The sequence below is a fragment of the Carettochelys insculpta genome, chromosome 2 (genome assembly GCF_033958435.1).
Source record: "Carettochelys insculpta isolate YL-2023 chromosome 2, ASM3395843v1, whole genome shotgun sequence".
In the NCBI taxonomy this organism is placed as follows: Eukaryota; Metazoa; Chordata; order Testudines; family Carettochelyidae; genus Carettochelys; species Carettochelys insculpta.
In genome coordinates, this window is record NC_134138.1 from 77,692,944 (window position 1) to 77,765,032 (window position 72,089).

The following is a 72,089-nucleotide window of genomic DNA, read 5'->3' on the forward strand; positions in this document are numbered from 1 at the left end:
TTAATTTTTGCACCACCCCTGTGTCCCATGCTCTTGTTGATGGGTGGTAGGGGGTGGATATGTGTGGGTTATGCTGAGGGGTGTATGTGCAGGGGGGCCTGCATGGGGTGCTATGGGTGGGGTCAATGTAGGCCATGTGCAAAGGTCTTCTGGAGGGTCTCTGAAAAGCAGATCCTGTCCTGGTGGGCCTGGTGGCTTGGGGTGGGGTCTGGCTGTTCAAAGCAGGGGCCAGACTTGGCCTTCCACCATGGGGAGAATGCCTCAGCCTTGCCCTCCACAATGTTGTGGAATATGTAGCAAGTGTTCTGCTGGCCAACCTCCAGGTGAGGGAGGAGGCACTGACACCTGCCCTTCAGGAGCCTGAAGGCCTGCACCACCACATGGCAGGCCTGGTTCAGACGCACTTTGAACAGCTCCGGGGTGATGTTTGGGGGGCGAGTATAGGGCTGCATTAACCAAGGCTGCAGGAGCTAGGCATCATCCACCACCATGCAGAGAAGCATGGTGATGTCCCTGACCTGGTGCTCCCATGGTTGGACACAAGTCCAAATCTCTGTTCGATGGCAGAAGCTGGAATTCCAGAACACCTGGGCATCATGTGTCCAGCCTCCCAGACCACATAAATATCCCAGAAGTGTCCCCTCGTGTCCACCAGCAGCTGGGACACTACTGAGTGGTAGCCCTTGTGCTTTATGTAGGTGCTGGCTCTGTGTTCCAGTGCAACGCATGGGAATGTGCATCCCATCCAAGGCACCAAAGCAATTCAGGAATCTGAGTGCTGTGAATCCCAAGACCACTGCATCCACATTCCACACACAGGTAACCCTGTGCAGCAGCATGGCATTGATGGCACACACGATCTGCATGGGAGGGACAGTGAGCTCTCTCATGAGAGCATGATGGGTTGTGCCTGGCTCCTTCCCCATGCCCACTCCCAGGACTTGCACCCCAGTGCCCCCAGCTTCCAAGGATCCCCCTTGCCTGGGTGCCCCTCCTTTTGGCAGGTGCATGCCCTTACCATGCCTTACCTTCATGGTGACAGCTCCAATGGTGGCCTTGCTGACCCTGAATTGGTGCCCCACTGACTGGTTACTGTCCAGAGTGGCCAGCTTCCAGACGGTGATGACTACCCAGTTTTCGAGATGGAAGTGTGTGCTGCATGTGGGTGTCTCAGGGCCAGAATGAGCCAGCGGCAGAGTTCTTCGAAGGTCTGCTTGCTTATGCAGAAATTCTGCATCCACCTGGCATCATTCCAAAGCCCCAGCACCAGCCACTCCCACCACTCTGTGCTGCTGGGGTGGCTCCTGAGACAGCGGGACACTTGGGGGGGCAGGGAAAGGATCCCAGCTTGAGGGCTTCCAGAGCCCTGGTGGTGGGGGTGGATTGCCCTCAGGAGGAGGTGGACAGTGGCCACAAGCACTGTGACCACGGCATCTGAGCCTGATGTCAAGGATGGCCAGCTTGACGAGGAGGAGCTGCTGCTGGGCGTCCATGGTGACTGGCTTCCAGGCACTGTCAGGCTCCGTGGGACTTGTCACAGCTCTGCAGGCCTCAGTGTGTTCAGGACGAGGGTGCTTGAGAGAGCCCTTTTAGGGAGCATCTGGCTGAGGGGCCCAGAAGGACTTGCCTGCCATGCAACCCACATCCACGGTGCTTCCTGCCTCATTCTTCCAAAAGAGCACCTGAAGTTGTGTGGACATTCTCGTTCCAAAGAGTGGGCTGGTCTTTTGAAAGAGTGGATCACAATCTCAATATACTTTTTGTGTGGAGACATGCGCTTTGAAAAAGTGATCTTTCAAAGGGAAGGTTTCGAAAGAACACTTTTTGAAAGGGCACTGTAGCGTAGATGTAGCTCCAGTTTGAAGAACGTAAGGTTCATTCAATGTACTTTTGTAATGCATGTCCCATGAGTAAATAAGATTTGATTGACATTTTGTTGTTGAATATTGTTTTTGCCTCTGAAAAATGTGCCTTCTACTAGGTGCCAATTGGATTCTCACTCGTACAGAGAGTTTCAAGAACTTCCATCTGAAAATCAGTTTTATGTTACCTTAAGGTTGAATTGTTTGCTTCTAAAATTAAACTTGATCCTGCCAGCATGCCTTTCACTGTCGGCTGTGCTAATTATTTTGTTATTGAGTGTAATCATGAGATTGAAAATGAGACAAATGAGAACAGCCTTCGGGTATCATGAAAATAGCTTGTAGATGAAATTTCCTAAAACTCCCAGTTTGATTGTGGATCCAACTAGCATAATAAATATTAAAAAATACATGTTGCATATAGTCCTTTTCATTAAATCAATGTATATAGCAATAGCCTTTTAACTATTCAAATAAACAGGCATGTGAATTATGTTATCTCAATCTTTCCAGATGTTTATTTTCAGACATCTGAAAGTTCAAGTTTTAGTTCAATGCTTCAGGCTGCATCTACACTATGAGATAAATACAAATTTATTAATATCAATGTTATAATTATTGAATTTATAAGTTCAAATTTGACCATCCTCACCTCCCCATGTGCTCCTCACAAAGTCGACTTATTGCTGCCACACTCAATTTGGCAAACATCAACTGTCGTAGTAGTGCAGTTTGGGAACCTGTACCACAGTTCCCTCATCCCCAGAGCATTCTGGGCATGCTTGCTGGTCTTTGACATCATCTCCCCACATTGCATTTTCATTATACCCCTCTTGTCCTAAGCAAGCATCCATTTTTCCTATTGAAAGGAAGGAAAAGTAGGGAATTCACACAGATGGCAAAAAACGTTTACAGAAATGTCTTTCTTCTGTAGCTGAATTCTCAACTGGCCATCCACTGAGTGTTCTCTCTCCTGTGATTGCATCTGACTCCTGGAGATATGCCAATCCCTGAAAATCATACAGGGACCCTGAATGTAGTCTCAAAATTAGGAGAAAGACGATAGAAAAGTCTAGGAAAAAGGATTTTTGGCTTTATTGAAAATAATATAGGGACCCCAAAAAGCATGAAAGAACAGAAGATAGGAAAGTTTCTTTTTTCCAGAAGACAGATGCTGATGGGGAAGGAGTCTTTGGCTTTCTGATGCATTATAAGGCTTCTATGCAATGACTGTGTTCTCAGCTGGCCACCCACTGAGTGTCCCACCTCCCATCATTGCATCTGATCCGTGAAGTTAATACAGGGGCCTGAATTGTATTCTAAACACAAACAAGAATCTCAACTAGACCCTCCATCCTCGTATTTCAGAGAAGGTCAAAGCATGAAGTCAGAAAGCAGATATTAGCCAAAAGATTTTATAATGGAAATATAAAAACAGAAGGCGTCTGCAATGGACACCAAGCTCCCAAAAATATTTTTGGTGGAGTGTGGGGGAGTGCTGTGGTCTGTGGCTGCTGAAGTAGCTGAAGTCCCACCCCCGACTATCTTAGCCTCCAGGAGAGACTTTGCCCTGGTGGCAGCAAGCCCCAGTAGTCCCATGCTTTGGGCATGGGGTGAGGGGATTCAATGGGGGGCGGGGCTAGTTGAAGTGGTCCTCCCCAAGTATCTTACCTGTTGGGGGAGACTTCCCCCTGGTGACAGCAAGCCACGCTAGGGGCATAACTAGGAGGCCTGTTGAAGTGGTCCTCCCCAAGTATCTTAGCTGCAGTGGAAGACTTCCCCATGGCAGCAGCAAGCCCCCAAATATCTTTCCCACCCTTAGAGCCCTTAATGGGTGCAGTCTGTGACATGTTGCTGCCTGGCAGATTGATCAGCATGGAATGGCAGGCACAGTCTTTTACTGAGTTGGGGGCTACCCACATGACGTGGCTGAGCACGGGTAAGACCAAAACTGTGCGGTGCCTACTGGGGAGTGAGGGGAGTTCACACACAAATGTAAACCACTGAGAAGAAGTTTCTCAGTGTCTTGTGCAAGCACAACTCCCACGACAGCCTTGTTGCCACACTGTGGCCGTGTCTACATGTGCCCCAAACTTCGAAATGGCCATGCAAATGGCCATTTTGAAGTTTACTAATGAAGCGCTGAAATGCATATTCAGCGCTTCATTAGCATGCGGGCGGCAGCGGCGCTTCGAAATTGACGAGCCTTGCCGCCACGCTCATGGGAATAAGGGGACTTCGAAGAAGGTGGCGTCCTTTCGAAAAGGAGCCCCGTCTGGACGCGCCGCGCGGCGGCAAGGCTCATCAATTTCGAAGCGCCGCTGCCGCCCGCATGCTAATGAAGCGCTGAATATGCATTTCAGCGCTTCATTAGTAAACTTCAAAATGGCCATTTGCATGGCCATTTCGAAGTTTGGGGCACGTGTAGACACAGCCTGTGTGGCAGGGCAGTGGCTGGCTCTATGCAGTGCAGACAAAAAATAACAAGAGTAGAGGGAGAACCACAAACTCCCTGCAGGGGCTATTTGTCATGTGTGGATGCACTCCCAGTGCTAATAGCAAAGAAAGAAGGACATTTCTCAGGTTATCATACAAACGTGAGCCCACAGCAACAGGCTTGCTGCTCCTACTCTGAAATTCATGGTCTTCCTGTTACTGGAGGGCAGCGGCCAGACTGGAGCACTGCGGGGTATTGTGGGTTACATATGGGACACCTCTGAAAGCTGATAAATTAGATTTTAACATGTGGCCCCTCCACACTGGCATTTAATCAAACTTCTGAATTCGAGCTTGATGCCATATCCATCAGGTAACTAAGATACTGTAATCTTAGTATTAGTACACCCCAAAGAGAGCTAATGGTATTTACAGTGAAGACAGTCACGTGGTAATATCGAGCTAAGTGCCTTAAATTTGAATTTATCTCATAGTGTAGACGCAGCCTTAGATCCATTTCTGTTTTGAGTTTGCACAAGTATCATGCCTTAATTTATTCTAAATCCTACAATTTATAGTAAAGCCTTCATAGTTTCTGTATAAGTGGATCATTAATGCATATGTTTTATTAATTCACTAATAACTTTTTATTTATCATTTATTAAATACAGGACGTATATATTCTATTGTTCTGTGTTTAAAATAATGTAATTGCTGGGACTCTGTTTTTTTTGTAATGGACTCTAGGGAACTTTGTGGTGCATTGGAGCGTAGGAGCACTATTCCCTGAAATTTCCCAGCAAATCTCCAATATGCTGCCTGTGTTAGCAGACAGTGGAATGAGCTGTCTTAGATTTGCTCTGCCAGTTTTATGTCATCTAGGATTTCACTTTTGCCAGGTAATCTTTAGCTGAAACATCATCCTGGGTTGCAAAAATGTGATTGCCTATGACAAAGTCGTGGCTAATGGAAAGATCTGAGAAATAAAAGGACATAATCAGAACTTAGTAGCAGAAATGATCAGCTATCTAATGACTTTCTGTGTGATAGGCATGGAGGGAAAAGAAAAGTTGGTTTTGACTGAAGATTACTATTACATACTCATTCATCCACTTCCCAGCACTGCTGCGGAAAAGTCAGGGACCATGGACTTACCAGCCACTTGTATCCTGCTATACAAACTCAGAGATATGCTATTCTATTTTAGCTATGCTCTAATTACATTTAGTATGTTTACTCCATCCTGTTCTTTTTGATTGTAGTACACACACACACACACACATATATATATATGTTTGAAAAATATGCAATGTGTATATATATATATATATATTCATATTTATATTTATATATTTAGTGCAGTTAAGGCATATTTTGTTCATTATATAACAAACATGGGGGGTATATGTATCTTTTTAAAGCAAATTTCTGCAGGTGGACTCATTTGAGTGGAGCAAGAATTCATCATAGAAGCATATGGTCTTTCTCCTATCTCAGGAGTTACTTCAAACTTTGGAGATCTGCAGAGCAGCTCAAGACAGAATTAAGACCTTTATTTCCTTGTCTCTTTTCTTGGCATAGCGTCTGCCTAAAGAGAGAGATGATTCATTTTTTTCTTATTTGTGGTTCTTATTTTTTTCTTCTTAATTCTCTTAGGGGAAAAAAGAATATTTTGGCCACCGAACAATCACAGTATATAGGATAACAATTCAAAAGGAAACATTAAAGCTGTCATCTTTTTCCTCTATAAACTCATCTACGTTGACACACTCAGTCTCCACTGGGAAGGTTGGAAATTGGCTTCATTCATCCAAGTGCTAATCACTGTATTGAACACATCACTTCACTTTCCAGACTAAGCCATGATATGTTCAACTTTGTTTTTTGCAACTATTAACTTTTCACAACCACAGCTAACACCATTGAAAATGTACATTCTAACATTAATTTATTTCTATTCCATCTATGTCTGTTCCTATGTTATATTTTTGTTAATTTAAACTGTTAGAAGGCACAATATCTATATCAAGATCACTGCTTTCTCCAACATAGAAAAGTATGGGTGTGTCCCTATTTAACTGACACAAATTTGTCTCCTATGACCTACTCAGTACCAATTTATTTTATAAAGCTTTTGCCCTATTCACTAAAATGTATCACTGTTTCTATAAATATGGAGAGCCCCAAAAGCAAATTAAGCTTTTATAGAATAGAAGAATGCCACGTAGTAACACTCAAATCTGTATTGTTAGTGTCCTAAATTAGTTGGGTAGTTGTGACTTTCTTAGCTTTAGCTTATTTGTTCCAAATATATGTCAAATGTTTTCCTCAAATAGGTAACAGTAAAACTTTTTGGAGAAATTGCCCAACATGTAACAAGGTTCTCTTTTTTTCATATTTTCTTGTGCAGGTAGAAACTTTAACCAGGTTCATGATTCAAATATGAATAGGAATCCAAGCTCTATTGATATATCCTCCTTTGTCAATAAAATATTAAATATAATTTTCAGGGTAGTGCTGATTGAGGTGATTCCTGGAGACATGAGAGCTTCTGAGCATAGGCTTATGACCACATGCAAAAACTGTGTAAACTGGGAAGTGGCATCATCTGGTACTCTTCACTCCCCAAATGAGAAGACTACTGGGAACATCTGAGGAACAAAGACAGAACTGCAGGGAGTCCTGGAACCAGGCGAAGGGGAGTTTTGGCCCGTGAAAGGAACATGCAGGGATTCCAAGCTAAAGCAAGTGCAACTTTTCCCTTGAAAATTTGCAGCCTGCTTGTATCTTCTGTCTGGTTATGAATAGCAGATTCTCACCCCATCTATCTAGTATATTAAGTTTAGTTTGTGTTTCCTTTTTCTATTCAGTCTTCATTAATCTGTGTGCTACCACCTGTAATCTCTTAAAATCTATTTTTGTTGTAAAACTTACTTTTTGCTTTATCTAGACCAATGAGCTGGAATCATAATTCAAAGGCAAGAGGCTGTTGCATATTCCTATCTGCATTGAGGAAGAGGGGTGAATTTTATGAACTTAAGTAGTACAATACCCCGTGCAGTGAAAGACAATATCATTTGGGATTTGCTCTCCGGAAGTGGGGCAGGCCCCAGGAACTGGTAGTTGTCCTAGGTGTAGCCTTCAGGGGCCAGTCAGAGACCAGATCTATACTACAGAGTTTTGTTGACGAAACTTGTGAAGCGTTCACATTACAGATGTATGATGTCAACAGTAAATCAACGGAATATGGCACTTTTGTCGACAGCATTCTGCCATTCCTCCATGAGGCAGAAAGCCTCTCTCGATATATTCCGTCAAAAGAAAGTCGATGTGGATCTCTGGGGGGGGCCTCAGAAAAGTCCTCCATGGTGCAGGCCAGCTGCCCTGGGGGGTGACTCACAGTCCCTAGAAATCACAGCTCTATTCTCCCTGACTCCGTTCATTCTTAAAGTTTCAGGGAAGCCCAGAAAACCTGTGGCAGGAAGCTGAGAAAGGGAACGTGGTAGAGATAGCCTAAGGAAAGCATATCCCCTAATACTTGTTCATCGAAACTAGCCTTGGGAGACTGTGTCTGTTGCACTAGAAGATGTACAAAGGAATATACAACTTAGCAAATTAGATCAGACCAACTCTCTGTGCAACCCATTAGCTTGTACCAACAAATAGCCAGTATAAGATTCTTCATAGAAAGTTGCAAGCAAGGTTGCAATAAAAAATCCTGTGCATGAGTAATATTTCTTCCTAACTCCACCAATGGAAGGTTGGCTGATGTCATGCATAATGTGGAGTTACAGTGTGATAGGGCATTCCATATTATCCCTGAGAATATGCTTATGTATAGAACTGGAATATGCTTTGTGAGATACTGCATATAAAGAATCATTGGAAAGGTTTTGATTTACTGAATGTTTTTCCTAGTTTATGCATGTATCATTCCCATATCAGAAATTGAGAATGTGATTGTAGATTTGTTATCAGTGTGCTCATGTTGGGGAAAAGAAAGACTAGTTATCAGTCCATCACTTACAACAATGAAGAAGTCAAATACAGAACTCATGGTCCATTACCAAAAGACGATAAACTGTGCAAGAACTCAGTTTTTCTGTGAACATGAGGGTCAACGTGTAAAAAATGGTTACTGGCTCTGAAGCCACTTGCAACCACATCACCTGAGGGAGCCTATCTTGATTTCTGTAATTTTCTGTAAGAAATTGGGGTATGTGGGTGTCAGACTTTGAGTGAAAGACATTGTCCATATGCAAATCCTATTTAAGAGCATGGAGTGACGTAATTCTGGTCATCAGTTCTTCCCTACGGCCCAGCCAAAAAGACTGCCAAAAGGAACTGGGGGGAAGAAACTGGGCCCACACTGGAGGAATGTCTGGCATGTGAAGAAGACTATTAAAATAATATTTAGGATGAGATATTACATGTAACTAGTTTCTTTCATGTATCAAGCTTAGCTTGCATGTTTTGTTTTGTTTTGCTTAGTAACCTATTATGTTCTTTGTGCTGTCTTTTATGACCAGTTAAGTCCTACCTTTTATGCTTAAGGAAATCACTTTTGTTTATAACAAACCCAGCGTAAATAATTGTTACCTGGGGAGGCAAGGAGTCTGTACATATTTCTCATTACCTTGAGAAAGAGGGTTAATTTAATGAGCTTATACTATATAGCTCTATATGCAGCATAAGATGGGTTATTTAGGGTTCAGTTCCCATTCAGATGGTGCAGTTAGGTGTCGAAGCAAGTCACTTCAGCTGAGCCATCCCAGAGCTGACCTGACCTCAGAATCTGTATTATGCTGCGGAGTGGTGTGTATATGCTCTGGAGGAGGCTTGAGGGCCTAGCTCAACAAGAGAGTTAAAGAGCACACAAATAAGCAGGATGATAGGCCCAGGGGTAGCTTCTTCTGACATTGATGTTGCCCTTTACCAAATGGTGATGGAAGTTCAAGGCCTAGAAGATTGATGTACCAATGAAGTAGAAATCCTGACAAGGAGTCAGGATACATTAAGATACCTTAATCATTGACATATGTACACCAGACCTCGAACACAAGCAATCACAAGCAGTAGTCACATGGTCCCCAGAAATGTCAGCCAACGTACTAGGTCCTAAGAAATTTCTTTGTCCCAAAAACGTAACAGGAAGCAAACTTGCCTATCTGCCACAGTTCCTCTCCTATGTCTGCATCTACACTGTGAGATAAATTCTAATTTAATTCCCTTAGCTTGATTTTACCACATGACTGTCTTTACTGTAAACACCATTAGTGCAATTTAGGGTGCATTAATCTCCATTAGTTTGAGTAAAGGCAAGTGTGGAAGAGCCACTTCTTAAAAGTGAATTTATGAGCTTCCAGAGGTGTCCCGTATGTAACCCATAATGACCCTCTCAGTGCTTCGCTCTGGCCAGCGCTCTCTAGTAACAGGCAAACCTGAATTTCCAAGCGGGAGCAGCTAGCCTTTAGCTTTGGGCTCATGTTAGTATGACAGCCTGAGAAATGTCTTTCTTTTTATGCTCTTAGCACTGTGAGCACATCTACCCATTCAAATAGCCCCTTCAGGGAGTTCATGGCTGTCTGTACACTTATAATTCTTTTCTGCATTGCCTGACGCCAGTCTGTGTCCCGCTGTTTGGTGCTGACTATGCTGCCAGTCGCGTATTTAGGGCTCCAAGGGCAGGAAAGATATTCTGGGCTTTGCTGTTGCCATGGGGCAGTCTCTTGCAGTGGCTATGGTACTGGGGGCTTTGCTGCTGCCATGGGAAAATCTCCCTTGGCAATTAAGATACTGGGGGTTTTGCTGCTGAAGTAGGGAAATCTCCCCTGGTGACTAAGATACTGAGGGCTCTGCTGCAGACATGGGGAAGGACCACTTTAACTGGCCTACCACCCACTGCACTCCGCCGCCCCCCTTTGGCCACACTGGGACTTGCTGCCATTGGTGAAAAGTCTCCCCCAGAGGCTAAGAAATGTGGGGTTTTGCTGCTGCTGTGGGGGAGGACCACCTCAACTGGTCCCCACCCGCTTCACCCATAGTGGGCATTGCTGCTGCTGGAGAATAGTCCCATGTTGGCAATATAATGCGGGGCAAAAACAATTTTTTTTTTCCTAGACTTTTCTATCCTCTTATTACTCACTTTAAAAAAAAATCCAGGCCTCTACATTATTTTCAGGAATCACGTGCATGCAATGAGGGGAGTGCGATACTCAGTGGATGGCCAGTTGAGAACACAGTTGTTGCATGGAAGCCTTACAGTGCACTGGAAAGCCAAAGACTCCCCCACAGTACCAATATAGTGAAGGGGGAAACCAAAAATTCTTTTTTCCTGCACTTTGCTATCCTCTTTCTTCTCACTTTAAAAAACAGTCCAGGGCCCTGCATTATTTTCAGGGATCACATGCATGCTATGATGGGAAGTCAGACAAGTGGGTGGCCAGTTGAGAATACAGTTGCTGCACCCATGTTGGCAATGTAATGTGGGAGGAAACCAAAATTTTTTTCCCAAGACTTTTCTTCTAACTTTGAGGCTTCCTGCATTATTTCCAGGGATCGGCATATTTTCAGGTATTGGGAGCGGAATGAGGAAAATGCAGCGTGGGAAGATGATGTCAAAGACCAGCTAGCAAACCCAAAATGCTACAGGGCTCAGGGAACTGTGGGATAGCTTCCCACAATGCACTACTGCAACAGTCTATGTTAGCTAATTTGTGTGCGGCAGCAATGACTCGACTTTGCAGGGAGCACATGGGAAGTTAGGATGGTCAAAATCGAACTTATAAATTCCAGAATTAGAAAAGTGATATAAATAAATCCAAATTTATCTCGTAGTGTAGATGCAGCCTGAGTCTGCACAGCCAAAGCTAACAAAAGGTGTCACTTCTTCAAGCCTGCTCATGTGATAAGGAGGAAAAAAGCCCTGCGTAATAACACCATCTCATGACTTCTGTCATAACGTTATTGTTATATTTACTATTGTAACGCTGAGGTTCTTTTCTTCATTCAACTGTCTAATCATATTTTGATTCATTAATCTCATAGCCTTAATTCTACAGTTTGAGTAGCCTAAGGATCACCACTGCAACAATATTTATATTTAGATGGGTAACCTTAAAAACAGGAAATGCTAGGATTAGGGTGTGAAATTCTTCTCGATCAGTAAATGAATTCAGTCTGGTCATTCTCATGTCATTTTGTATTTGCTTTCCACAAAGGATAAAACAGACAATTGTTAGCATATAAATGTTGGAATTTGAAAGGTGAATTTGAAATTTGTTGCTCAAGTATTTACAGAAACTGGATTTTGAGTTTGCATATTGAAATATTTGTGCCAAAAGCACTCATAGGATTGATCAACCCTCAGTGAAGAGATATATCACCATATAGTTTGTCTGATAATCAAAAGTAACCAATGTAGTTTAGGAACCTAGTTATATAGGAATTGCCATCCTAATTTGGAACATTTATCCATCTCATCCAGTATTGTGCCTCCAACTGTGGAAAGAATTGGTGGATTTAGAGGATGATACAGTATAAGCATACTTGATCAACCCCCCGCCCCCGCAAAAATACCAGAAAAAAATGAAAAGCATACATGTAGGGAAATCACAGTCTTAGAAGTTAAACATGTGAGTTAAATTGTTGGTTGTCACCAACACTAAGCAAACAATTCAGTTACCCAGGTGGTGCATTTTCCTTAAATATATCTCTGTGGATGAGTCTACATTACAAAAATAACTTCAAGGTTGAGCATCTACACACATCTTACTTCGAAGTTAAACTTAGAAGTGAGGCACTACTCCATTCCCGGGAATGGAGTAAGGACTTCAAAGCTGGGCTCCATACTTTGAAGTTAACTGAAGTAAGGAAAAATGTGTGTAGACTCTCTGTTGGCTGCTTTGAAGTATCAGTGAGGTAGCCATGTTAGTCTGTATCTTTGAGAACAAGAAGTCCTGTGGCACCTTACAGGCTAACAGATATTTTGGACCATAAGCTTTCGTGGGCAAAGACTTGCTTTGTCATATGCATGAGTGTGGGGGGGGGTGTTCCAGAGGAGTATTTAAGGAAGGGGGTCCCAGGAAAAGGCAGGGCCAGAATGGACAACGTCTATTCAGTTAGGGTGGAAATTGTCCATTATCAGTAGTATACATCAAGAGAGTAGTATACATCAAGTCAGATCAGTCAGTGGGGATGTGGTCCATTGTCAGATTCTAATGTGGAGTTAACTTTGAAGTTAGTTCCTAGTGTAGACACAAAGTATATATTTTGTAGGGTGGCTTTAGCATGTAAAAAAAAAAAAGTTGCATTTATCCAATACCACTACCCCATTTTTTAACTTTGCCACAGATACTACAACAGTGTTTATGCATTTAATACCTTTATTCTAAAAAGAAGACCAGTTAATGCCATGTTTGAGACTCGTATTGCTCATTGCAAAAATTTGTTTTTGCTGTTACTTGTACAAGAATGAAATCCACACAACAGACCAACAAGCATTTAAAGGAGATGGATCACTGGAGCTGCTGTAAGTAACACAGCTTGAAATGTCTGTGGTATAAATCCCTGATTTTTATTTAAAAATGACCTAAATTGAAGTGCAATTCTGTAGCTAGAGTCATGCAGCTATGTATCTTTACTGTTATCTTTGTATAGGAGAAGCTATATGACAAGGTTAATCTTTACATAGATCACTGTGATAAAATATTAGAGTCTAATAAACATTTAGAAAACATTAGGTACCTAGCTTTAGGTGCCTGAACATGTATATCATCCTGCATAGATGCCGTCTGCCAAATTTTTATAATCGCAGACTGAAACATGAATCACAAAATGGGGGAAAACAACACGAAGTGAGACAAAGTGGATATATACTAGTCTCAATATGCAGCACTAATCTGCAATTTTTCCTTCAAAAGCACAGTCATTTAAAACATTTTTCCAAATAATTATGTCTTCAAGATTGCAAAATGGAAATTTATTACTTTTATTGAAAAAAGGAGATTTTGTTTGCATTAGACTAGAAGATACAGAATATTATTTATTTGATATGGTAAACAAAGCCATCTAGTATCAGAAATTACTGGTTCTACTGAGCATCATGTTTTTGAAAACTAGTATCTCAAGATGACCTCTGATTATTAAACGAATGACACTGCATTATTACCTTGACAATTTTTCCTATAGAACTGTTAGTCATATTGAATTATTCGATAGATTGAAAATGTTATATGCTGAATTTATTGTCCTTACATAGCATTCATTTCTCTATAACACTAAAACAGATATATCTCAATTATGTAACAAAAACGTTTGCTATTTTTCTGTGCTCAACTTCTTATGCATGTGTTGGCATAAGTGTTAATAGGACTACGAGGAGAACACAATTTCCAAGCCATATCCTCATCTTGTACTTTTTCTACAATGAGAACTACAATATTCAGCCTTTTCCCTTTGCGCACACACTAAAATTCTCATTCAGGCCCTTGTGAGATCAAACATCTACGTTTTTCCAGTTAGCTAACTCACCATTTAATATACATTCAAAATACTGTTGTTAAGATTCTGTTCCTGTCACTATAGCCGTGCCATTTCCCTTTCAGAGGCCTCTCACCTGGCCTTCTGTGTCTTCGTATCCACTAGTTGCAAGCCTCTTGTTCTTGAATAAAATGTTCAGAAAAGTGTAAATATTCCTCCTGTTCTCTTCATGCTACCACTGTTCTTTTTCAGTTTTTCCATAAATTTTTTCATGCCTTCTTCCCTGCCATCACTTATGCATGAACTACCCTCATTAAACTGAGCTGTAGAGCATCAACAGATCTATAATTGGCCCAATTTTCAGAAGGTTGAATGGATTTAAGACTTCAGGTTTGAAAATGTTGGACTCTTGCCATATGTGACAGATCTGTAAGTTACAGGGTCTGCTGCAGTTAGAATGTCTAGGCTATCCTTTACACAAAGAGAAAAAATAGGCTAGCTTGGCTCTTTGACTGAAGAGATCTCTTCTAAAAAAGGAAGTTGAACTTTCTGAGTAAAACCGTTATTGGCAACTTTGGACACTGGCAAATATCCTTTAACATTCCCTTGAGGTTATGATGTCATGAAAGAACAGTCAAAATACATTTTTAGTGTTCCATTACTCCTTCTGTGCCCCTCCTCATAGCTATCTGATACCTACTCAAGTCAGGAATCATACCTTAATTCATTCAGTGTCTTCTACTGTCAGCACAAAGGAGCATCTGACATCAGTGCCTGAAAAATGTCCGTTGTATCCCCCTATTTTTTCCATAATTGCAGGAGGAGGGATCACCTTTCAAAATGTACAGTTAGTGGGAAGTTTAGGGCAGACTGGAAGCTATAAAAACTGAGATGGACCTATTTGTTGATCTTTCCAGGAGGGATGCACACAAGCTCCCCTGCCCTCCTTCCCACCGAGCTGCTGATCTACTCCATGTCCCAAAGCAGCTAGGAAAGCATTTATTCACAGGAACAATTGGCTTATGGTGTCAATTTGGATGAAAGAGACCAAAATGATCATGATCTGATGAGGAGCTATTTAAACTCCTACAATGGGTTGTGTGTCATGAAGAACGCACTCTGCTTTTCTCAGATTAGTTAGTAGCCATGGTTGGGACTTGAGGGGTATTGATGCCTCAACATTAATTGGAGGATGAAAAGGAAAGCAAAATGCACAGGGGAATAAGCTTTTTAGTGTCAGTTAGGTGAAAGAACATCAGAGTTTACAATGCATATTCTCTTTCTTATGAGGTGTAGTGCAGGCAGAGTGAGAACATTAAAGCTATAAATGTTTTACAAAATATGTATGGGGTTTGTATCACTTGGAGAAGAAAAAAGTTTAATGAAAATACCTCAGTAATGGTTTTATTTAAAATGCACCACTTTTGCCAAAAGTTTGTGCTCATTATGTCAACATTTACTTTTAATTTTCATCTGTAGGATATTTATGTATCCATATCCAGCTGGCTTGAGTAACTGCCATGAATATTTTCCAGGATATGTAAAGATAGGCTTGTCTACCCTTGATTGGTGACAGTAGAAAAACAAATGATAATGTTTTACTTGCTTGTCAAAAAAATTACCTGTCTAGGACGAGTGGGCGAGCCAAATTTTCCAAAGCTGTCATTGACATGTTTTTCGCTTTTGAGAGCTTTTTTCTTCAGATGTAGATTTCTCTGAAGTCACTAGAAATATTACATATCTCATACCAATCTCCAGTTAAAACACAATTTGTAAACACAGCAGGAATTAAATGAATTTTAACCAAAACAGAACATAGGTAAGTGAGAATGAGATCCAAACAACCTTGGTATAATGATGTGTTACTAGTTAAATCAAATTAGAAACTGAATGCTTTGCCAGGCATGCTCTGTAGTTGACCTTTAAAGGAGAGCTGAGTCTATTTTGTCCAGTCTAGCAGTCTGAAAATCCATAATGTTGTAAGTGCTCTCTTCACCATGAGCAAAGTTTGAAATGTATTTGATCGTGTTTTTCATAAACACATTTTGCTAAAAGTCACTTTGCGATATGAACAGTGCAGAATGTTGACATGGCTGACTAAATAAGTTGCCATTCTGCTGAAGTAGTAGCTTAATAGCCAATAAGAAAATGTATTAAAAGTAAACTTATTTGGACCAAATGTTCCCCTTCTTAGACTTTTAATGTATATTCTTAGCGTGTTACTAACTCTGCACAGAGACACCCCTCCAACCAGAAGTCCTGGGTTTTATTTCAGTTCTTGAAGGGTAATGGGGACTCATGTATACATCTGGGTTCTATGTAAGAACATACTGGGTGAGACCAGAAGTCCATCTAGTCCAGTATCCTATATTCTGACAGTAGCAAATGTCAGGTGCTTCACAGGGAATGAACACAGCAAGTAATCATTGCAGGCTTGTCTACACTTGCCCCCAGCTTCAAAGGGGGCACAGTAATCAGGGCAACAGGAGATTACTAAAGAAGTGCTGTGATGAATACGCAGCACGCAGGTTAATTTTCCCCCAAAGCATAAAACTTCACACTGCCAGCGTGCATGTAGCTGCAGGCACTTCTCAGTGCTCATGCTACTTTGAAGTCCCTTTACTCCTCAAAAACGTGGTAGTGCCCATGGCTACACACATGCCAGTGCTTCGAAGTTCCCTCAGGGGAAAATTAGCCTAGTGAAGTGCTACATAGTCACTGCAGCCCTTCATTAGTAATCTCCCTTTGCCCTGACTACCCGGCCCCCTTTGAAGTTGGGGGCAAGCGGAGACCCAGCCTGAGTGATTTGCCCCAACACCTATTGCCAGCTTCTGCCAAACAGAAGTGAGGTACATACAGAACATGGTGTAGAATCGCTGCCCAAACTGGATAACAGCCATTGAGGGACATATTCTCCATGAAATGACCTAGTTATTTCTTAAACTCTGTGGCTATGTCTACACTAGCCAAAAACTTCAAAATGGCTATGCAAATGGCCATTTCGAAGTATACTAATAAAGCGCTGAAATACATATTCAGCACCTCATTAGCATGCAGGCAGCTGCAGCACTTCAAAATTGCGCAGCTCGTCCAGATGGTGTTTTTTTTCGAAAGGACCCCAGAAACTTCAAAATCCCCTTATTCCTATGAGCAGATGGGAATAAGGGGACTTTGAAGTAGCCGGGGTCCTTTCGAAAAGGAGCCCCATCTGGATGGGCCGCGTGGACTGTCCTCATGCTAATGAGGCGCTGAATATGTATTTCAGCGCTTCATTAGTAAACTTCAAAATGGCCATTTGCATGGCCATTTTGAGGTTTTTGGCTAGCGTAGACACGGCCTGTTAGTCCCAACCTTCACAACATCCTCTGACAAAATGTTCCACAAATTGACTGTGAAGAAATACTTTATTTTTCAAAAATGCTGCCTGTTAATGTCAAGTGACTCTTTGTTCTTGTGTTATTTGAAACAGTACATAGCACTTTCTTATTCAATTTTTCCACACTATTCATGATTTTGTAGACCTGTCATATCTCCCCATTTATCTTCTCTTTTCCTAACTGAAATGTCCAAGTCATTTTAATCTCTCTTCATACAGAATGCATTCAGTATGCTTAACCTTTTCTGGTGCTCTTCTCTGTACCTTTTGCAAACCCAAGATTTTTTGTTTGAGATGTAGTGATCAAATCTGCACACAATATTCAAAGTGTAGGAACAAAATGGAGATATATAGCAGTAATATGATCTTTTCTGTCTTACCTATCCCTTTCCTAATGAGTTCCACTGTAATGTTAGTTTTTTGTCTGCCACTGGATATGGAGCAGATCCTTAGTGTCATCTAAGGACAGCCCTTTTGCACTTTAATCTCACTGCCTCTGTTCATAAAGAAACAGCTTGCCTCGAAGGCTGTACTCCCCCTTAGCTTCTGAATGATCTCATATCACATTCAGGCTACATTGCATTTAAGAGCGCTGTCTGGTACTAGGGTGAGTACACCTGGGTGCAAAGTTTAGGAAGGAGCTAGAGCCCTTCCTGCCCCACCCAATATGGTGCCTTTGCCTGATCAGGATCAAAGCCTGGATCAAGGCCCCACTGAGCCAAGTGCTGTGGAAATGCCTAAGATGATACTATTCTTGTGTGAAGACCTTGTAGTTTGACCAGCAACATAGGAGGGAGAAAAGAGGAATACAATCAAATATAAAAAGGAAAGGGACCTAGGGATTATGGTGGATGAAAGGCTGGATGTGAGTAAACAGTGCGCCCTTGTAGCCAAGAAGGCTAATGGCATTTTGGGGTGCATTAGGAGGAGCATTTCAAGCAGATCTAGAGAGGTTGTTGCTCCCTCCATTAGGCACTGGTGAGGCCACATCTGGAATATTGTGTCCAGTTTTGGGCTCCCCAGTATGAAAAGGATATGGATGTGCTGGAACAGGTTCAGTGGAGGGCAACAAAAATGATTAAGGGGCTGGAGCACTTGACCTATGAGGAGAGGCTGAGGGATTTGGGCTTGTTTAGTTTACAGAAGAGAAGACTGAGGGATGATTTAATAACAACCTTCAACTTCCTGAAGGGGAGCGCTAAAGAGGATGGAGAGAAACTCTTCTCAGAGTTGTCAGATGGCAGAACAAGGAACAATGGTCTAAAGTTAAAAAGGGAGAGGAGTAGGTTGGATATTAGGAAAAACTACTTCACCAGGAGGGTGGTGAAACTTTGCAATACTCTGCCTAGAGCGGTTGTGGTTTTTAAGTCCTGGCTTGACAAGGTCCTGGCTGGGATAACTTAATTGGGGTTGATCCTGCTTGAAACAGGGGGCTGGACAAGATGACCTCCTGAGGTCCCTTCCAGCTCCATGATTCTATGACAACACTTCTCTCTCTCTCTCTCTCTCTGTCTCACTCACTTTTTTTGAAACATTCACTGCCTTTTATGCAGAGGGTTATTTCCAGAAACAATATTTTTAGAAGTAGGATGTTGTGTAGGTAATTCAGGAAGTCTGAGTAGTCTCAGTGAAGGAAAAGAAAAGAAAAGAAAAGAAAAGAAAAGAAAAGAAAACATAGAACCTATGATTTCTATGGCGGTTAGATCAAGGAACTGGGCATTCAGGACTCCTGATTTGCATTGTTAAGGTAAACCATGTAAATCTCAACTACGCCATTCTCCTATAGGTAAAATCCCTATAATAATACGTATATCTCTTGCAGGTGAAAGAACTTAAGTAATGTTTGTGAAGTCAGAAGATGCTATAGGTGTATTATATTGATCTTGGTTGTAGTGTACTGTATCACACTAATGTGAATCATGCAAAGGATATACAAATTAATCTATGTGCCCTTTATTATGATGGAATGTACCTGTAGTCACAGAATAAATGTATGGGAAAACAAGTCAGTAATTGTCAGCTGTTTCTTAATTGATGAAATGTTTCCCATGATGCAGAGAGAAATTAGGAAGTCAACAAGGGTAAACAGAAACAATCTGTTAAAGTGAACATTAATCAAAAAGCAATGTTAGGTTTCCTCTGAATTCTGAGAGAGATCAAAAGGAAACAACAGCAACCTGGCACTCCCCCAACCAACTAGATACACACAAAATTACTTCCTCTGTTTGGTTTTAATTCAGAACTTTTTAGAAGAAATATTCTGTTAATATATTATTGAGAGGCTTCTGAGATCCATAATCTGGAGTTAAGAGCAGTAATTAATCTTTCACCACTCCATGTTGTTAAAGATGTACTAATTGTGATCATTTATAGGAAACGGTGACTTTAGAAATAAATAACAACAACAATGGTCAACATGTATGGAGCACCACATCCTCTTTCTTAACAGCAGTGTGTCAGAGCGGTAATCCAGCAATCATTTCTATCACTGTTTCAGAAATAGTAAGATTACTATTTATTGTGAATAAATCAGATTCCCCTGTGGCTTAATATTTTGAGAAAATGGACGATATGCTTGCTATCTTTTAAGTATTTTCTAACTCCTTTAACCCTCAGACCATGGCTACATGAGAGGGGGCAAAGCTCACCGAGCATCCACATGGCAAACATGCTTTGCTGGGAGTTTTCTGACAGAAGCGGGAACATCTGCCGACAGCGTTACATCTTTCCTCATTGAGGTATAATGCCTCTGTCACCAGTATACTGTCAACAAAAGTTTGGGTGCTTTTGGGCCCCTTCTGTTGACAGAAGGGTCCTCCTTGGCACCAGCGTCAGGGAGCCAGGAGGCACTCTCCCCACCTCAGACATGGTTCTGTGGCCTCAGACTCCAAGTATGATTCAAGTGGCAGGCAGCCCCAGAAGCCCCAGGCAAGAAGCTGGAGGCCTGGCTCCAGCTATGCTGCATGCCGCCAGCAGCACACCCTGGCAGCCACACCCAGATGCCATTCAGAATGGCTCAGGCTGCCCAAGACCCTCCTGGTTCCTCCCAGCCCAGAGGAGAGGGCTACCACAAGGCACTGCAGGGCACCAGGAAGCCCACCCCACCCTGGTCCAGCCCTGAGATCCAGGACCTGCTCTTGCTCTGGGCTGATGAGCCAGTCCTGCTGGACCCAACTGTCAAGTGCTGCAACACGCCATGATATGCCTACATTACCGCAGCTCTGGCGGAGCATGGCCACCCTGCCTGCCCCCTCAAGAAGGTGTGGGTGAAGGTGAAAGAACTCCACCAGGGCTACATGCATGCCCAGGACACACGGCAGAGGTCAGGGGGCAGGCATGGCCAGCTGGCCCTCCTGCTGGGAGCTGGATCATCTTCTCAGAGGCAACAATGGGCCCCATAGTAGTGCCACCATGGACACTGGGGAGGAGGGTCCCCTGATGGAGAGAGTATCCCTGGTCCCTGGAATGCTGCTGGAGCCGGTCCAGGACCCACCCTCCAAATGCGAGTCCAGCCAAGGCACCCTCACATTAGCCCTGGAGTTGGGCCCCTCCAGTGTCACAACATTGGCACAGGCATCTCTGAACCTCTTTGCAGGACCATCCGGTGAGTACAACATGGGTTGCCCACCCCCAGGCAGCAGGAGGTGCAGGTGGGGCATGCCACAGGGCTCACTAGGATGGCTCAGGCAGGTGCCCATGCTGGGGGTCCAACATGTGCACCTGTGCCCATGGCAGTGCATCCCCCCCAAACCCAGCAGGCAGCCCCTGGACATGACCGCCGGGCTGCTGCTGGCCCCATGGGGAGCCTGAAGAACCCCTGGATACCAGTGCAGGGGGGGTGGGGGGATATCTGGTCCCTGCCAAGGCTGGGAGCAGGACAGTCATACAGCCAATGGCCAGACCCCAGGCAATGCACAGCACCCTCTTGTTGGAACAGGGGTGCAAACCGCATGAGCATGAGTGGAGGAAGGGAGTCATGGCTGCACCTCGGCTGCTTGCCACACACGGCAGGACCCCTCCATGGCCAGCCTATTGGGTTAGGTGGGCAGTGGTCGGGCCAGTCCTCATGACAACACATGCTACCCGCTCAGCAGGGCCCATGGTGCAGGGGGACCAGATGTGCACACCCAAGACAGCTCCGTCCCACAACCCGAGGTGGGGGCTACTGTTCACAGGAGATGTGGGGTGGGCCAAGGGGCATGCTGAATGAAGGACTCTCTCGCTCCCTCCACAGCATCCACCATCTGAGGGTCAAGGTGCCTGTGCCCAGAGGAGATGCTGACACCTGGAGGAGGATGATGTATGGGTGTACACAGACACCCTGCAGCTGCAAAATGACACTGCCAAGCAGCAGCTGTGGCAGGAGGACTAGTGGCACCATTACTGGATGTGGGCCTCTGATGAGTGGCTGGCCCAGATGTACCAGCTGCTAGACCTGGTGGGTGCCTGGCTGGCCTTGACCACCCTGCCTGTGGACCCCACCGCTCCGCTCCATGGCACAGCTGGTGCTCCCCCTCCCGCGCCTGCCCATGGTCCCCCGACCCCATGACCCATGTCCTCCTCCCAGCATTGCAGTAGGCAATGGATATGGCTGGCACCTGTCCACCACGATCTCCCTGCCCCCTGGTCAGGCTGGACCCCACAGCACCACCCGACCTTCCTACCTCCCCATGTTCCCAGCCCCAACCCAGCTCTGAGGAGGAGTCTGCACATGGGGTGGGAGGGGATCCAACATGGCGTGTGGCTCTCCACCCCTGATTAAGGCCCCCCTCCCAGTTCAGGTGCCCCATCCCCACCTCCAGTGTATGTAGTCAGACAGGTTGACACTTGTTGTTTGACCACAGTTTAGTTTTGCACACTTTCAATTTTTTTAAGTAAAAGGGTTTTTTTATTCACCCTCCCCATGTCCATCCTTGTTGGGTGGGGGTCTGGGAGTGGTGGTAGAATGGAGAGGTGTTAGGGGTTAAGGGTGTGGTCCGGAAAGGCCCCTGGGGTGCCCTGGGGAGGGTTATTGGGAGATGCAGGCGAAGCTCTCCCGCGGGTCCTCCAGGATGCGCACCCCCTGTCTGTGTGCTTGCTGGTTGGGAGCCGCCCTGTGCTGTTCTGCTGCCCAGCCCTGGAGGAAGTCCTCCTCCTTGCACTCCACCAGATTGTGGAGGGTGCAACAGGTGTCCACAATGTCAGGGACTTTCTGTTCCCCCTCATCCAGCCACTTTAGGAGGCAGTGGAACATCCCCTTCAAGTGCCTGAAGGCGAGCTCCATGGGGTTCCATGCCCGGGTGCGGTGAGCATTGAAATGGTCCTTGTGGGGTCCAGGTGCCCAGTGTAGGGCCTCATCGGCTATGGGAGGAGTGGGTAGGCTGCATCCCCGCAATACAGAGAGGCCTGCATGTCCCCCATGGCCAGCTGCCATTGGGGATGCAGGTTCCCCACTTCCATTCTCCGGAACAGGCTGGAGCTCTGCAAGACCCTGGTGTCATGTGTGCAGCCCAACCACACAATGTAGATGTCAAGGTATTGCCCTCAATGGTCCACTAGGACCTGCATGACCATGGAGTTGTAGCCCTTTCTGTTAACAAAGTGTGCAGTGCTGTGTTCTGGGGTCTGAATGGGGATGCGGGTCCTGTGCAGCTCCCTGTAACAATTGGAGAACCCATGGTGATCAAAGCCATCTGTGAGGGCATCCATGCCAGCGATGCAGACAATCTTCCAGAGCAGGATTGCATTTATGGCATGCACTACCTGAAAGGGGAGGAGACCGGAGATGCCCATGAGTGACTGGGTGGGGATGGGTGCCCTGTGCCACAGCAAGATCCACAGACCTCCCCACTTCCACTCTTTCTCCCCCTTTTTCCCCCCGTGCAGTATGTGCAGTCCAAAGGTGCCTTACCTGAAAAAATACAGCTGTGACAGTCAACTTTCCGACAAGAAATTTGTGGCTCATGTACTGGTAACCCTCAGGGGGTGGCCTCTTCCACAGAGCAACAGAGACCTGATTCTCAAGTGTGAGGGTGGGCTGCATGTTGGTGTCCTGTCTGTGGAGAGCAGGGGTGAGCCGGGTACACAGCTCGAGGAAGCTGAGTTGAGTTGTTTCACTGAATTCAAGTAAAAATACTAGAGAGTCTTGCATGCAGTTAATTACGTCCACAAGCCTTTGTTTGCAGACTCGAGCATTCGGTCGTCAGAACAAAATGGATGACGCTTGCCAGTATCAGTTAACCAGTAGTGGCTGCCACGAGCAGGGGCGTGATCCAGCCCCACAGGGTCGCCAGTTACAAGGTGTGGGCGGGGGGAAGAGAAGGAGAGGAAGATCTATCTATCTAGTGCCAACAGTTATAAAGCTAGATACAGCAGGAGAGGACATTCTGATTCAGCCCTGGGTGGGGCCACTCCAGCTTAGCTGAATCAGTGCCCATCTGCAGTGGCTGAGGGGCTGGGGCAGTTGGACAGACATTATGTCAGGTAGAGCTGCTGGCAGGGCAGCTCCAGCCTGGCTGGAGCAGCCTGGCTCCCTGGTGCACCACAGGACTTTTTACGTTCTTAGTCAGAACTTGCAAAATTAAACAATGCATGTACAAGTCTCACTCTGTCCCAGCATCAATAGGTGCTGTAATAAAGACTTGGAATAAACAAATGTTTGAATACAATTCTTATTTATGTACTCATATGGGCTGTTTCTACACAGGGCACTTCCTTCGGAAGTGGCATGCTAATACATGGAGCACAATATGCTAATTCGGCACGGATGCAAATTCCCCACGCCTCTTTAGCATAATGTCACGTGATTTGGAGTCCGGAAGACTGTTCTTCTGGATTACAAAATGCTGTGTAGAAGCATGGCCGTTGGGGGTGGTTTCCGGAAGGCAGCCCAAGAAGGTTGAAACGCCTACTAATTATGGGTGGAGGGCTGCAGGACAATGAGGAGCAGTTGGCAGGAAGTTGGCCTGGGTGGATTGGGGCAGGCTGACTCCACTTCAGGCCAGCTGAAAGCCTTTAAAAGCCTCTCCAGTTAGAGGGGGTGAAGAGAAGGAGAGGAAGATCTATCTATCTAGTACCAACAATTTTAAAGCTAGATACAGCAGGAGAGGACATCCAGGAGTGGTTGGGCTCCCTTCCCCAGAAACCAACTACAAGCTCAACCCCCTGGGAAAGGGTGAAGGGTGCTGGCCCAAACAGTGGCATGGGAAAAAAGAGGCCCTTGCCACAGAACCTATATCTATCTTATCTGTTTAGAAGGTAAGCTTTGGGAGGGAAATAACTGTTGCCTTCCTCTGTGCATCTAGAGGGCCCAGCACAATGGTGTGTGAGTCTTGTTGAGGGTCTCTCAGATCTATGGCAATAAAAATAAATAATAAAGCAAAACTAAAGAAATCAAGTGAACAGATGAGGCTGGAAAATCTTTAGCTGAAAGCCTGAGCATTTCAGACAGCTATGAACACATGAAATCAGGAGAGTTATGATAGAAAGATTTTGGCAACCTGAACTAGAGAAGATGTCTCTAAACACCTCCTGTAAAAGATTAGTGCAACAGAGTATTCAGACATAACACATTTATCTTGTCAGGAAGGGCCTGGAGCCACCAGACTCACGAAGTCTAACATATGAACACCAGTTTTTCTGCCCACTGTCCTAACAAGGTCAGCTTATTATTAAGGGCAAATTAAATTTACACTTTAAAAACAGAAAAGCCTTGTACTGCTCTCACTTGCCCCTTATTTGCTCATGAAATTTGAACAAAGCGTGTATCTTAATCTGATTACTGTGGTGGAACTGTGTTTCAAAAGGATAGGGGTGCACGATGGGAACCTGTGTATGGACTACGTAATCTTCTCCCACTAAAATGTTACACCATGGCTGCTGGTGCACCCTCAACAGTCCGCATTATTTTGTTTGCTCTTCCTAGGTTTTATAGGTGGCATTTATTACTATACTGTCTGAGTACTCCAGCAACATGTGTGGATTTAGCTTCAGATGCCTTTTAATGATCCTCTCCATTTCACAGGGACCTGAAGCAGTGCGATTAAGTGACTCTTTCAGGGTAGCACAGCAAGTTTACGGCATATCCAGAAACAGAACTTGTATCCCCCGAGTATCAGTCTGTTGTCTTAACCTCACTAGGGCATCCCCTGGCCTGTGGAGGAGACTATTCTGGGGCTAGATTCAGAAGCAGCAATTCTTCCCCTCCAACTCAGGTACAGGTAGCACCTATGTGCAGGCAGGCCTGCAGACTGGGGAGGACAGGTAAGGGAGCAGTTGCCCCTGAGTCCAGTGTTTCAAAGGCGCCTTGAGCTCCAGCTGCCTGTGCTGCTACTTTGGTGTCCAGAGAACCTGGCCCTTTGAAATGTTGTCATAGCATTGCTCCAGCTGCATACAGTCAGGGTGGGCCAGCAGCCCAGTCTAGGAAGCTCTGAGAGACAACTTCTCTTTGCCTTGCCCCTTCTGCTCTTGCCACGTCCTTTCCAGGGCACGGAGCCGTTCTCATTCCCACCTCACTCTGGGGCCCACTGCAGCTGTTGGTAGCACTGTGTGCAGAGCTTCTTGGAATATAAGTTGTCCATCCCATTGTGATCCTCTCAAATCTTGTCCCCTTCTTTCTATATTGGATATACACTTGTTACAGGGTCAAACCTCTCCTGCTGTATTGAAGGGGCAGGCACTATTTATCGTAAGCTCCTGAAGGAAGGTCAGGATAGCCTCTATGCCTGTGCTTATGGTAGACCCCAGTCAAAATATTCAATGTTGGACACCAACAGTGGATGTTTTTAATAAGAGTTTAGCATTGGCCTTACTTGCCTCCCATTGAAGTCAATGGTGAAATTCCCATTGGCCATTTCTACACAGGCCACTTCCTTTGGAAATGGCATGCTAATACAGGGAACAAAAGATGCTAATGAGGCACAGATGCAAATTCTCCATGCTTCATTAGCATAATATCACATGATTTAGAGTTGGAAAACCGTTCTTCTGGACTTCAAAATGCCGTGTAGAAGTGTGGCCCTGTGGGGGCTTCCGGAGGGAAGTCCTCCTTCCAGAAACCCCTTCGTCCCAAAAATTTTTGGGACGAAGGGGCCTCAGGAAGAAGGAATCCCTTCCAAAAGTCCCCTGGCGGCTACGCTTCTACACAGCATTTTGGAGTCCAGAAGAATGGTCTTCCGGACTCCAAATCACGTGATGCTATGCTAATGAGGCGTGGGGAATTTGCATCCATGCCTCATTAGCATCTTTCCCTCCCTGTATTAGCATGCCACTTCCTAAGGAGGTGACCTGTATAGAGATGGCCATTGACTTTAATGGAAAAGAAGTTAGCCTTATATTGAATACTTTTGAAAATTTCACCTTTCATTTATAGTCAGCTATATAATTGTCCTGATTTTGGAAGGGGCTGTGTTTCCATATCTTCTGTGAAATTACTTGCACTGAAAATCGGTCTACTTTTATACAGGTACCTACAAAGTTTCTTTTTTTCTGTTAAAAGTATCCTGGTTCATAAATATTGGTTAACTTTCAAAAAATATGTGCAGAAATATGTACCACTTTATTTGCCGCTTGGACTGGAAGTTCCCATGGTAGATCACATCCACAAAAGTGCTGAAGACTTTGGCTCCAATTTCATTATATCTGAGCTGTTCTTGGATAGGACAATGGGGTGGTTTTGGAAACTGGTGGCTATCAGGCAAGCCTGCAGCCTTGCAGTGCCCCTGGGCAAGGTTTGTGTGTGTGTGTGTGTAGTTGGGGACAGCTCCATGGTCTCAGAAGAGGTGGGCAGCTGGCCCTCAGCACAGTCTAGACCACGCCACCTCCCCCTACCCTCCACACTGTCTGGAACATGCTGCCTGGAGCCTCCCGCCTCCATTGCCATATGCTGGGAGGAAGGAGATGACAGCTGGCATAAGGGACAACACCTTACCCCCTGCCAGCTGTATGCAAATGGAAAGTTCCTCTTCACGGAGGTAATTCTCATCTATCTAAGTTCAGCCATTGTAAAGTCAATTTGTACTACTGAACTACATTTCAGAGAAATTGGCCTTTCAGACCCATTGACTTTCGTGGGCACTGAGGTCACTCAGGATGTCACAGGTGCATCTCTGGACATTTCAGGTTTGGGCCCCCTTTAGACTTCTGGTACTACTGACCTTGCAGAAAAGCAAGAACTGTTTAACCTGATCACAAAAAGATCTATCTACTGACTGCCAAAGCAAAAACAATGAATAAGCTTCAGAATATTTGAGCGTTATCTATCACTTATATAAAACCCACACTGCACTGAAAATACTTTAATCAAATAAACACCTTCATTTTGAAGTCACACCTAACCTCGTCTGGCTACTGGGGATTCACTTTATTAGAAAGGGTTAAAACTGGGCGAAGGCTTAACAGGTAATCTAGTGTGGAAAATGTAATGCTCAGTGTATTGGCAGCTGATAGTATCCAGCTAAGTACTAAACCTGGAAACAATGAAATGTCACTGGCTTTAGAGGAAACAGTTGTAAGGTTTATAATTTGGAAAGAGGCACCAAAACAGAGAGCAGCTTTTAACGATAAAATCAGAACTGAAGCCAGCACAGCACACAGAAAGCCTTCCTAGCTGACGCTGTGGCCCTTGGAGTCAGTGAAGTAAAATATGGTCCCGTTGGTCTCGCTCTAAGGTTTTTGCCCATCCATGGGCAGAATAAATTGTGTATGCACCAAGGCATGTGCAGATGGACTCCGACAGTAGAAACCCATGCTGCCCATGATGGCTGGCTATGGGTGCTCTGATAAGCAGCTGGACAGCATCTGAATCTCTCCCTTCTTATAGGGAACACTGGCCACTGTTCCTCTTACAACTGAGAGACCCCAGGCTTGGAGCAGTGTTGAAAAGCCCACCCCCCTCCAGAAGTGCTAGGACCCATGGCATGCTTCATTCCTCTAGCCCTGTGGCCACTCGAGCAGAGACTGCAAAGGGGAACCAGCAAGAGAGTGATGCGAGCAGAGCAGCTGCAGGAAGCAGCTCAGATGGGGACCAATGGACACAAATGATGTCAGCAGAGTACTTTTTATTATTTTTACTGTCTCCTCTGTGCTGTTCTGCTGTTTGCTCTCATGCCAGGGCTGCCCTATGACAGAAATTTTATTTTTAATAAATTTCTTTTTTTACCTTGTTCTTATGAATTCGAATTTGTGTCCACAAAACTTCTTGAAATTTGATCCATCATTTTTCCACGTTGAGTTTCCATGTCCCCATTTACCTATGCAAGTTCAACAACATGAGCAATGCATTGTGGGTACTTATCCTACAGTGTCTTAGCCCTGGTCGCTTGTGGGTGTTTCATGTTAGAATCCCAGAATGCAAAGCACTGTCCCAGAATTCAGAGAACCCAGTAATGGAATTCAGCCCTCCCTCAAATCCACCCAGGTTCCCTGTGACATGTCCTCTGCAGACATTGGTGTAGCGGCAGGCAGCTGCGCTATCAGCCCAGTCCGCCACCAGCTGGTTCTGCTAGCCATGTGTTCAGACCTTTATATTTGCAGGCCTGGGTGCTGCAGAATTGAAATTCTAATTCTAATTCAACCAAAAATTTGCGGTCGTCCTGTGACCCTCTTCCTCTGCACCTGGATGGAGAGCAATGGAGAAGAAAGCGGCCACAGGTGGAGTGTCACGACATAGCTTTGTGGGATACATACAGGTCACTTCTGGAGGCTAATAAATTCGAGCTAATAAATGGTGCTTCCACACTAGACTTTATTTGAAATTTTAAATTCAAAATTGAAGCTATACCCATCCCATAATATCGACATTTTGTTATCTGTATTAGGACTCAGTAAATTGAGCTAATGGTATTTACAGTGAAGACAGTGATGTTTTAACATCAAGCTAACTCCTTTAAATTCAATTTTATCTCATAGCGTAGATGCAGCCTTACTCCCTACTGCTCATTACACCTTGTCTCTAACTCCTCCTTCCCCCTTCTTTACTCTGTATTTCCATCTGGTTAAATCTGTTACTCACACAGCTCCGTGAAAGGGCTCCAGTAATAACAAAGGACATACTCATGCCACTAGTACAGTACTTCATCCATCACATTATTTATACTCCTTTTGTTCTCTCTCCCTTTCCCTCCCCTTTGCCTGTCTTGTCCATTTAGCGTATAACCTCTTCAGTGCAAAGACTCTGTCTCATTATATGGTTATGTGAGGTTGTACTTGCCCCCAGCATGGCAATAATAAATGCAGCTTCTAAAAGTCACAGTAGCAGCAGGGTTACATTTGTACAGTATTAAACTGAACATTTGCACAAGTATATTTTGGAGTAAGGAGTTTAAGATGTGCAGTGTGCATGTGTGTTCCAAATTCCACCCTACACCCAGTCCTCACAGCTGATTTGCTTTGGCCCTAAATTTTCCTATATTTTGCCCCCTGGAAACACAATTCTAAGGTTTTGTTCTTATCTTTAAGCCTTAATGGCTGTATTTCCACAAACCTGAAAGTTTTCTGTTAGTCTATGACGCATGCTACTTAGAAGTCAATGATTTTAAACAGCTGCACACTTACTGAGTAGGAAAAGTAATTCTGTTTTCAACTTCAGTTTCTGTAAGCCAGACTCTTAATAGCTGATGGTTCTCCTTCAATCTGTGTGTGGCGGAAGTCCAGAAACAAATTACAACATAATATGGTAGCTACAAGCTTAGAGAAAACAATGTTAGTGCACTGGCAGCTGTGGTCAAAGCTGTGTGTAGTTCTCTGAGAGGTAAAAGTCCCCAGCTGGCAATCAAAAGTTTCATGGAGCAGGATTGAAAGGCTGGGTTAGTAGTGGTCTCCAACCAAACAATAATCTGCAGCAGAACTCTAAATCTGTCACTGGCAGAGTGTGCTTATGGTTAAGAAGTAGCTATACTGGGACTTAACCCATTTTCCACCACAAATTAACAAAAAAATTCTAAAAGTCCAGAAAGCCTTTATTTGCTGATATAAACAAAATGTCCATGCAAATAAGTTGTTTAACCTGTTGCTTGTAGGTATGCATACTGATTAAGGAATATATATCTTCTCTATCTTCGTTTTCACTTCAGCAGCGACGCAGTTTGTTATTGTTGAGGAGATCAAGCACACAAGCTCGTATTTGTTCAGCCACCAAAGAAAGCATGTCAGCGGGTCACAGTGTTGGTTTACAAGAAAGGCTGTTTTCTTTTTATGCATTGGATAATGTTCTTGAAGGCAAACAATAGCTTTTCCTGCCTTAAAGCCTCTTATGGTAAGTCAAAAACATGACTGTAGGTGCCAGAAATTTGTAACGATACCTACCGGACCATTTTGATTTGGATATCTATAGATACCAAGATGAAAAGGGACCATTGCGACAATCTAGTTTGATTTCCTGCACAACACAAGCTACAGACGTAATTCCCAGAGCATACTTTCTAGAAAACAACTTCCAGTAAAATTGTTGCTGATGGAGAATCCGGCACTACTTGTGATAAATTATTCCAATGGTTAATTACTGTCACTGTTAGAAATTTGTGTCATATTTACTGTCTAGGTGTATCCAGCTCCAACGAGACCACATTTTACCTTTCTCTGGTAGCCTGGGGAGCACATTAGCAAATATTGGTTCCCCTGGTAGATATTTGCAGATGGTAATCAAGTCACCACTTAACTTTGTTTTTGTTAAGGTAAATAGGCTGAACTCTGAGTCTGTCTCTAAAAGGCAGGTTTTCTAACCCGTTAGTCATTCTTATGGCTCTTCTCTGAACCCAATCCAGTTTATCACACTTCTTGTATTGTGAGCATTAGAACTGAACATCCTATTTCAGTACTGGTCACACCAGTGCCAAATATAGAGGGAACATAACCTCTCTTATCCTACTCAGTATTCCTGTTGGTGCATCCCAGGGTCTTGTCAGCTATTTTGGCCACAGCATCAGCCTGGAAACTCATGTTCAGTTTACTATACACCAATACCTCCCATTTTTTCAATATCACTTTTTACAGCAGAGACTCCCATTCTGTGGGTAGGACCTATATTGCCAGCTGTATACATTTACATTTAGCTGTATTAAAACACATTCCAGCAGATTATATTCAGTTAAGGGAATAGGGACCCCAGTGGTTTAAAGATGTAAATTGCATTGCACTCTACCCTAGTCTGGCTAACTGTGAAGGATTTACCCTTGGGGAGGGGCGGGCACTCTTTCCAGTATCACCCTAATGTAGGAGTTACATGGGTAAAAGGCACTCATCAACCTTAACTGGGGACAAAGCAGGTTACACTGGTTTTTTTTTTCTTTTTAATGTACTTTTGCTTACTTGTTTCCCTTAATCCAAACTTGCTCCCTAGTTTCCTTTGACTTTTATGTTTTAACACATATGTGATGTAAACTTCTTTCAAACATTTGTTCAATAAAATTATTTAACCTGTTTTGGATACCATAGCCATAGGGCCTCTGTATTTCTAAAATCAAACCTCCAGGAATCTTTAGTGGAAACATTTTTTTTTTAATTTAGAGATGGAAGAGAGCTTGCAAAATCCACAAAGGCTTCCTAGCACAAAGTTTGCACCACTTGTGCTGAAAAAACTATCTACATGGAGTAACAAAGCAGTTGAAAATGAGGCTGAGCTTTGTCTATACCACCTTCAACCTCCCCACTTTCCATCCCTTCCCCTGCTTGCTTCCCACAGCTCTATAGTTGGGTCAACAGCCAATTCTATCCACTCTTTGGGAGGCAGTGGCCACCAAGTACTGCGACAACCTTTCTGGAAAAAGACTGCAGTGATGACTGTGGATTTTGAATTTTTCCTATTAAAGTATGCTTTAAAAATTACATAGTGGGAGAGAAACAAACAGTCGTAAAGTTTAAGTTTTAGTAGGCTTTTTCCTTAAATTTTATTGATAATCATAAGATGACATTAGGGGTCTTTGCATTCTTCAGTGTGTATGGAAGAATCATCAGTAGATGTTTGCCTGTATCTAGAAAACGGTAATGACAGTTACAGTAAGAGAAGGAACCAGTATAATAATTCCTGAAGGAAAGCCAGGTGGATCTTGCACTCAGCCAATGTTTGACCCCTCTTACTGGGACTGTGGGATCTGTACATGATGCCCTGAGCCTGTATGTTCTTTTTGGAAATTATGATGTTCTTCGTTTCCGGGACAGAGCCCCATGCTTCTTCAGAAGCCTGAGGAGGAGGAGGAGGAGGAGGCAAAAGAAGAAAGAGATTCGACAGTATTGCCAGCCTCAACATTGAAATCATCGTCCTGAGATAAGGCCATTGTACTAGCCTCATCTTCTCTGCTTGATGGTTACACGTAGACCTATTAAGGAAGGTTTGTGATACTCTCCAGATTTATTTGCAGGAGATACAAAAGACTCGTCATAAGCCCTTGGACATTCTGTGGAGTGAAAGACGTGGAGTTTTGGGCAACTCTTTAATTAGGACATCATAAACCTTGGAAAGGTCATCTGCCACATGCCAGTCACTTGTTCTTTTAAGAGGACTGAACAAAAATATCACATGCCACCCAAAGTAGCAGAATTTTTATTTTACAAGATCCACTCTGTTAAATAAAGGTGTTAAACATCTAGATCTATTGGGCAGGAAAGTTTTCACTTCAGTCAGGCTTTCTGTATAGCCAGTTGCCAAACATTAATCTTATTATACATATTGGTCATTTGCTGTAAATCAGAGGAATAGATGTACAAACACCCGCAAATGTTCAGATTACAGTTCCTGACTCTGACTGAGAAGGGTATACTGATCACCGGATCATCCCTCCAAGTCTCTGTGGACGCAGCCGAAACAGCTGTTTCAAGGGCAATGGCTATTGTCATGCATTGAGCATTCTGACTTCATTCCTCATGAGTCTCCAGGGAAGTATAATCAACAGTGTATAACATGGGAACAGCATGTTCAGGGGGAAAACAGATGAACCTCTATACACTGATTGGATGATTCAAGGGCAACACTTTGCTAACTGATGATATACATACTAGCACCAAGAAGGAAGTACTGCAAACCTCGGACATACAAGCCTCAGCCAGTGCCTCAACCCTTCTAACACCAAAGGTCATATGAATCCCCATGGTATTGACAAGCTGAAGCAGGGTACACACAATGTTTCTCCTTCTTCCAATGTCATCCTCCTGCTGTGAAATAGTTTGATGATACTTTCAAGAGCTACAAATGACTCCAAATGCATCTTCCATTCTTAATGAGCTTGCCAACCCAATTTGGGAGTCAACTGGCCCACTTCACCCAAATTTGAAGGGTGATAATACTAGACAGCTGAATTCCTGACATCATACACTGTAGCTGTACAAGAGTGTTCCTCTGTCTTACCTTACAAAAATAAAATACACCCTTCCTGTCTCTCTTCAGGGACCATTCTGAGGAGAGAATGGTCATGGAAGAGGTGAACTCCCTCCTCTTTCAGGGATCTATAGCACAGGTCCTCCTCAACATTCTAATACCTTTTTCATTTCAAAGAGCAAGGGAGGATGGCAACACATCATAGCCCACAGGCAGCTCCAGGTCTTTATCTTAAACTGAGGCTCATAATGATCACACTGGCATCAATAATTTCCTCACTGAACAGAGACAACTGGGTTCACAACATTTAATTTGAAGGATGTCTATATCCACCAAGATAGCCACTTCTCACACAGAAGGTTCCTGAGGTTCATTGTGGATGGGCACCACTACCAGTACAGGACACTATCCTTTGGCCTCATAGGTACCTGTCATACTACCACGTGAATCTGGAGCACCACAGGTCATCAGTTTACTCCTATTTGCTATTGCTAGTAGCACCTTTAAGCTGCGTCTACACGTGCACGCTACTTCGAAGTAGCGGCACCAACTTCGACGTTAGGCGGCGAGACGTCGAAGTCGCTAACCTCATGAGGAGATAGGAATAGCGCCCTACTTCGACGTTGAATGTCAAAGTAGGGACCGTGTAGACGATCCGCGTCCCGCAACGTCGAAATTGCTGGGTCCTCCATGGCGGCCATCAGCTGGGGGGTTGAGAGATGCTCTCTCTCCAGCCCCTGCGGGGCTCTATGGTCACCGTGGGCAGCAGCCCTTAGCCCAGGGCTTCTGGCTGCTTCTGCGGCAGCTGGGGATCTATGCTGCAGGCACAGGGTCTGCAACCAGTTGTCAGCTCTGTGGATCTTGTGTTGTTTAGTGCAACTGTGTCTGGGAGGGGCCCTTTAAGGGAGCGGCTGGCTGTTGAGTCCGCCCTGTGACCCTGTCTGCAGCTGTGCCTGGCATCCCTATTTCGATGTGTGCTACTTTGACGTGTAGACGTTCCCTCGCTGCGCCTATTTCGATGTTGGGCTGAGCAACGTCGAAGTTGAACATCGACGTTGCCGGCCCTGGAGGACGTGTAGACGTTATTCATCGAAATAGACTATTTCGATGTTGGCTGCACGTGTAGATGTAGCCTTAGGTCTGCTTCTGCATCTCTGGTATTGAACTAAGGCCGGGGCTACACTACAGGGAAAAATTGATTTAAGATATGCAACTCTAGCTATGTGAATTTCATAGCTGGAGTTGATGTATCTTAAATCGATTTTTTTCTGCCATCCCCACAGCAAGAGGTTGATGGGGGAACTTTCCCATCAACTTCCCTTACTGTTTATGACTGCAAGGCACAAGAGGATCGATGGCAGAGCCCTGATGATTTGATTTAGGGTGGCCCCATTAGGTATGTTAAATTGAACCTTGGAAGATCAACTGCCATCCATCGATCTTCTGATAAATGTAGACGTACCCTTAGAAAATGCATGTTCAGGGTAGTTCAGGTTATATTTAACAATAGGATGGAAGAGTGCACTAGAAAATACTACATTGCCATGTGGAAATGATTTTCAATTTGGTCTTACAGTTATCAGAAAACCCCAGAGGATTCTGACATTTTAGGATACCTTCTCTCCTTAAATAACAGGTGTGTTTCAATTCCCTGCAGAGCTATTTGGTATCAATCAGCACCTGTCATGGACAAGTGCTGAATCACTTAATGATTACCTGTTGTGTTCATTTCCTCTGCAGAGCCTGGCATTGGCCACCATAGGAAGAAAGAACACTAGGTTATTAGACCTTTGAGCTGAGCTAGTACGGCCATTCTTATGTTCTTATGATAACTATTTTACCTTCACCCATTCTGTAACAGTAATTTTTTGAAAGTCTAGTTAGAACCTTTTCTTCTGGGCATGGGTGGACTATAGCGTGAGCCATGAATTTTTGGTGTCTTAGCACTAACAAGACATTACCTTGAACCCTTGTGTTGTTGGTCCTTATCTCTTTTATCCATGAAAGCTACCTTTTTAGTTGTCTTCACCATAGTGAACTGGGTGGGGAACTGGGAGTACTCAGGGAAGATCCACATAAATAGTCTTTCACAATGATAAGATTGTTTTGAGGCTACATCCTAAACTTAACTTCCATACTGAACTTGGACTGCCATTTAAATCAGATAATCCACCTACCTCCATTTCCCCCAAAACCATGCTACTCGTGAAACCAGATGGCTTCACTCCACAGATATCTGTAGAAGTGCGGCATGCAACTTACGCGGAACAAAACCATGTAGAAGATCACCCGCACTGTTTACATCATTCGCGTAATGGTTGAGAGGGGAAACACTGTCCTCCAAGAGACCTTACGCATGGATTTTGGAGTGGATTCTGCAGAGTCAGAAGTTGAGAAGCACCCTTCAACCACAAGTTGTGGGACTTCACTTCACTGAAGCACACCCCACTTCTGTTGTCACCACTCAGGACATTCCCGTTATTGAAATCTGTTAAGCAATTACCTGGTGCTCAGTGTACAACTTATCAATGTGGATGCTTCTCTTAGCACAATTATGCTTCTGAAGGTGGTGGTGTATTGCCCACAGATGGGCTTATACTTGGACCTCTGGAGCTTAGTGCATGAGCCTCTGTGGTTTGAGGTAAAAACCAGCTGCTACTCTGCTATGGCTGTAAAGGACACTCATTCTTTCTCTCTGTAAGGAGTCTTAAGTGCCACTACACGGAATAGTGAACCACACCTAAGAGGCATGTGGGTTACAGTGTCTTTCTCAGTGTAGTCAGACTGTCCTTAGTATTACAGAGGTCCTCACAACCTTCTTCTCAAGAAGCACTGCTTGTCAGTCATCTGCAATGGAATACATACAGGGACTAGCTCTCAAAGAAGAAAGAGGAGTTACTTACCCTATACAGTAGCTAGAGTTCCTTGAAATGCACGGTCAATATCTATATGCCACTATCTGTTCTCCTACCCCCCTGCTTCAGATCCTAATCCTTTTACAGCAGAAAAGGAGCTGGAAATAGGTTGTCTGCAATGTCCCTTAGGCCTTTGGCTCAGAGCATGAGGAGATGGGTGCCGGAGTGGACTTAAAGACGCTGCTAGCAATACACTTCCATTTTTGGGCTCACGGAGCTCACATGCACTCATATAGGGTATGCGTACATGCACATAGGATCGACAGATCACAAATAAGTGCAGTTAATATACAAAATAAGAACTCTCTTTTTGCTGATTCTTTGTCCTTAATGGGAATGTTACTTTGTTTGGCCACTTGTTACACATTCTTTTCTTCATGTTTAGCCCAAGTTATTATGAAAGCAATGATTAATTTAAATGAGTTTCATTAAACAGAATAATAGGGTCAGCAGGGGTTCTGCTGAGGTACAGAGAGTGATGGCTTGCGGCCACTACTTTGCTGGTTGGCATCAGCTTTATTTCTTTTGTATCAGTGGGTTCTTAGGCTGGCACTGTGAACAGCAGGGAAAAGTATTCTTAACATATTTTGATTTTCTGTTCCAGGGATTGTTTGGGTATTTTCACTATTTTCAGCCAAAACAATTGGTTATTGTTCTATCCAATTGCTTCACAAAGCCCAGCAAAAATGAGCTAGCTGTATTTATGGTCTTGCTGTATTCATGGTCTCTCCACAGATATATTCCCTTCAATCAAATAGGAAGAGTCAAGCCAGAAACCTTCAGAGACCTCACACAATTAGAGAGATTGTAAGTGCTGGTTTTACAATTTTTTTTTCCAGTTCTTTGACCTTTCTTTGTTGTCTTCATTCAAAATCAGGGAATGTGGTCACCCTAGCTGTATGTATATGGCAGCTCTGCTAATTTGTTAATATTCTGCAAAGGATTTGTATTATCAGGTTTTACAATATACAATACAGAGCCACAGTTTCTATAAAATATTAATATCTAATTCAGTAAATAACTGTCAATTATTAAGGGATGTCTTTTGTTCCTCAGATTTCTGCATAACAATAAATTGTGTAAGATCGCAGCTGGAAGTTTTTCTCATCTGGATTCACTAAAGAGGCTGTGAGTTTTGGAAAACAATATTGTAAATAGCAATATTGTTGTTCTACTTCAAAACTGCATGAACTGTGAAGAAGAGTTTTAATTAGGCTAGTTAAATGAAGATAGCAACTTTATGAAAAATTGTGGTTAGCATGGTCTTGACCATAGGACAGGGAAAGTGACATAATGTACTGTGTTTGTTCTAATGGCTCATAAGAAGTGAAATGTGAATAGAAATTAGAAGAGATTCCATAAGTCAGACAGCTGAAAGAGATGGCTAGGGAGGGGAGAACAAAGCTGAAGAATGAAAAATGAGGCAAAAGGAAGGAATGTGGATAGCAACTCTTAAATGTCGGGTAAGAGGAATGAAGGCTAAATTAGAACGGAATTTGGTGTCTCTGTTAAGAGAAATAGATGGGCCCGTTTTTAGACAGAACCATATAGTTCATTTGATTTTATATGCCTGCATATAATACGCTTTCTGTTCTTCCATGTCCCATTTGGCCAGCTAAAGGACATACATTTTTTCTTACAGACAGTTTTCTATGACTAAATAAACATTGATTAAAGGTTAATGAGCCTCATGCTGTCCTTATCACACCTCCAGTCTCTTTCTTTTTACGTCTCGTAGGCCACGTCTACACTACAAAATAACTTCAAAGTAGAGCATCTACACACAAAAAGTAGCCCTCCCTTATTTCAAAATAGGCTCCCCCCTACTTCAAAGTAAAATGTTGACACACAATAGCCCCTACGCCGAAGTAAGGGGCCAGGAAATGATGCAGGCAGGGGTCGCATGGCCCACAAGCTGACCGCTTAAAAGGCCCTTCCCCAACACCTACACCCTCCACTTGCTCAAGGCTGCCAGGCTGCACACAGCAGCAGAGCACATGCTGGGGAGGAAAGTAGGCCAACACACCTGTTCACATCCTCCCTGAGGACAATCTCCTCCCCACCCTGGCTAGCCCGTTGGTCATCCTGGTTGCCCTGATTTTCCAGAGGTGCGGCTGGATCACCAGCAGGGGACCCAGCCTCCAGGCCCTGGCCACCGCCCTGCTGACCCTTCCCCCAGGCCCCCCCGATCCAGTGATGGTGGGCCTTCGCTACCAGCATTGAGTGGTGGGACTGGCTGGTGCTGGAGGACTGGGACAACGAGTGGTGGCTGAGGAACTTCACGATGACCCACCCGCCATTCGAGGACCTCTGCCACTGGCTCGCCCCTCGCAGAAGGGTGTGGCCATTGCACTATGGAGGCTGGTCACCCTCGACAGTCACTGGTCCACTGGCCACCAATTCAGAGCTGGCAAGGCCACTGTCAGAGCAGTCCTGATCATAATAAGGCTGGCTCCCAACACATACCCACCCTGGGGAGTGGGCTACTGGGCAAGGGGAAGGAGGCTTCTGGTAGGGAGGGGCAGGAGGAAGGGGCTTTCATGCATGTGTCTTCCCCGCCCCCCCAGCAGGTCATCCGAGCCATCAACATGATGCTCCTGTGATGTGCCATCACCCTGGGGGCCTGAACACTGCCCTCGCCAGGTTCGCGGACCTGGAGTTCCCCAATTGTTTTGGAGCCCTCAGCAGGACACACATGGTGATCTGGGCTCTGGACCACAGTGGGGGCACCCAAATTAACAGGAATGGGTACCACTCGGTGGTACTCCAGGCTGGAGGTGTGTGTAGGGTGGCTGGGCAGGGCCCATGATGTCCAGGTGTTCCAGAATTTGTGGCTGGGACACCGGATGCAGGATGGCACGTATGTCCCCCCATGGGAGCTCCTGCTCAGGGACATCATAACACTCCCTGTATTGTGGCTGATACTGTGTACCCGCCGTGCCTGTGGCTCATGCGGCCCTATGTCGGATGCACCATGGCAGCCCAGGACGCCTTCAACAGTCACCTCAACTGTGCCTGGCGCACAGTAAAGCAGGCATTTTGTGGGGTGCTGAAGGGGAGTTTTCACAGCCTCCTCACCAGGCTGGATGTCAGCCGCCCAAACCTCCCCTCAGTGATCACTGCCTGCCGTGCCCTCCACAATCTTGTGGAGGAAAGTCAGGAGCCCTTTGTCCAGGGCAGGGCAATGGACCCAGGAGCCTGGTACGAAGAGCTGCCCACTATCCCATGCCTTGAGGCCCAGAAGGATGTGGGGGTCAGGTTCTGGGAGTCCTTGTGCCAGGCCTTTATGCAGGATGCTCTCAGCCACAATCTGCACCACAGCTCCTCCCCCCACTCCCCTATACCTCATGATCCATCACCAAATGCACCCCCTTCTGCTCTCCACCTTGCCATTCTCCCACCATGAACCAGGAACTCGGGGTTAGGGTGGGAACACTAAACTTTACTTTGGGTAATAAGAGTAATTGGAAAACAAAACAGAACAAATTTAACAGTTTACAATGCATGGGGGGGAATGGCCCACAAAGTGTCGGGGGGAGGCGAAGGGCTGGGTGGGGAGACTGAACTGGAAGTAGGGCTGGGATGGGAAAAGGCTTAGTCACACAGGGGCATTGGGGGACTGGTGCCTTGGCATCTGTGGCTGCCACTACTGCCCTGGGTCTGAGGCCCCCCATGAGGCTGCGATGGGGCCGGGACCATGGGGAGGTAGTGGTCAGGTGAGGGTGCCGCAGGTTCAGCCTCCACAGGGCATGCAGAGGGGGGCACTGGGGCTGGGCCAGGTGCACTCACCCCAGCCAGGAGCCACTAAGCCAGCTGTCTGTGGGGGGGCCACAGACAGGTCTACCACATGCTGGGCACCTTTTAGGGAGGGGCAGTTGTCAGAGGGTGGCTGCCAGAGGAGCAGCTGTGGCTTGGGCTGGAGAAAGGACAGGAGGCCACAGAGCTCAGGCTACTGGCCAGCCTCACCCATACTTCCCGCTCCATTGCCAGCCAGTCCCGGAGAACACCGGTCATTTCCCACACTACCACCTGGTTGGCAGCAGCCTCCTCATCCCTCCAGCATCATCTCTGTGAGGCCCAGCTACAACCACAGCTGCAGCCGCAGAGGGATGCAGGCTGGGGCGATGGGGCAGCCTCCCAGCACCTGTGGCTGTGGCCCGCTTTGATGGGCTGTGGCAGCTGCCCAATGATGGATCTGTAGAGACAGAAGGGGGCAAGGGGATGGCCCATGAGTGCTGGGTCCCAACTTCATGGGAGCTGGGGTCCCTGATCCACTGGCCCCCACCCAGCTCCTCTGCTGCCTGATGGCCCATGAGCGCCTTAGGATCCCAGGTGCCCAGAGGTTCCTGCCTGGCAAGGGTCGGGCCGTGTTCCCTCCCCTTCCCCTGTCCCCCAGCGTGTGGGCTGAGGGGCTGTTCCAGAAGGGGGTCCCCATCCCCATCCCTTGCCTGCGTGCTGTGAGCCTTTAGACTCATCATCTGGGGTCCCCAGAGGGGGCAGGGAGGGTCCTGGCTTGCTTCCATGGTGGGCAGGGGGTGCAGATGCTGGGTGGTGCATCGAGCAGGGGCATTCCGAGTGGGAGCTCTTGCTGCTCCTGCTTGTGGCACACTCTCAGCTTCCTGCCTGTGGTTGCCAGGGAGCTGCTTCCTTTTAGGCAGCTGTCAGGAACCATAGAGCCCTGTCTGGGCTGACCAGAGCATCTCCGTACTGTGTACTCCTTGGCAGACCCCTTATTTCAAAGTAGTGAGTGCAGAACATCTACACACATCCTACTCGAAAGTTTAACTTTGAAGTAGGGCATTACTCCAGTCCTGGGAATGGAGTAGTGACTTTGAAGTTAGCCTCCCTTGACTTGGAAGTTAACTTTGAAGTAAGGAAAAGTGTGTGTAGATGCTCTGCAGGCTACTTCAAAGTAACCCCTTTCTGTGAAGTTAACTTCAAAGCAAGTTTGTAATGTAGATGCAGCCATAGATACCCGCAGGTTTGGGACTTCAAAACTTAAATCTTTCCTCTCTTTCTGCTGTTTGTTCCTCAGCTGTAGTCACTGAGCCATGATGTTGCCAAAACCAGTTGTGGAAATGCCTGTTCAAGGGGCTCAATCTTATTCCTTCTGAAATTGGTGGGAAGTTTGATACCCCTTTTCAAGGAACCAGGATTGGGCTCAACATACTAAAAAAGTCTCCAGGCACTAAGAATTTCTCTAAATTGGGAAATTGTTCCCAGTTCAGCAAAGCACTGAAGAACACGTGGGAGTCCATCTCTATTCAGTAAAAGATTTAAGGATTTGATTGAAACTGCATACACCTTTAAGTGCCAGTGAAGAACTATATGTTTAAAGAAAGTGATCATAGGCTTTAGCGTATATTTAAAATTCAATAGTTAAGAACATAAGAAAAACCATACTGGGTCAGACCACAGGTCCATCTAGGTCAGTATCCTATCTTCTGACAGTGGCCAATGCCAGATGCCACAAAGGGCATAAACAGAACAGTGATCCCATTCCTGTAATCCGTTTCCAACCTCTGACAAACAAAGCAATGAAAGTATGCCATCCTAAAAGTTACTGATACAGACCAAGCTTGTCTGTGTTTGTGGAAGTGGTGGTAGGGATGGGGATAGGGGAGAAGGACAGGGTATTAGTTAGGGCATTAGCCTTGGTCTTGGGAGATGTTCAATACCCTGCTTTGGCACAGTATTCTTTTGTGACTTAGGAACCTCAATATTTCTATCTCAATTCCCCTTCTGAAATTGGAGATAATAGTACTTCTCTACCTCACAGAGGTGTTGTGAAGGTAATTAAATTAAAGTTATGAAGGCACTCAAATAAAGGTACTTTTAAGTACCCGAAATAAATGGAAATCAATATTACCTTCAACTTAAAGTAGTTGACCTCCTCACGATAATGTATTCTTTGCAGGCAGACAAACTAAAATGCAATGTAGCAGGGTCCGAATTTAGGGTGTGAAGAAAGAAAGTTAAGGGCTATGATGTGAAATTAATGATACAATAGGTAAAACAAGTGTAGTTTTATAAGATGCGGGTAAGAAAAAAAGATCCTTGTGGGAGTCCCAAAACGCCCAGCCCTTGGCCTAGGGTGGGCGGCACCCAAAAAAGGGGTTAGAACACCAGCCCTGCACTCAGTTCGGGGCGGGCAGCAGTTCACAGTCGCAACACACTTCCAGCCCAGCCCTCAGTCCGGGGTGGGGAAGCAGTTCACAATAGCAATACAGTTCTGGCCCAGCCCTCAGTTTAGGGCGGGGCAACAGCACAAGGGGTTAGCACAGGCCCAGCACAGGCTGGCCCTGTCAAGGAGGGGGTAGGGGGTCTCAGGCCCTCCCACTCCACTGCGACCCGGCCCGGGGCCCTGGGGGTCGCTCACACACGACCACGGCAGTGGGGACCCAGGCCGCAACACACTGCCATGGGTTCGGGAGCGTCGTTCCCTGGGACACTTCCTACCTCTACCTCCACTGGCAGAAGGTCCCAGTCCATCTGGTCAGGGGGTCCCTCTGGGTCGGTCTCCTCCAGATCGTCCACCTTCGGGGGCTCCGGCCAGTCGTTCATCTCAACGTCATTGGGATAGTTGGGTGGCAGTAGCACGGGGGACCCGAGGCAATCCTGGGCCTGAGGGCTGTAGGGATCCGCCGGGATTCTGGGGCAGACTGCTCCTGGGGCTTCTTCCAAGGCAGGGGGGTCTCTGCCGGCGTGAGGGTCTTGGCAGGTCTGGGAAGTCCGGGTAGTCCCCCTGGGGCATCTGGATCCGGGGTTGTTCGGAGCCGCTGGGGGCTTGTTCCTCCGGCCCGGCCGGGTGGCAACAAGCCCTCTGCCCTTGGCGCCGGGGAGCTCATGCAGGCGCATCCTCCCTGCCCGGAGGCCCAGGCTTTAATGGGTCCTGGGCCCTGCCCTTGGCCTTTCTAGCCCTGGGCCCTGCCCTCTGAGGGGTGGGCCTCTGGCATTCTGGCTCCGGACCCTCCCACCAGGGCCTCTGCGCAGCCCCGTCTGCCTCTGAGTCAGCAGGAGGCCATACTGACTCACTACAATCCTCTAAATATTTTATTCAATGAAAAATGAATCCCAGAAATATATCACATACTGAACATGCAAATGTATACATGCATTCAAATACTTGCTTAGAAACAGAGAAAACATCATGCAAACATTACAAAAATCATATCACTTGTACATCCCATGTCTGGCACCCTCAGGAACTGAGTGGTCCCAAACAAGAGGATTTGCCAGACCTGGGGAGATCAGGCCTCCTAGTTTCCCTTTTGGCCACAGCCAGCTCCCTTCCTCCAGGTTACCTGCAGTGCTCCTCTATGGCTTTCTGCCACTGGGCTGATGGCCAGGGTTCTCTGTGGGACTCCCAGCCATGGAGCTGTAGGGCTGTCCTACCCAGCCAGGCTCCCTGCTGCTGTGGAGCTGCCAGCAGTGTCATACCCCAGTCAGGCTTCCCATTTGGCTCCCTGGCGATGGGGCTGCCAGGCCCCCACTCCCCAGCTGGCTTTCTGGTAGGAGGGCTGTGGGGGTCCCCCACCTGGCCAGGCTCCCTGCTGCTGTGGGACTCCTGGCAGAGTCATGCCCCAGCCAGTTTTCCCAGCTGGCTCCCCACTTCAGGGCTCTGAGTCTCTCCTGTAACAAGCTCCCTGCCCTAGCTGGGCTTCCCAGATGGCTTCTTGCCGCTGGGCTTCCCATTTGGCTTCTTGCCACTGGGCTCCTGGTGGGGCTCCTGGACCTGACTCCCTATGACAGGGCTCCCTATCCCAGAGCAGGCTGCCAGCAAGGCTTCCTACCAGCAGCTGGGCCCCACTGCAGCTGTTCAGCTGGAGCACGCTCCGGCCCAGGAACATCTGTGGTCTTGCCAGGCCAAGAATTTTGCCAGACAAGAGAGTTCCAACCTGTACATTACAGTGTCTATGGCTATGAGTTCAGTCATGTAGTTTTTAAAGATTATGGACCAAAGAGTTTGGTTTTCAAACTGCTGTCTGTCTGTGTCTTTAAATAGTGTGAGGTTTTTGAATGGCATTATTACTGTTACTTTTAGGACCAAGACTTATTCTTGACTTCCCATTAAACAGGAGGGTCATCATAGAAGTGAATATATATATATACAAAATATATATTTTGTTGTAACTGCTAGATTTTGTTGTATATATTTGTTGTGTAAATATATATATTTTGTTGTAACTACTAGATGCTTTAAAAATAAACACAAAACTTTCTGGTGTGTGTGTGTGTGTGTGTTTATGTGTATATATATATACACACACGCAACATAAACACACACACATACCAGAAAGCTTTGTGTTTGTTTTTTTTAAAGCATCTAGTAGTTACAACAAAAATAGTCATCTGGTGGTTCAGCCTTGGGAAAGGAGTGGGAGAACATTTTGGGAGGACAAAGTATTTAATCCACATGCATAGTTGTAAAAAGGCACGAGTCCCATTGACATCTATAGAATGGCAGTAAAAACAGTGGAATAGGTATGGCCAGAAGCATATTACTTAAGTGGTATTCCAAATGGGGCTAGGGCAAGACATAAAATTCAGTAAAGGTCCCTGAGGACCCCTGGGTCTCCCCACACCTTCCCAGAAATGCAGTTGCACCTTCCTGTAACACTATAGAGCAAATAACTTTTATCACTGAAGTGCTGGGAAGCAGATTATACCCTGCAGCTGTATATTGGTGTGGAGAGAAAGAGATTCATGCATCTTCTTCCCTCTGTTGTGTACTGAATAGGAACAACTAACATTTAGATTCCTCAGATGAGGAGTACAGCTAGTTTCTCCCAGGGACATGTGGTGAGTTTGTGTGTGTGTGTGAGAGGGAGTGTGGGGTGCAATTCCTAAACTATTTTTAATCCAGAAAAGAATAAAAGCTAAACATCTATTCATCTAAATAAACACAAAACAGAGGTATTACTTACATACCAGTTCCTTCAGAGAGAAACACCAGTATGAATGGCTGACTCCTTCTGGTACCTGACCAGACTTTTCTAATGTATTTGAAAAATGGATTTGTACCTTCCAGCTATTAACTTTCTTTGCTGAATTACACTGTAGCTGAAAGACAGTTTACTGTTGTTTTTCAGAGTACACTTTTATGCTAACACGTTGCAGACAAATCGTTTTGTAGGTTGCATTACAATCCTGAAGCAGGTAGGAAAGAAGGAAATGCAAATTATAACAAGCTAGCATATTACTGTAAAGTGTGTGTGTATATACATAGCATGTGTTTATATATGTATAGACACATAGAGGCTATCTATTTAGTTATTCTGAAGGAACCGTAATAACATTAAAATAGTAAAGGTGGTGTTAAATATAATCAAGTGGGTGACGTGTTATTTAATATTCATTCTAGACTGTTGTTTTTATTCCATGAATGCACAGGTGCTTGGACTCTAATGACAGTGGATTAATGTGGTTGGCTGAATTAATAAAACAATATACCAGAAAGGGAAATACTCAGGCTGCTGCCACCTATGAGTATCCCTGGAGGCTTCAGTGCAGGTCTGTCACATCGTAAATAGTAGAAGAATTCAACTGTGGTGAGTCAAGTTGGCTGTGTGCGTACTTGGAAAGAAAATGGTTTGTGTGCCTTCGGGCTCTAAGTCTACAGGTATCTATTTTTATATATATTTTGGAAAATAACTTCTTATTTGTGCATCATGCTTGTGATAATTTCATTGAAATGATAACAACACTGGCAATTTTGCCTCGGTGAGAAGGACTTTAAAATGAAGAATTTGAAGTCTACGATCATGATCACTTTATTTTTCGTGGACTGCAACTTAAAACACAGCTTTGCTAAACTAGACTATTCTCATTCCCATAATTAGTGTACAGAAAATAGTTTCTCCTCATTTCTCTTCAAAGATTTATAGACTGTACTTTCATGAAATCTTATATTATTACAACTCTAGTGACAATTATCAAGAAAGAAAACTGCATTGTACTTGTAAAAGAAACGCAGGAAGTACACTGTTAGGGAATATTTGTTATTATATGTAGACAAATTAACAAAATTCTCGTGTGTTATCACTCAGAGACACCCAGGAACATTTTCTCAGTCTGAGTTTACATTATTTGCATGGAATTCCACCTATCCCGTCATGAATCACATGTCTGTGTCTACACTACAAAAACAGCTTCTAAGTTGCTTACTTTGAAGTACAACTTTGAAATAAGCAACTTGGAAGTTGAGTGTCTACACACACCCTACTTCAAAGTTAAGCTTCGAATTAAGGGCAAATGCGTGTAGACTCTCTGCTGGCTATTTCGAAGTAGTGCCTAACTTCAAAGTTAACCATGAAGTTAGTTCCTAATGTAGGCACAGCCCACATGAACAGTGCTTTTAATGGGATTATTAAGATTGAGTAAAGAAAATGACATCAATAATTATTTGCAGGGTCTAGCACTGCATTAGTGTGTATGTGTAGAGAGGGAAGTTATTCAGTAGAGACTCCAAAGCTAAGTTTGCAACAATGCTTAATTCCTCTGTGGAAAATTATATCTTGGGTTGTGTTTTTCAATCAAAGAACATCAGTCTGAAACCATGGTTTCATTTCATGTTTTAAAGTCAGTTGAGATGAACACAATATATCTGGAATTTTGTTTGTGTGGACCTAATGATGGAAGATACCTGGAATGAGATTCCTCTCTTATTGTTCATAAGCGTTACAATGCAGCTCAAGAGTACCAATAATGTTTTCTGGTATACTGACTGGGCTCAACATCCCTGCAAACCCTGCTGTGTGTTAATCTATCTATCAATTAATCTTTTCTTCACTCATTCACCATGGTAATACCTGTTCATAGCAATAAAAGGAATAATTTGAATGGGGAGCCATGTTCTGGTCCTGTTGGCCACATAAGAACTTGAAAGTCAGACAAGCACTGCCTTCTTAGGCTATGTCTACATGGCAACAGCTCTTTCAGGATACTGCAGTATCCTGAAATAGTTGCTACACATCTGTGTAACGCACCCGTAATTTTGAAATATTTTTTGAAATAACAGGCACACAGTTTTGACATCCTCACACACTTAATTTCAGAAAGTGTAAGAGATACCTTGAAATAACACTTGTGGCACCATTTAGACAGTACCACAGGCTAAAAGAGCTGATTTCAAAACTGATTTGAAATAAGCTATTCAATTTACATAGCTCCGACAAAGTAGTTTATTTCAAGTTTAGGCTGTCACACTGATGTGTCCTTAGACTACTAACACAAATGTTAAAACAAAATCTAGAAAACAGCTAATGAAATTAACAGGCATTGGATTAAAGGTGGATAAATGTTTTATGTTTTTTTTTTAAAGAGTATATATCAGTTGCACTGTGGAAACCTGCCTCAAGGTATTGCTGAGGCAAAATAAGAGGATTTTTAAAAGGGATTATACTTGTATATTAAGCAATAAAATATATTTCCATTTCCTTTGGTAGAAATAAAATGTAAGGAAGATGGTATAAAACAAAGCAGTTTACTGCTGAACTGACTAACTATGCTACCTTTCTTAGGGTTATAATCATGAGTGTTTAACAAAGGAAAAAGACCAATAATTGAATGCAGTTTTATAGGATTTATTAAATACTTTTAATAGAGCAACTAACAGTATAACATATAATAGGGCAAAATAGTATTAGACTATGGTTTGGCTAACAAAGTTTAAAAAACAAACAAACACTCAATATATCAATCACACTGCCAAGCTTAAAAATAACAGATACGAAATCACTATGGCTATGTGTAGAATACAGTGATCTTTCAGAAGAAGTCCTAGCTTTCTCCTGCACCATCTCCACCTTGTCTACCCTCTTTCCCTAAGCCCACAGGTAAGTAGAGAAGATGGAGACCTTGGAGATGGGTCAGAAATGGGAGGGAGCATGGACTATAATGGTAGAGAAAAAGGAGGGCCAGGGCAAAACTGGGAGGCAAGATCAAATCAATATCTTAGATGCCTATATACAAATGCAAGGAGTATGGGTAATAAGCAGGAAGAACTGGAAGTGCTAATAAATAAACACAGCTATGATGCTGTTGGTATCCCAAATTTGGTGGGATAATACACATGATTGGAAAGTTGGTATGGAAGGGTACAGCTTGCTCAGGAAGGATAGACAGGGGGAAAAGGGAGGAAGTGTATATTAAAAATATACACACTTGGACTGAGAAGGAAATGAACATAGAAAATGGATGTGTTGAGAGCCTCTGGATTAAGCTAAAAGGGGTAAAAAACAGGGTGATGGCCTGCTAGGAGTCCACTACAGGCCATCTACCCAGGTAGAAGAAGTGGATGAGGCTTTTTTTAAACAACTAACAAAATCATCCATGGCCCAGGATTTGGTGCTGATGGGGGACTTCCACTATCCAGATATATGTTGGGAAACTAACACAGCAGGGCACAGACTATCTAATAAGTTATTGGACTGCATTGGTGACAACTTTTTATTTCAGAAGGTTGAAAAACCTTCCCGGGGAAGTTGTCCTATATTTGATTTTAACAAATAGGGAGGAACTGATTGAGAATCTGAAAGTGGAAGACAGCCTGGGTGAAAGTGATCATGAAATCATAGAGTTCATAGTTTTAAGGAAGGGTGGCAGGGAGAACAGCAAAATAGAGAGAATGGATTTTAGGAAGGCGGATTTTGGTAAACTCAGACAGCTGGTAGGTAGGGTCCCATGGAAAGCAAGAGGGAAAAACAATGGAGGAGCGTTGGCAGTTTTTCAAAGGGACATTATTAAGGGTCCAAAAGTAAACTATTCCTCTACATAGGAAAGATAGAAAAATGGCAAAAGATCACCTTGGCTTAACCAGGAGATCTTGCGTGATCTCAAAATAAAAAAGGAATCATATAAAAAATGGAAACTAGGACAAATTACGAAGGATGAATATAGGCAAATGACACAGGAATGCGGGGCAAGATTAGAAAGGCAAAGGCACAAAATGAGCTCAAATTAGCTACGGGCATAAAGGGAAACAAGAAGACTTTTTATAATTACATTAAAAGCAAGCGGAAGTCCAAGGATGGGGTAGGCCCATTGCTTAGTGAGGAGGGAGAAACAGTAACGGGAAACTTGGAAATGGCAGAGATGCTTAGTGACTTCTTTGTTTCAGTCTTCACTGAGAAGTCTGAAGAAGGAATGCTTAACATAGCGAATTCTAGTGGGAAAGGGGTAGGTTTAGAAGATAAAATAAAAAAAAAGAACAAGTTAAAAATCACTTAGGAATGTTAGATGTCTGCAAGTTACCAGGACCTGATGAAATGCATCCTAGAATACTCAAGGAGCTGACGGAGGAGGTATCTGAGCCATCAGCTATCATCTTTGAAAGATCATGGAACACAAGAGAGATTCCAGAAGACTGGAAAAAGGCAAATATAGTGCCTATCTATAAAAAGGAGCATAAGAACAAGGCAGGAAACTACAGACCGGTCAGTTTAACTTCTGTGCCAGGGAAGATAATGGAACAAGTAATTGAGGATATCATCTGCAAACACTTGGAATGCGGTAAGCTGATAGGGAATGGCCAACATGGATCTGCAATGAACAAATCATGTCACACCAATCTGACAGCTTTCTTTGATAGGATAATGAGCTTTGTGGATGAGGGAGAAGAGGTGAATGTGGGATACCTAGATTTTAGTAAGGCATTTGATATGGTCTCACATGATACTTCTATCAATAAACTAGGCAAATACAGCTTAGATGGGGTTACTATAAGGTGAGTGCAAAACTGGCTGGATAACTGTACTCAGAGAGAGTTATTAATGTTTCTCAATCCTGCTAGAAAGGTATAAGTGGGGTTCAGCAGGGGTCTGTATTGGGACTGGTTCTGTTCAGTATCTTCATCAATGATTTAGATCTTGGCATAGACAGTACACTTATTAAGTTTGCAGATGATACCAAGCTAGGAGGGGGTTTCAACTGCTTTGGAGGATAGGGTCAAAATTCAAAATGATCTGGACAAATTGGAGAAATGGTCTGAAGTAAACAGGAAGACGTTTAATAAAGACAAATGCAAAGTGCTCCACTTAGGAAGGAGCAATCAGTTTCACACATACAGAATGGGAAGAGACTGTCTAGGAAGGAGTATGGCAGAAGGGGATCTAGGGGTTATAGTGGACCACAAGCTAAATATGAGTCAACAGTGTGAGGCTGTTGTAAAAAAAGCAAACAGGATTCTGAGATGCATTAACAGGTGTGTTGTGAACAAGACATGATAAGTCATTCTTCCACTCTACTCTGTGCTGGTTAGGCCTCAGTATTAGTATTATGTCCAGTTCTGAGCACCGCATTTGAAGAAAGATGTGGAGAAATTGGAAAGGGTCCAGAAAAGAGCAACAAGAATGATCAAAGGTCTAGAGAACATGACCTATGAAGAATGGCTGAAGGAACTGAGCTTGTATAGTTTGGAAAAAAGAAGATTAAGGGGAGACATGATAGCAGTTTACAAGTATCTAAAAGGGTGTCATAAGGAGGAAAGAGAAAACTTGTTCTTCTTGGCCTCTGAGGATAGAACAAGAGGCAACGGGCTTAAACTGCAGCAAGGGAGGTTTAGGTTGGACATTAGGAAAAAATTCCTAACTGTCAGGGCGGTCAAACACTGGAATAAATTGCCTAGGGAGGTTGTGGAATCTCCATCTCTGGAGATATTTTAGAACAGGTTAGATAAATGTCTTTCAGGAATGGTCTAGACAGTACCTGGTCCTGCCATGAGGGCAGGGGGCTGGACTCAATGACCTCTCAAGGTCCTTTAAATCCTAGCAGTCTATGATTCTATTATTAAGATCTCTTCTGGAAGAACTTCTTTAAAAATAGTATGTCTACACACAAAAAAGCGGATCAAAAGAGTGATCTGCTCTTTCAAAAGAGAGCGTCCACACAGCCCTCATTCTTTTAGAGAATGGGCCAAAAAATCAGGTGCCATGAGGACTGCTTTTTACAAAAACAAACAAACAAAAAAAAAGGCCCACGGAGCATCTACACACTTTTTCTTTCAAAGGAAGCTTTTGAAAGAAGGAGCTTTTCCTGAAACAGGAGCGGAAGACTGCTTTTGACAGGAGCATAGCATTCTTTCTATTTAATTTTGAAATAGCATTTTTTGTGTGGAGACACTTCTATGGCTATTTCAAAAGAGACCCTTCTCATAAAAAATATTTTGAAAGAACTTGCAAGTGTAGAAGCGGCCTATGATGGGCATGTGACTTTGTTCAGATTTTTAACTCAGAGTTCCTGAGCATACAGCTACACTTGTGTCATTTGGTTGTCAATTCTGATGTTGATAACATAAAGTCAAAACAATCCAAAGCTAGATCACAAAGAAATGTAGTCAATTACTTACATGCCAGTTCAGAAAGTCTACTTCTCAATAGGTCTATAGGAGTCACCTTTCCGAATGTTACATTCACCCCAGGACCTATTGAACACTTGTAACTATGGAAAATTCCTAACTGGATTGCCCTTTAGGTAAACCCCATCATTAAGGTTTACAATCTTTTGCCCAGAGCAGGATCAGGTAATTGATGTCCCTTTAATACACTTTTTAATTATACATTTAGTCCATATTTTTTCCTGTTTTACTAGAGTAAAACAATAACTAGATACATCAATAATATCAGTGTTTAATATTAATTTCAATGAATTTATATTTATTTTAGTTCATTCACAGACAGAGAAAGAAGAGGAAGTATCTAATTTTAACAGCAGTACATGCTTGTGAAAAACTGCAAGAACTCTGAATTTCTTCAGCCTCTTTACCTTAACTTGTTTGTTTGTTTTTGTTCTCTCAGCCCTCTCTTCTAACTTTCTAAAGGGCCTTGATGCCTGGGCAAATCCAGGCAAAGAAGTAAGTGATAATATTGTAATAACCTTAGGGACCTTCCGTCTCCTTTTCAAGAGTCTGGTACTGACTGCTGCTTAACACAGAGTACCAGATAAGGAGCCACTGCTCTGTGCAGATTCCTGAGTCTTTGAGGAAATTTGCATACAACAGTTAAAAAGTCTGCACCAAAAATAAAAATTTTGTTCACAGTACTCTAAAATTCTGCAGCCTGTGGGTGTCAGTAAATGAATGTGGATGCCCCAGTGTTGCAGCGGAGATCCCAGGCCAGTAGCTCTGTGGAGGTAGGAGATCACTCTGCAGCCCAGCCCCCATGATACAGAGGTGGTGGTATGACTGCACCAGACCCTGACACAGTGCCAGGGCTGGGCCTGCCCCAGGAACACCCAAGCTCTTCTCTTTATGCCAGGCACACTGAGATATCAGGTGAAGTGTCTCACACACACCTATACATGATGCCCATTTTACGTTTGAAGGAAGGAGGTTCAGACCAGCAAGATCCAAGTGTGGAGCGGGATCCGGGTATGATGTGACAGGGCTTTCTGTGAGGCATTGTGAGTGAGTAAGGCTCAGTGTAGAGCTGGGGGGATGTCTGGATGCATAAAGGCTCCTTGTAAATTTCTGGGCACAGAGGGACTGTGACTCTGTAAGGGGTCTAGGTGGTTGTGGCTCAGGAGGTGGGGCTTGGGCGTGGGGGGCTGAGGCTCAGCAGAGGTCTGGGTGATGAAGAAGCATGGCTTGGCATGGCAAAGGTCCAGATGCAATTGACTGGGGTTAGTGGGAGGTGGTCTGGGGCAGGTGTGGGAGTCCAGGTACAGGGCGATGAGATTTGGCACAGTGGGAGTTCCAGGTGCAGGGAGGTGAGACTCAGCAGAGGTGTCTGTGTGGATGATTCAGATTTACAGGGGTTGGACTGACAGGGGGTAGCTCCCTTTCAGTGAACCCTCCCCCTGAATCTGAGGAATGATGAGGTCAAGAAATCAAGGGATGAGAGTGGTTCAGATCTCCCTGCAGCTGAGGGAGGTTCTTTGGAGTGGTGGTAGGAGTTGTGACCTGATTGCAGATGCTGTATGAAGGGGACAAGGAACTAAGTCCAGTGCAGGGAAGCAGTCCCTGGTTGGAGCATGCCCAGCCCTTCCCTGCTGCCATGATTTACCTCTCTACTGTTTGCTTTGGGTGTCTGAGACAAAGCACTTGCATTGCTGGGCCGGGACACATGACCCCTCTTTGAGCTTTACTTTGCTTCCCCATCAGAAGTTCAATTTTCTGTGGGGAAGCAAAGAAATCTGCAAGGGACACGTGTTCTGTGTACACACAGAAGCTCAGAATTCCTCCAGGAGTGCTCTTGTTCTTATGTCCTGCAGAATGACCTCTCTGTAACTCTAAACAGAAGGAAGAATCTGAATGACTCAACTCAGTTCAACTCTGTGGTCCTCTCAGGTGCTCTTTGGAGCAATATAAACTACTCAATGGATACCAAAATCACCAGATTATCAATTTTGAATTAAATATCTAAACTCACTAACTATCATTTAATGATGTGTTTATCTAGGCAAGTTTGGGGGCCTGTGTGTGGCTGAAATGATGTGATTAAGAGATTAAAATGAGTTGAAGGCTTATAAGCAGGAGAGAATGCTACAGAAATATATGTAATTTACTGTGAAAATTGTATAGTCTGCCTGAACATCTGTCACTTGTAGATGTTAATTGATAAGTGAAGTATTCTGAAACCTTTAATCAAAAACTCAGTTATGCTCAAATTAAATTAATGTAAAATGCTAGGTGATTAGCAGTGTAGTCTAATTTAATGTCAATTACTTCTGTGTGCTTTTATGGTACATTAAGGTGCCCAGACATTCCAGTTTTATTATGAGAGTTTTAAGGTACTTACTGTTTCAGAGTATTAAAATGTCAATTAAAATTTCTGCTTTCAAAGTACATTTGTCCATCCACTTCCTCCTTTGCGTGCACTGAAACATGCAACTCAGACAGTGAGAGAGAGAGAGAGAGAGAGAGAGAGAGAGAGAGATCTTCTGTCGTGCACTATCACAGGGTGACATGGAAGGAGATATTGGGAACAGTGGAAAATAAACACAGCAATAGTCTTCTTTGAATACTTGCTCATGTTGATTCCATTCTAGGTGTGCACATACCCAAGTGTAGTCATCAAGGATTTTTCCCTTAGTAGTATCCGCAGGGTTGGTTGCATGTCGTGCCCCTTGAGTGTTGCATGCATTCATCGGTATATGAGGTCCACTAGCCCTATGTCCTCAGTTCTTTCTTTCCACTCAGGATGGATAGTTGGAGCAACTTTCTTTGTATAGCAAGGGGTAGCAGTTTTGTCTCTTTTCACTTCAAACCTTGGGCTTTTGTAAGTAGTTTGTTTATAGTAGGGAAAGTAGAGTGATTGTTAAATGTAGTTGGAAGACAGTGTCCAAACAGGGACTTTGTCTTAGTTAGGGTATAAGCCTTAGTGGGACTGCAATGGGAGTCACTAACAGCCTGTGACCTCTCTTTCCCCAGAGCATGCAATGAATTGCATGAATGAATGTGTGGCATATCTGTGAAAACATTTGACCCAGGACCCAGAAAAAGCACAATATCTATTTGAGGGGTCTCCTGATGGGGGCTGCCCTCTGACTGGCTTCCAAACCATCCCATCCAGGCACCACTCCTAGTATCTCGGTCTCAGTGCCTAGTATAGCTCCCAGCATTAGGCTCCAGTTGGCATCACTTTCCATTGCTGCTGCCCAGAAAGAATACCAAGAAACAAAGTTCAGTGGGCAAGAAACACCCTGGTGTATTGGGAAAAAGGCCCAGTTTGGCTGCCCAGCTACAATGGAGCTACAAAGATGTATCTCTTTAGTAGTGACCCTGAGCCTTACAAACTCAACTGATTCCTTGGAGCAACAGGGGATTCGGATTCATGGTGAGATTGATGCCTCCCTAGGATCCCCAGTGCCTAAACAGCAGAGGCCCCTACAGTGGCATGGGCATGGGAAGCGGAAACGGCTGCTTACAAAGGCAAACCAGCTGCCAAGAGACCCAGAGGGCAGTTGAGCACCACCAATCTCCTGAGCCAAGGCACCACTCTCCATCTCCATGCCACAGATCTCTAGCATCTCCTTCTATACCCTATATCTATATGGGTTTGGTCCTGCTTAGAGCAGGGGTCTGGACTTGATGACTTCTTTAGGTCTCTTGCAGCTCTATTGTTCTATGATTCTTTGATTCTCAAGGGTTTTCCCTTTATTACCAACACTACATTTGCAGTCTCTGTCTTCTTGAGGCAGGTCACCAAATGCAGGTGCTGGTCTTCATAATATTGGTCTTCATCCATCCTTCCGCTGGTGGTCATCTTGTAGCAAGTCCCCATTACCAGTATTGTGGGAATGATCTCTGTTGCAGTATCAGTCCCCGCAACCCCAGCTCCTGTTGTCCTGTTCAAAGCAGTGGTCTCCAGTGGCGATGGTCAGCTAACAAATGCAGGCATCCATGACTCCTCCATGGTCACAGGAAGGGGATTTCTCCAGAATGAAAGGATAGCTTAGCCCTTTGCCAAGGTGTCACCAGCACAAATGGGAACCAGAGGCTGGGTCAACTTATACAACGATGCCTTGGCAGCATGACCAGTGGCCAGTGCAGTGGCCCTATTGGAGTGATGTTGGATATGGCTGTGATGCCATTTTCTTCTTGATGTCACTTTTCAGCCACCACCTTAGAGAAATTGACCATATCAGTGACACAGTGCTTGATGCAGACAATGCACTCTGAGGTTGGGGTAGAGGATCCAGTTCCCACCCCAAAATCCCCTTCTCCCCTGTGAGATTAAGTCCTCGTTCCCAGATGAGGATTTATGGATCCTCAAGAAGCTGCCCACTGGATGATTTTAAAGAACACCAGGCCCTTCTCTGATGGGTGGCTGAGAATTGGTCCTAGAGGTGAAGGAGGCTGCCTTGCAGATGAACACCTAGTTGAATGTGATTTTGGCCCGCACCCCTCCCCACTCCACCTCACCCTATCCCTTCCCCTAGCTTTTCAGGGGAGCTAGAAGGAACACCAGCACAGCTGCCACCCAGTTCCCAGCTCCCTGAGGCCTGGGGAAGCGAGGAGTAACACAGACATGACTGCCACCTGGTTCCCAACACCCCACAGCTCAGGGGAGCCAGGGGAAGCACTGTGGCTGCCTCCCTGTTCCCAGAGCCCCACGGCGTGGGGCAGCCAAGAAGGTCTGCTGCAGGGATGGCAGCCCTGTTCCTGGTGCCCCAAGGCATGGGGAAGCCTGGGAGCTGCCCCTCCCAGGGTGTCCCATATTTAGGCTGTGGAAATATGGTCATCCTACATATCACATATCACATATCTTGGAGTGGCTCAGTGCTGCCTCCCTCAGCTGCTTCTTACTACATACTGCTTACTTACATACATATACATATGCCATGTGTGCTCAAAAGCCTTGCATATGATCCACCAGCTGGTGGAATGAAGAGTTCCCTAGTTGTAGGGAAAGGGTATTCCCTCCCTGAGACTTGGAGACTTGGAATAGCTACCACTACTAGCCTTCCTCCCTGCAATTAGGATGCCTGCCCATGAACACTAAGGCCGTTTCTAGACATGCCACTGGAAGATTCCCCCAGGGGTCATGCTTCTAAACGGCGTTTTGGAGTCCAGAAGAACATCTTCTGGACTTCAAATCACATGACCTTATGCTAATGAGGCATGGGGAATTTGCATCCAAACCTCATTAGTATATTTTGGGCTGTTTTATTAAATAGCATGCCACTTTTGAAGAAAATGGCATGTGTAGAAACAATCTAAATGTTTTAATGCAGGAAAAGGCAAACTGATCTTCTTGGAACAAGTATCAGAGAGGTAGCTGAGTTAGTCTGTATATTCAAAAACAACAAGAAGTCCTGTGGCACCTTATAGACTAACATATTTTGGAACATAAGCTTTCGTGATGAAGAAGGTCTTTGCCTATGGATGCTTATGCTTCAAAATATCTGTTAGTCTATAAGGTGCCACTGGACTTCTTGTTCTTCTTGGAACAGGGAATGCAGGCTTGTTCTGAAAATCAGGGTGTTGTATGATGCAATGCAGGGATCCTTAAAAGTGTTTATGGGTCATGGTGGAAACTGAACTCTTGCTGAGCTCCCAGTGTGATGCTGCCGCCAAAGGGGCTGATGGGATCCTTGGATGCATAAAAGAGGGGAGTGGGGAGTTGAAGCAGTGCAAGGCTTTTTCCTCAGCACCTGGCACAGGTGAATCAGACAGCAGCCAGTGCTGGGGTCCACATTTCAATAAAAGGGCTGTTCTAAATTTGAGAAGATGCAGATAAGAGCCAGAAACAGAGGTTGGAGAAAACGCTGGACATTGAGAGAGACTTCAAGATCTTCATTGATTTGATTTATTTTACAAAAAAATGATCAAGCAAAGAGCTTCATGTCCAGAAAATCCCAGGGATGAATGGGCTCTGTAAGGTAGTAGAGGAAGGCCAAGGAAAGCCCCGTGGATGGAAACTTTGAAGAAAGAGTGTCCACAAATGTCCAGAAAGTCCATATAGTGTGTATGCATTGCCTTAGCTGTGTTTGACTATCTCAGCAATGCATTGTGGGTACCTATTCCACAGTGCCTGTAGCCCCATTGAATTCTGGGTTTTTCCCTCCTGTGTTATGGGAAAAAATGTGCCGCAAGTGCTTATGGGTGTCCAGTGTTATAATTCCAGAGTGTAATCACTCCCTTACCCTCTGCCCCATCCCACTGTTGGAAAACAAAAAGCTGAAGGAATTTCACGCTATTTTTTGGACCAATTTCCTAAAACCTTCCCCTGGGTCATGCCATTTCATGGCGCTAGCATGGATCTTGAACAGGTTAGAGCCATTGCACAGTGTGTTATGGCCGCTTCCAGAAGCGTCATTCAGTATTTTATTAGACAAAGCCAGTGGGAGAATGAGGTGGATGTGGAAGATTCAGATGACATTGGAGGTCAGGAGACCAAGAATGCAGAGCTACTGACTGTCCTGGATATATTGCATGCAGTGGAGCACTGGTTCTGGGGATGTGAAACCAGTACACACTGGTGGGAACACATCATTTCGGAGGTCTGGAACAACCAGCAGTGACTGCAGAACTTCTGTATGCACATGGACAGTTTCATGCAACTTTGTGATTTGCTGTCCCTTTCTCTGAAGCACTGTGATACAAAAAAGAAACCTGCTTTGACTGCTCCAAAGCAAGTGGCAATTGCTCTGTGGAAGTTTGCAATGCCAAACAGCTACTGGTCAGTGAGAAATCAATTTTGGGTGGGCAGATTGACAGTGGAGGCCATAGTGATCCAGGGAGTCAAGGCAATCAATGCCCATCTGCTAAGGAAAACTGTGACTCTGGGAAATGTGCAGGACGTAGTGGACAACTTTGGTCACGTGGGGTTTCCTAACTGCAGTGGGGTGATAGATGGAGCACACATCCTTGTCCTGGTCCTGGACCACCTGGCCTCAGATTACATAAGCTGCCATGGGTACTCTTCCATGGTGTTACAGCGTTGGTGGGTCACAAAAGTCGTTTCACCAACTTTTACGTGGAACAGTCAGGAAAGCTCATGACATAGACTCATAGAATCATAGAACACTAGGACTGGAAGGGACCTCGAGAGGCCATCAAGTCAGGCCCCCTGCCCCAATGGCAGGACCAAGTACTATCTAAACCATCCCTGATAGATGTCTATGTAACCTGTTCTTAAATATCTCCAGCAATGGAGATTCCACAACCTCCCTTGGCAATTTATTCCACTGTTTGACCGCCCTGACAGTTAGGAACTTTTTCCTAATGTCCAACCTAAACCTCCCTTGCTGCAGTTTAAGCCCGTTGCCGCTTGTTCTATCCTCAGAGGCCAAGAAGAACAAGTTTTCTCCTTCCTCCTTATGACTCCCTTTTAGATACCTGAAAATCGCTATCATGTCTCCCCTCAATCTTCTCTTTTCCAAACTAAACAAGCACAATTCTTTTAACCTTTTTTCATAGGCCACATTCTCTAGACCTTTAATCATTCTTGTTGCTCTTTTCTGGACACTCTCTAGTTTCTCCACATCTTTTTTGTAGTGCGGTGCCCAGAACTGGACACAATACTCCAGCTGAGGCCTAACCAGCGCAGAGTAGAGCGGAAGAATGACTTCTCGTGTCTTGTTCACAACACACCTGTTAATGCATCCCAGAATCATGTTTGCTTTTTTTTGCAACAGAATCACATATTGACATATTTAGCTTGTGGTCCACTATAATCCCTAGATCCCTTTCTGCTGTAGTCATTCCTAGACAGTCTCTCCCCGTTCTGTATGTGTGAAACTGATTGCTCCTTCCTAAGTGGAGCACTTTGCATTTGTCCTTATTAAACTTTATCCTGTTTACCTCAGACCATTTCTCCAATTTATCCAGATCATTTTGAATTATGTCCCTATCCTCCAAAGTAGTTGCAACCCCTCCCAACTTGGTATCATCTGCAAACTTAATAAGCATACTTTCTATGCCAATAACTAAATCATTGATGAAGACATTGAACAGAACCGGTCCTAACACAGACCCCTGCGGAACCCCACTTTTTATACTTTTTCAGCGGGATTGAGAGCCATTAAGAACTACTCTCTGGGTACTGTTATCCAGCCAGTTATGCACCCACCTTATAGTAGCCTCATCTAAATTGTATTTGCCTAGTTTTTTGATAAGAATATCATAAGAGACCGTATCAAATGCTTTACTAAAGTCTAGGTAGACCACACCTACCGCTTCTCCCCTATCCACAAGGCTCATTATCCTATCAAAGAAAGTTATCAGATTAATTTGACAAGATTTGTTCTTTACAAACCCATGCTGGCTGTTTCCTATCACCTTACCACCTTCCAAAGTGCTTGCAGATGATTTCTTTAATTACCTGCTCCATTATCTTTCCTGTCACTGAAGTTAAGCTGACTGGCCTGTAGTTTCCTGGGTTATTCTTTTTTCCCTTTTTATAGATGGGCACTATATTTGCGTGTGAATCTTTAAAATTCAGGTCTGTACAGAAAGCTCCAGGATGTGACTTTCTTCCCAGACCAGAATATCAATATTGGCAATGTGGAGATGCCCACAGTGATACTGGGTGGTCCTGCTTAACCTCTGCTCCCTCGGCTCATGAAGCCATGCACAAGCACCCTAGACCGCAGCAAGGAGCACTTCAACTACATGCTGAGCAAATGCAGAATGGCAATGGAATGTGCCTTGGCCATTTGAAAGCCAGATTCAAGTGCCTTTTGACCCATTTGGACCTTTGTGAAGCCAACATCCCTGCTGTGGTTTCAGCATGCTGTTTTCTCCATAACTGTAGTGCGTCACTATGGCCTCCTGCTGACTCAGAGGCAGAGGAGGCTGCGCAGAGGCCCTGGTGGGAGGGCCTGGAGCCAGAACACCAGTGGCCTGCCTCTCAGAGGGCGGGGCCTAGGGCTAGAAGAGCCAAGGGCAGGGCTCAGGACCCATTAAAACCTGGGCCTCCGGGCAGGGAGGAAGCGCCTGCGCGAGCTCCCTGGCGCCAGGGGCAGAGGGCCTGTCGCCGCCTGGCCTGGCCGGGCTGGAGGAGCAAGCCCCCAGCGGCCCCAAGCAACCACGGATCCAGATGCCCCAGGGGGCCTACCCAGACTTCCCAGACCTGCCAGGATCCTCACACCGGTGGAGACCCCCTGCCTTGGAGGAAACCCCGGAAGCGGCCAGTTCAGCGAGGGTGAGTGACCACGAGGCCCCAGGAGTGGCCTGCCCCAGAGTCCCAGTGGACCCCTGCAGCCCCCAGGCCCAGGATCGCCTCGGGCCCACCATGCTACCGCCGCCAGACTATCCCAATGACATCGACATGAGCGACTGGCCGGAGCCCCCGAAGGTGGACGATTTGGAGGAGACCGACCCCGTGGGACCCCCCTGACCAGATGGACTGGGACCTTCCCCCGGTGGAGGTCGAGGTAGGAAGTGGCCCGGGGAACGATGCTCCCAAACCCATGGCAGTGTGTTGCGGCCTGGATTCCCACTGCCATGGTTGTGTGTGAGTGACCCCCAGGGCCCCGGGCCGGGTTGCAGTGGAGTGGGAGGGCCTGCGACCCCCTACCCCTTCCTTGACAGGGCCAGCCTGTGCTGGGCCTGTGCTCAAACCCTTGTGCTGTTGCCCTGCCCCAAACTGAGGGCTGGGCCGGTGCTCAAACCCTTGTGCTGCTGCCCCGCCCCGAACTGAGGTCTGGGCCTGTACTGTGTTACCACTGTGAACTGCTGTCCCGCCCTAGACTGAGGGCTGGGCCGGGATTGTGTTACAACTGTGAACTGCTGCCCCGCCCCGAACTGAGGGCTGGGCCTTTATTGTATTACAATGGTGAACCGATGCCCCGCCCCGAACTGAGGGCTGGGCCAGTGTTATAACCCTTTTTTGGTTGCCACCCGCCCTAGGCCAAGGGCTGGGAGTCCCAGGACTCGTACAATAACATTTGTACATCAGAGGGGGAAAAGTTCATGCCAGCCTGGGTGGCAGAGGCAGAAGTCCTAGGCAGTTTTTATGAACAACCAGACACTAGGCAATCAGTAATCCACATATAGAAATAACAAAAATCAGGGAGTTTTATGAATAGCTTTACGAATTAGTAGACAGCCACATGAATTTGTTGCATTTAACAATGACATGTGCTTGACTCTTATGAAAGCATCTCCGATTGCCCCCCACCCCATGTGAACCAATAAACAATACTGTGGTTTTCACAAAAACATTCATTTTAGTTAGGTGTGTGAGGCTTAAGGGTAGGAAAAAGAAGGGCATCCTGGCATTAAGTGTGGGGAATGTGAGGCTTTTGCAGTCTGGAGAGGTCCCGGGTTTGGACAGCTGGAAATGCCGACACTGCAGGAGCCCCTTTGTACCAGGAGGGAGGTGAATTTCTGCTTCTCAGACAAATGGGCTGGCAGGGAGCCTGTTCCTGTCCCTGATCTGGAAAGGGCAATGGTAGGGAGAGCAAGAGCCTGTTGGAGTTGGGATACAATTTAAATGCCACGTATTACAAGAAGGGGAACCTGCTCTCTGGACCCACCTTCTCACCCTGCAAGTAACTGAACATTGCAGTGGTAACTCAAGTACTTCACAGCTCATTTGATCCTTGTTTAGTGTGTTCTATGCAGTACTATGTTACAAACGTCTCTAAGACCATAACCATTGTAAAAGTAAGTAATTGTGATATTTATAAGTAATTGATTCAAGTGAAAAAAGTGGGTGTGCTGTGGAAATGTTTGTCTCATTTAAGTGAGCCATGTTACTAAAAAGGTCGGGAGCCACTGCCCTAGAGAAGACTGAATGTCCCTATCTCCTTTCCCCTTCCTTTTGGAGGCCAGCCGAAGAGCTGCAAAGAGAGTACAGAGGCTTTCAGCAGAAAGAACAGCTTGAAGTATGATGTGATGTTCAGTAGCTGCCTCATTGGCTTAAGCTCCCCTCTAGCAAGCCCTTAGCTGTCTAGCAGGGGAAGGTTTGGTCTTCATCAGGCAGTCCCAGCTTTCTAAAGAATGGGAGGGGATGAGTGTCAGAAATATTCCCAATCACAGCTGCTTCCCATTTACTACTCCCTTTGCCTCTCCAGTCCACATCTGCTGTTACTGAAAGCAGTGTGTTTCTCACTGAAATTGACCATTCATTCACCTTAGCCTTCCTGGTTATGAAAAATGATATTCACTAAACAAACTGAATTTCAGCACAATTCAAATCACACCCCTGTCATTATGCTCAAGAGTTGGTAATTACGTAAGTAAGTCTCAGATGGACACAGCAGTGCTCGGATGTTTAAGTGAAGTAATTTTTTGAAAATAAATGAAGATGTACGTGCTGTTTTCAATTATAGTATTTTTCAAAAGTGGAGAAAAATGAAGGCTAGAGTGAGGGTTCAGGGGTGATGAGGGGCTGGGGGTGTGTGGCTTAGGACAGAGAGTCAGTGGGTGCTCAAAGCAGGTGTTGGTGGAGGTGCAGAAGTTAGGGCAGGGGGGGTCTCAGGGCAGGAGATTGAGGGTGTACTGTGGACCCCCATGGTGATGAGGGTGATGCTGCCACAGCAGCAGCTCCTCCTGGGAGCCCAGAGCAATTTTTCCCTGAGCAACAAAACTGATGCCCCAAATGAGTAAACGAATGCTCTAAAATCCAGCATGGCAACAACAAAATATCACATGGAAATACAAAACTTGTGTTAGACTGAGATATTTAATGAGTAAAAGATAGCAAGTAAATGTGTCATAGTTCATCCCAAGGTACCTCATCCCTCCTTCATTAGGATAAAATTATTGACTGCAGTGTTGTAAAGAGTGTTGTTTATTTACCTTTATGTGTCTAGCCAGCTACACTGGGGAATGGAAAGTCATAATTTGCTCCTGTCTCCTCCCCACTTCTCCACAGAGGGAAGTAATGGTTATACAATTCCTGTGCTCTGCTCAGGACCCAGGTCCAAACTAAAGTAACCTTTTTGTGATGCAGTACAGGGGATGGAATCTATGTTCTTCCTACTGTTAGAACTGGAGACAATTTATATATTATTTTATTCAACAAAATCAAAGTAAGCACAAGAACTTAAGAGAGGGCTTATTCCTGCAAAGTACTGAGAGCCATCCTCTCCTATTGACTTCATGGGAAATGAGTAGGGCCCTACCAGAATCACAGCCATGCAAAATGTGTCACAGATGATGAAATCTGGTGTCCTCCCAGGAAATCTGGTCTTTTGTGTGCTTGTAGCTGTTAGTATACAGATTTCATGGGGGAGTACTGTGTTTCTGCAGTTGGGGGTCCTGACCCAAATGGGAGATGAGAGTGATCACAAAGTTATTTTAGAAGGGTTGCACTATTGCCACCCTTATTTCACAGCTGGACAATGGGAGAGCAGTGGTTGTAATGTTGGCTGGGAGCACAGCTCTGAAGGCAGGAACCTGCCAGGAGCAGTACAGAAGGGTAATAATACCATATACATGTTCCACTTGCCTCTGAAATGCTGCTTTTGGAGCTGGGGGTGGCAGAGTGGCAGCTGCTGACTAAGGGCCCTGCTGTACAAGGATTTACAGCTAGCAGCATCTTTACTTCTGTCCTGCTGCTCCAGTGTTCCAAATCAATTCTTTCTTCTTTGCCTTCTGTCTGGTTAGGAAACACATTTTTCACTTACTTGAATACCAATATGTCCATTGCAATCCTCACATATATTCTGTAATACATCCCCCAACTGCTACTTAAGATTCCATTGGTGTTCACTTAGATTTGTATAATTGTTGTAGTACGGACTTCCGTACTGCCCAGATCTAGATCAGTGGACTCTTTGTACTCTCCACACACATAGTACGGGAAGCCCTGCTGGAAGAGCTTAACATTCGGGGCGAGAAGAAATGGGAGAAAAGTGTTGTCATTCCAGTCCTACAGATGGGGATCTGAGGTAAGGAGATATTGTCATATTCCCGAGGCCACCCAGGAAGTCTGTGTCAGACTTGAAAATTGAACCTTGATTTCTTAGTCTTAAAACGGAGCCTTACACAAAAGATCCCCCTTACTCCAAAGGCAGCATAGCAGTTCAGTTTGCAAAGGTGGAAATTAAAACCCCTCTTCTTCTAGTTTTTCTCCTTCTTTCCTAGGAAAACCCAGTTTCATCATTCAACCCCAGGACCAAGAGGTCTTAGTTGGCACCAGTACTACTTTGAAATGCATGGCCACAGGCCACCCCACAACCTCACATCAGCTAGATGAAAGGAAAAGGAGACTCACTTGATGGTTCTAGGTACATCACTTCTTCCAGAGGACTTCTCATGCAGAATACCACATTGCAGGGCCACAGCCAGTTTATCTGACATGCTCATAGCCATCAAAGTCCCATCCCTACATCAGGAACTACTATTGCACAAAATAAGCAGAACATGGAACTGCTGTTGAGATTTGCATGGCTCAAGCCTGAAATGCAGCTTTCAAATCATGTTTTAATATGTGCACTTTGAACTATAAGATGAAAATGTGGGCTCTTTGTTGTCTTGCAATCTCTTCTCTGTTTCAACATGATGTAGTTAGATTTTGCCACAGATATACATGTGCCCAATACTTGCTGACTGAACAGTAGGGGTGAATACATTTCTGAGGGCAGAACAGAATCTCCAGGAGTAGATTTATCAGCACTATATATTAGTATTTCTATTGTTCAAAGTTTATTAGTAAAATATTGAGCTAAATTCATCCCCAGTTTACAGTAACTCCACTGACTTTAGCAGAGGTACACAAGAGATGAATTGTTTTGATTATATGAGAATATCTTACACTATATAAAGTCAGGGCGGGCTAGCATTGACTGGCATAACTATACCTGCAGTAGTCAATGGTGTGCAAGATACCTTGTGAATACTCCTTCTACAGGCTGGCATAACCATGTGAGTTAGCTTTGATCAAACCTGTCATTCCATTTTAGGACCTTATAGTTTAATAAGGTTAAATAATTTTGTCAGGATTTCACTTGTTACTGACAAATTCTACGAACTATATGTGTCAGAGAGGTAGTCATGTTAGTCTGTAGCTTCAAGAACAAGCATCTGATGAAGTGGGTCTTTGCCCACAAAAGCTTATGCTCCAAAATATCTGTTTGTCTATAAGATGAGCTGTATGAGTAACTAACATTGTAGGAAGAAGAAAAAAACTTTCTGTCTGTGCCTTTGTGGTGATGGCCCATACAGGACAGTATATCCATCTGGAAGCTACCACATGGATCCAGAATGTGCATGTTCTGAGGAATTATTTTCTCTCTTTACCTGTTGGCCAAAGTCTGGGTATGGTTCCAGATGAGTAAGTACATTCCATTGGCACTTCAGTGGGATGGGTACCAGTCAGCTTTTTCCCATCTGCTTCACTGCCCACCCCCTGTAGTTCAAACAATTTATTTCACTTTTCGCTGTTCTCTTGCTAAAAATTAACTGTAAAGCCTCATTACCTGGTTACTTGTATGTCTAATTTGAAGAGTTCTACATTTCTCTTCTCTCTTCAGATCAATTTAATCCTATCCATCAGTTTAAAATAATTAACAGAAACTGCCCAGTAGTGCTAATGATGAATAAACCACCCATCTTCTCTGCAAAGTTACCTGGACGCCTTTGTTATTAAACTTCGTAGAAGCTCTTTTTTGGAGCTGAAATGTACCAAGTTAGTAGCTTCAATAAAATGGGTATTTAAAAATATCCTTGAATACAAAAGACTAGGAAAAATGTCTTCTAATAAATATAACAAACAATACACACACATATATCTGAGGGGTCAGGTGATAGATTGCATCTGGTATGTTCTTTTCCTTGCCAATTTCCTGCAGTTTTCTTTCACTATGACCTCTTTATGCATTACTTTAATGCTTTTGAATAACAAGATTTGCTGTAAAATGGCTTTATGCCGGTAACTTTAAAACATGATATATCATAAAGTAAGTCAGCTTCTGGATTTGCCCTGAAAAATTAACCAGTGAGAAAGTGGCATGTAGAAAGCAAATAGGAGTTGATCTTCTATAGGCACATCCTATTGGCAAAGGCTTGGCATTGATATGATTGGGGAGGAAAGAGTTAGGGTGTGTACACAGAAAGGGGCAGAGGAAAGCGTTCCCAATTTAGTACAATTGATATTGCTGTGGGATTATTTTTGGGATTAGATTCTCTGCTATCCTTATTATTATGAATATCTCAGGGTTATTTTACTTTTTTTTTTAAAAATAAATAGTTATTCCCCACAAATGTCACAACATATGTATCATTATTTGTGCTTCCTAAACAACCTGTCTATGCATTTAGCTAGAGTTCATAATACTAACAAGTGATAAGGGGGAGAAGAGCAGAATAAAGATAATGGATTTCAAAGGAGAAACTAGCAAATTTGGGAATTCAGTAGGCAACATCCTATAGGATGCAAGCCTAATAGGACAAACAATTGAAGACAGTTGGCAATATTCAAAGAGACATTATTAGGGCGCAAAAGCAATCTGTTCCACTCTACAGAAGAGACAGGCATTAGGGCAAGAGATCTCCCTGGCTTAAACAGGAGATCTCGATTTTGAATGATTTAAAAATAAAAGAGTAGTCCTACATATAGAGGAAACTGGGTCAAATCACAAACGATCAGTGACAAATAATACAAGAATGGTGGGGCAAAATTAGGCTACATCAACACTATGAGATATATTTGAATTTATTAAAATCAATTTTGTAACACTGTGTTTTATAAATTCAGATTTGAGTATCCTCACCTCCCCACAGATTCCCAACAAAGTCAACTTATTGCTGCCACACTCAATCACCATACATGACTGTTGCAGCAGTGCATTGTGGGAACCTATCCCACAGTTCCCTCAGCCACATTGCATTCTGGGTATTTTCACCAGAGCAGCATGGGAAAAAAATGCCCCACAAGTGGTTGTGGGCATATGATGTCAACATCCCACATTGCATTGCCCTCATTCCCTTCCCATGGAAAGCAAATGGCCATTTTTCCAGAAGGAAGGAAGGAAAAGTAGGGCTTCAGCAAAGGTCACCAAATTAACTGAAATCTCTTGCTTCTATAACTGATTTGCTTTTTATAACCGAACTATCAAACATTTTACAAAAAAGCATCAGGTCTCTGTGTCTTCTCAGCTGGCCCTCCAGCCACTGTACCCCCACCCTTGATTACAGAAACATGATCCCTGAAAATAATACAGGAACTATGCAAAGCTTGAAGAAAGAATAGGATAGTAAAGGTTTGGAAAAAAAAAATTCTGAGGCAGGGTTTTTGGCTTCTGAGTTCATTACACAGAGGTGCCCAACATATGGGAGAGGGCTTGCCAAATTTACACATGTATGAATGCTTCTGTGCCCTGGGATCACCCAGGAGCCTGTGTCATCTCAACTGCCCCTCCAGCCACGTTTCCCTCTCTAAGGGGGCCATTTGATAAGAAATTTACCAAAAGAAATGAAGATTGGGCAGAAAGCATCAACAAAGATCTCCAAATTAACTGAAATCTCTTGCTTTTATAACTGAAATAGCAAAGATTTTACAAAAAGCAGCAAGTGGCCCTCCAGCCACTGTTCCCTGTCTTAAGGTGCCAAAGTTTGAGGAAAGAGAAGGATAGAATAAGAAATAACTGAAATATCAAAGTTTTTACAGGAAGCAGCAGGTGTCTGCAATGGGCTTAAACTGCAGCAAGGTGCTCATGTCAGTGTCTTCTCAACTGGCCCTCCAGCCTCTCTTCCCTGTATTAAAGGGACCAAAGCTTGAAGAAAGGGAAGGATAGAAAATGTTAGGGAAAAGATTTTTGGCTTCTCACTTCACTATATAGAGTAGTCCAGCAAGGGGGATGGGGCTCATTGAATTTCAACGAGCATTGTTGCTTAGGCAGGGGGGCCAGTCCTGACTGACTGTTAGGGGGCTGGACCCGCTTATGCCATTGGGGGAGTTGGGTGGATCAGAGGATGAAGGGTCAGTTGACGAGGTCTCTTCAGTGTTGCTCTGGCAGTGGGCAGCCCAGATTGACTGTATGGGTGTGGGGCCCCTTATCACCATGGGGGGTGGGGTCTGTGGCTGCAGAGCCAGCTGACGTGGTTCATACACACCCCCAGTGGCAGCAAGCTCCCGAAAATCTTTTTGTGCAGAGAGGTGTGAGGTCCATGTCTGTAGGGCCAGTTGAAATGATCCCTCTGGTGGCTGAACACCCCTAAAATCTTAGCCATGGGTGCAGACTTCCCCTCTGGCGGCAGCAAGCTCCTGAAAATCTCTTTCTGCAGTGGTGTGGTCTCTGTCCAAAGGACCAGTTGAAATGGTCCCTCCAGTAACTGTAAGCCCCCCCCCAAAATTTTTCCTGCCTTTGAAGCCTTCACCACACACAAGCCATGACATGGTGCTGCCTGTAAGCATGGTCCAGGTCACTGACTTGAACAACGCTCTGCAGTAGCAGGGTGTTGAGCACATGGACCACCTGTGTGGAGGGGACATGAGCACCCATGAGGGTGTGCAGGGTGCCCCTGGTCCCCCGGGGCATCCTTCCCAGTTACCTCCCTCCTGGGCACCCCCCCCGTCATCCCTCCTGGGAAGCCCCCAGGCACCCCCCCCCAGCCAGGACCCCCTCCCTAGACCCCAACCCTCCCATTGTGTGCATGCCCAGGCTTCCTTACCTCCATGACAATGCCCCAACTGTGGCCTTTCCCACACCAGTCTGGTGGCTCATGGAGCAGTAGCTGTTTGGAGTGGCCAGCTTCCAGACAGCTATGGAGGCCCTCTTCTCCACAGTGTTGAATATCAAAGGCACCAGCCCCGGAGGATGTATAGAAGATATGTGTCAAAGTTGCTTATTTCGATATCATTACTTTGAAACAGGCTACTTTGATGTAGCGTTCTAGTGTAGACGTAGCCTATCTGTTTGCCCTTCAAGGTTTGTTAATGCTTCGTTGTTAATGTTAACATATCAGTGTGTAGATTTTCAATTTCTCCATAGCTGGATTATTAATAAACCAACTGGTGTGCAAAAGGTTGATATTTCTTAACTCACAGTAAAAACAGATTGCATATTTTGCTTTAAATATTATGCTACATGTCATTTTAGCAGGTTCTCCATCTTTGTTCCAATACTGAAATATACATAGATAGATAGATCTGTGGCAACAAATTCAGTGAATAACACAAAATCTGCTTTGCAGATTGGCTGAGACAAGCAATAAAAAATAAAAAAGTTGAAATCAGTATGTGAGGCATGTGCTCAGCTATTAACACTTATATTAATTAACACAGTATATCAAAACTGATTCCCACTAAGTATTTTCATAAAGTATGGCTGGAAAATATTTGCCTTGACTGATTTTAGTAAGATGGCAAAACTCTGTGATAAATGCAAACATAATAATTAATAAAACTAATACTAATGTCCTCAATAGAAATGAATAGTTTTGAGTAATTTCATTACCTTTTTAGCAGTGGAGATGTGCTTGTGGCTTTTGCATAAAATAAATGCGTGTGTGAATGAACCAAATATATTACAATATCCAAAGATCTGGCTTAGAAAGGTCAACACAACTACCAGTTTTTACCTAGTTATAAACTTGTTGTACCAAGAACATTAGTTAATCAGTGTCAAAAGACCTGAGATGTGGAAATGGCAAATCATTTGGATGTCAAATTTTTGTTTTCCTGTGTGTAGTAAGTACTGAGTTTTGCTCAAGTTTACACCATCTTGTTTGGATGGTCTAATTAATTCTCCACAACACAGCTTTCTGCCATAGCATCTTCAGAAAAATCTACATGGAATTGTTGTTTGGCTCCAAAGACAGAAGTCTCATTACACTTGCTGGTGCTTAGCCATTCTTGAATCTTGCTTGCACATAATTAGTATCCTTTGTTTGTGACGCAGTAATTAATGATAATTTCTTTTTCAAGGCAGTTCATCTGGAGGAAGAATTCTGATTAGACAATTAATATTCTCAAAGGAGTTGTGTCCTGCTAAGCAATCTAAAATTCTATGCAAGAATGTGTGCCTGTTTGTTCATAGATATTTGGAATCAGTGTTTGTGAAAAATTAACCATTTTCACACCTTGCTGCCACTATGGGATTCCCAGTTCTAACTTCTTCATCATGTGGACCCATGGGAAGGAGGCTCTTGAAGAGTTCCCCTGTGATTTTAACAGTTTCCATCGCACCATCAAACTCAGCCTGGACCAGTTCACACAAGATATCCACCTCCTGGACACTGCATAGCACATAGGTGATAGCCATATAAACACTACCCTATACTGGAAATCCACACACTGCTATGCTTAGTTAGATGCCTCCAGCTTCCATTTGGGGTACACCATGTGATCCATTATCTACAGCCAAGCACTAAGGTATTTGCTCCAATCTCTACAAGGCCTTTACCAAGCTTTTCTAAAACTGCAATACACAGCTGAGGAAGAGAGGAAATAGATTGACAGAGCCAGATGTGTACCCAGAAGCCTCCTGCTACAAGATAGGCCTAGCAAAGAAAATAACAGAAGACTGGTGATCAGCTACATCCCCCAGCTAAAATCATCAGTGATTTACGACCCATCCTGGACAATGATCCCTCACTCTCCCAGACCTTGGGAGGCAGGCCTGTCCTTGCCCACAGACAGCCTGCCAACCTTAAACAAATTCTCATCAGCAACTATACACCACACCACAGTGACTCTAGCTCAAGAACCAATCCTGAAACAAACCTCAATGCCAACTCTGCTCACAGATCTACACCAGTGACACCATCACAGGATGTAACCACATCAACCACAGCATCACGGGCTCATTCATCTGCACATCTATTAATGTAGTATATGTCAGCAATGCCTCTCTGCCATATACATTGTCCAAACATTGGATAGTCTCTGGCTACGTCTACACGTGCACCCAACTTCGAAATAGCTTATTTCGATGTTGCGACATCGAAATAGGCTATTTCGATGAATAACGTCTACACGTCCTCCAGGGCTGGCAACGTCGATGTTCAACTTCGACGTTGCTCAGCCCAACATCGAAATAGGCACAGCGAGGGAACGTCTACACGCCAAAGTAGCACACATCGAAATAAGGGAGCCAGGCACAGCTGCAGACAGGGTCACGGGGCGGACTCAACAGCAAGTCGCTCCCTTAAAGGGCCCCTCCCAGACACACTTTCATTAAACAGTGCAAGATACACAGAGCCAACAACTAGTTGCAGACCCTGTATATGCAGCACGGACCCCCAGCTGCAGCAGCAGCAGCCAGAAGCCCTGGGCTAAGGGCTGCTGCCCACGGTGACCACAGAGCCCCGCAAGGGCTGGAGAGAGAGTATCTCTCAACCCCCCAGCTGATGGCCGCCATGGAGGACCCCGCTATTTCGATGTTGCGGGACGCGGATC